General features: G+C 39.6%; 2 protein-coding genes and 1 pseudogene across 3 annotated transcripts; 2 read left to right on the top strand and 1 right to left on the bottom strand.

The window, feature by feature from the left end:
* The first annotated feature begins 36563 nt into the window (after nucleotides 1–36563).
* MYF6 (myogenic factor 6) lies at nucleotides 36564–39785 on the top strand. 2 transcript variants are annotated; one of them, XR_005010523.1, is made up of 3 exons: nucleotides 36564–37174; nucleotides 37263–37581; nucleotides 37894–38567. XR_005010523.1 is itself a non-coding variant. In XM_036761973.1 (3 exons), the coding sequence occupies exons 1-3, from the start codon at nucleotides 36578–36580 to the stop codon at nucleotides 38013–38015; spliced, it is 810 nt and encodes a 269-aa protein (XP_036617868.1). In that variant the 5' UTR covers nucleotides 36564–36577; the 3' UTR covers nucleotides 38016–39785. The 2 variants fall into 2 exon arrangements, 1 of the variants encoding a protein (XP_036617868.1); XM_036761973.1 differs by having other exon boundaries at nucleotides 37491–37581; nucleotides 37894–39785.
* A 7697-nt stretch (nucleotides 39786–47482) lies between these two features.
* On the top strand, nucleotides 47483–49984 carry MYF5 (myogenic factor 5). The gene is made up of 3 exons (XM_036758518.1): nucleotides 47483–47983; nucleotides 49144–49219; nucleotides 49791–49984. The coding sequence occupies exons 1-3, from the start codon at nucleotides 47483–47485 to the stop codon at nucleotides 49982–49984; spliced, it is 771 nt and encodes a 256-aa protein (XP_036614413.1).
* Nucleotides 49985–63251: 13267 nt separating this feature from the next.
* Nucleotides 63252–65518, bottom strand: LOC118851222 (annotated as a pseudogene).
* Nucleotides 65519–72089: the final 6571 nt, after the last annotated feature.

Raw genomic sequence — 72089 nt, 5'->3', positions numbered from 1 at the left:
CTCTCATTCCTTTTTACATATTTTCACTTAAATCTAGTCCCTGCTAAGTGGGCAGATTTTTTTGAGTTCTCTTGCAGGACAGCAGGTCAGGGTCACCCAATAAAGAAGCTGGTGAGTCCAAGAAAAATCTGGAATCCAAGATGGACATCTTCAACTCAATGACCGAAAGCAAAATCTGGCCTTACCTTGTTAAGCAGGCATGCAAAGGAACAAAGAGAAAGTAGAAATTGAAATGGAAAAACTAGGAAAGAAGGTAAGAGGAAAGAGGAACAAGGGATAGAGCTTTTAATTCGTGTTAACAAGTATTCAAAAGATAAGAGTGCACATGATACGTGTCCATATGTATATCTAGCTAGAATGGGTAAGGGCATCAAGCCAGTGCTAGGTGCACAGAGGGCATTTGCCTATGTGCAGTCAAGAGATCTGGAAGAGTTCTAGATGCTATATTTAAATAACTATTCAGATATTCAGTAGCAAAGTGATGTTGTTATCATTAGATTTGATGGTGTTAACCTTGTAAATGACGATTAGCACACAAAGTGGGAAAGGAGAGAGATTTTTTTTTCTTGGCCTTAGGAAATCTGTATGATATAGTATGGCAGACAAAACTATCATAGTATCTATTGCCTGTGGCAAGGTTTCTGGTAATGCTATTCCTTTTTTTTTTCTAATTTATTATTTATCTATTTTTAACTTTTTTAAAAAAAATTTGAATTCCAAATTCTCTTTCTTCCTCCAGCTCCTCCCCCACCTGCTGAGAAGACAAGCAATATGATACTGTTACGCATATGATATTATACAAAACACATTTTCATATTAGCTGTATTGCCAAAAACAAGCTAGAAAAATAAAGAAAGCAAGAAAATTATACTTCAGTTTGTACTCAGAGCTCATCAGTTTTCTCTCTAGAAATGGATAGCAATTTTCATCTTGAGTCTTTCTAAATTGTCTTGAATCACTGTATTGATCAGAGTAGCTAAGTCTATTCTATTCCTTTTAGAAAATTCTACTTGACAGCTTTCCTCTTATAGACATCATACTATTTGCCAAAGAATGGGATGAAAGAATTTGCTGATTGTAATTGATGTCCCATCAGCTGTACCTGGTACATTTTCTTTTCACTGGGCCCATGGTGGAAGGAAAGCCAGTCACATTTCTGATGCTTTCTACTTTCGTATTATCACCTAACAGACTAATTAATCAAGTTTCTTGAAGACAGGGACTGTTTAATTTCTTTCTTTGTGTCACCAAGGCCTGGCACAATATAGCAGTCCATAGGAGGTACTTCATCGATGTTTGTTAATTGATCGACGATGGGCTTTCAGAAAACACCCATGACTGGAGCATAGGCTCAAAGTTGGAAGAGACCTTCAAGGTTATCAGGTTCAACTCCCTCATTTGAGAGATATTAATAATAATAATAATAACTGACATTTCTATATCACCTACTGTGTGTCAGGGACAGTGCTAACCTCTTTACAAATATTATCTCACAACAACCCTGGGAAGTAGATGCTTTTATTATCCTCGTTTTTCAGATGAGGAAACTGAGGCAGATAGAGGTTAATTGACTTGCCCAAAGTCACACACCTAGAAAGTGTCTGAGACCATATTTGAACTCTGGTCTTTGTGACTAGCATTTTCTCTATTCACCACCTAGCTGTCCCAAATGAGAAAAATGAGGCCCAGAAAGTTTAAGTGACTTGCCCAAGGTCACTCATGTAGTAGGTGGCAGAGTTGAGATCACAGTTACATCCTGGGTAATTTATTTGTTGTGATTTGGGTTTTCCACACACTTCTAATTGAAATTGTATCTCTTGCATCTGTAGCTCCTTCCTCTACACCACACTGCCCCCAAATCAAGGTTTTATTTTGCTAATCAATACTTGTTTTGTACACCATTGTAATGATAGCCCACCGTTTAGTAATCTCCAGGATCAAACATAAAATCCTGTTTAACTTCTAAAGTCCTTCATAAACTGTTCCCTTCCTCCCTTTCCAGTCTTCTTACACATTATTTACTCCCACATTCTCTGTGATCCAGATCTGATTTCCTTGCTCTTCCTCTGACAAGATCATCCATCTCTCAGCACTAAGCATTTGTACCGGCTGTCCCCATTGCCTGGAATTCTCTTCCCACTAACCTTTGTCTCTTGGCTCCCTGGCTTTCTTCAAGGATCAGCTAAAATTCTGCAAGACACCCTTACTGGTCCTCCTCCACTAGCGTCTTCCCTCTGCCTGGTATCTTCTGTTTGTCTATGTGTACATAGTTGTTTATATGTTTCATCCCCCATTAGACCAAGTTCTTTGAGAACAGGAACTGGCCATTGCTGTTTCTTTGTTTTCATAGGCACATAGTAAGTGCTCAATAAATGCCAGTTGACTTGTCTTGATTTGTTAATTAGAAATTAAATAGTTGGTGTTGTCTGATTTGAAGAAACATTTCCCTACCACTGAGAAGTACTGAACTGCCCTTTCTGACAAGGAGCAAATAGAACCTTTGGGGATAGAACAAAGAGAAACAGGGAAAACCAGCAGATGGCTATACAGGAAAGTAAAAACCTTAATGATCCAATAGCCTGGATTATTAAAAAACATGACTGATGAACAAGAAGTAAACTGAAATATTTAAGAGTAGTAGCCAGAGTTTTCAGAAAGTCCAAGTGCTAAAGAACTCACATAGGAATTCCTGGCATGTGCCATTGGACCATGACTCAGTGCCTATTTACTCTCATTTTAGACACAATCCAAACAGATTTTGTTATCAAATTCCCCATCCCACAGCAGAGTAGAAATACCAATTCCTATTCCTAAAATGGGAGAGGAGGTGAAAAAAGAAGGAAGGCGAAATTGCTATGGTCAGGATTTTCTGTAGGCCAGTTTCCACTAACACTAAATTGTAGATTTGCATTTTATTTCTTTTACTGATCCATCCATCTAAGACTAGGGGAGAGGACCTGAGCCTATAATTTCATCAGTAGGCCAAACTCCCAGATTCTGAAAATCTACTGATGCTGACCAGCACAAAATAAATAAAAATACAATTGAACAGAGATAATGTTAATATGTAGCTTTCTAAATCAATATGCATACAGAAGTGTCAAACTTAGATGGAAAACATAGCCACTAATCCATACATAATGATCCTACCATATTGACTTAGAAAACCATATATTAACACTATCTATTTTCAACTGTATTTTTATTTATTTTGCTGAATATTTCCTAATTACATTTTAATCTGGTTAGGGCTCACTTTGGAGTGTTGTGGGCCACCCTCCATCCACATATTTGACACTTCTGGTCTACAGCACTGAGAAGTTGAAGCAACTTGACCAAATCCACATAGCCAGTATGCATTAGAGGTGAGATTTGAACCCAGCTCTGAGGTCAGGTACCTATCTTCTATGACATGCTGCTTCTCAACCAGTCTGTGGGTTTGATAGTCTATTCTGACTGTGAAGAATATAGTGTAACTGGGTTCAAAATTACTTCTGACACTCATTACCTATGGGACCTCTGGTCATATATTGAATAGGTGTTGGCTCAGACAAGCTGAGACATGGGAAAGATCTTAACTTAAAATGGCCAAGGTCTCCCACTGAATCCAGGGCCATCACCAGTCATCTTCACCTATATATTACTATTGGACTCCGATGACTCTGGAGGAGAAAGTGAGGCTGATGACTTTACACAGCTCAGCCTCACTTAAATCCAATTCACTTGGAAGTCAAGACACCACCCTGCTGATGCCATTGTACCTCTTCGAGAACGAAGGACCAACAACATACAATTTGACCTTGGGTAAGTCGCCAACCCTTCCTGAACCTCTGTTTCCTCATCTATAAAATGAAGAGTTTGGATTAGGTGGCTTCCAGAGCCCCAGAAAAAAAAACAACTTGAAAAGAAATTCATTCTTGGGCTTTAAAGTGTGTGGATAATTGGTCCAAGACTACACAGTTCCATCGCACCAGAGGGCATGGGTATATCCTAGCAGAATACAACAGGAAGAATTACAAGGCAGTACAAGAAACTCCCTTGGAGCCACGTTTTAGGGAAAAGGGTAGAGGCAGCTGATTCTGGAAAACTAAGCCTTTTTTTAAAAAAAATTGTTGCTAAGATAGAAATATTTCTCATAGTGGTAGGAGGATTCACAGGGAGATTTCACACCAAGGAGGAAGAGACTTTTTTAATAGAGCTCATCAAGGACCTGGTACATTTTGTACTCTGGGTGGATGCCATGTGCTTCATAGATCACGGTATGCCTCTCATAAATCTCTCTTCCTTCTTAGGTGAGTTTCTCCAGATTCCATACTTGAATTTCAGTGGAAAAAATGAGGCTGTGGAAACACAACAGACTCAAATGAACTCTGTTAGTTGATTTGCATTTCTTAATTGTTCCCTGCTAGGTAAAACTTATGCTATTTTTCTATTGGCCTTAAAAGTCCTTACTGAAGAGCTTCTATGTATAGTGGCTTGCTTTCTGATCAATAATAGATGTTTTAGACCTTTTCTGTTTACCTCAGTCAGAGTTGAATTGGTTTAGAAAGTGTCCAGGCATATCCGAAGTTGTATATAAAGGTTCTATAGAGTTTGCACAATCCCTGGCTTCTTTTCCAGACATTTTAGTTGTGAGTGTGGGCCATTTGAAATAAAACATAATTTACAAATATAATGAGATGACCTTTCCTTTCATAATCTGAAAAATTACACCAGATGAAAGATAAAAGATTGTTCTTGCTATCTACCACTAATTTTGGTTGACTGTTGAGGAGGTGAAAAAATTAATGACATTTTAAGATTGTATGTGAACAGTCTCTCTTAATGGAGAATTTTTGACAGGTTTTTAAATGTCTTTATTAAGACTAATTCTTCACAAGAAAAGCTCAAATAAAACAGATTTTCTTTTTGAATTATTGATGTGTTGAAAGTGATTGATTACTTGTATGTTAGTCACATAATAAAGACTAGTCAGGAATGAACCTATATTTTCATAACCACAAGTAAGTCACTTAATTTATCTGATCCTCAGTTTCTTCATCTGTCAAAAGCTATAGTAATACCTGTAATACTGCTCAGATTGTTGCAAGGCTCACCAGTGCTTAGCAGAGTGCATTGTACATATATGTTGACCAACTGACATGACAATGTATATAATGTTTTGCAAAACTTAAGGTGATATAAAAATGGTAGTATTTATCAAACATGATCTTACCCTTACTTGTTATCGAAAGTGTCAGCTCAGCCAAAACGTTGAAGTCTGATAACTTGCATATCTTAATTTCATAAACTACCATGGTGTTTTGAAGATGAAAGACAGCATATTGTAATCAACAGAACATGGAGCTTAGAGCCATGAGGACTTAGGTTCAAATCTCCCCTCAGTGACTTATTAATTATTAGTTTATTACCTTGGATAAATCAAGACCTCTTTGTGACTCCATTTACTCATCTGTAAAATAATAGGGTTGGGCTCCCTGACCTCCAAGACTCCTTCTATGTCTAAATCTATGATCTTATGATGTATTTCTTTATGAACTATGCTGATACTCAAAAGGACTTTAGGTAATAGAGTTTGAAAATATATAACTTAGCCAAAATTTTTTTCAGGTCAGAATACTAGTAGTAATAGTAGTAGTAGAGGTAGTAGTAGTAGTAGTAGTGATGGTGGTGGTGGTGGTGGTGGTAGAAGAGGAGGAAGAGGAGGAGTTGGTGGTAGTAGTAGTGGTGATGGTGGTAGTGATGATGGTGATATGATGATGATAGTAGTGGCAGTAGTAGTGGTGGTGGTGGTGGTAGTAGTAGTAGTAAAGTAGCATTAATATAGCTCTTTTAAATTTGCAAAGAATTTTATATGTATCATCTCATTTTATCTTCATAACATTCCCAGGTGTTAGAAGGTATTATAATTCTCATTTTGTAGTGAGTAAACTGAGGCACAGAGAGATTAAGTGACTGTCCCAGAGTAACACAGCTGAGACATATTTGAACTCAGGTCTTCCTGCCTCCAGGTATAGCATATCCTCCACTGTGCCATCTAGCTGCTCCATAATCATGATTCTCATCGTTATCATCTGCATCACTAGCAACATCATGGCATTTATAGCTCTTTAAATTTTGTAAAGCACTATATATATATATTATACATATATATATATATATACATATATATATGTATACATTATCTCAATTTAACTTCACAGTAGCCCTATAATTCTATGGGAAGTGTACTTGGCTTACTTTGGGGGGGAGCTGTGACATTTAGATGAAATGGAGCCCCTCACAGATCTGACATTCTAGTAGGGGATATGATCTATCCAATGTAATATTTTAATAATTCCAGGATGTGTGGTTATGTCCCTATTAATGCTAATGGTAGTCTCTCTATGACTTTGTAGTTGGTCTTTTAAAGTTACTATAACGAAAAAATTCATGACCCAGCAGCCAACCTGGGAGATGGACTGCTGTGAATTTAGGTAGGTTAGTCCTCAAACAACAGACACACACAAAGTTCACCCCCAGGGCCAAATCTGAAGTTTGGTAGACCCTGCCCCAAGTCCTACACTACCGGCACAGACTGAGATCTGAGGGTCCCTTTCCCATCATGATAGACCTCAGAATAGAATACAGACACAAAGAACTATAATAGGAAAAAGATGCTAAATGTATAATTGAAGTGCAAATAAAGTGCTGTATAATGGGATAGCAAAGTGGGGGATTCACTATGGACTGGAGAGAGGTGAGATCAAGGAAGCATCGAGTTAGGCTTTAAAAGATAGAAACTCAACAGGCAGGCTTTGTGAAAGTCATTCCAAGAACAAGTTATAGCCTATAAAAATTTCTATAATGGAGAAATGATGGTCAAACTTTGAGAGATGTTCATAGGAGTTTATTGCCATTGAGAGAGACAAACAGAGATAAAGACAAAGAGGGAAGAGTCGGAGAAACATAGAGAGACACATAGAGAGAGATAGAGATGGACAGAGAGACAGATAGAGAGACAGAGAGGGAGGAGATGGAGAGACAATGCCAAAGACAGACAGACAGATACACACACACACACACACACACACACACACACACACACACAGAGCTAGAGACATAGTGAGAAACACACAGAGAGACACAGATAGATGGAGATAAAGACAGAGACAAAGAGAGGAAGACAGACGTACCGAGAGACAGAGAGAGACAGAAAGACAGAGAGGGAGGAGACAAGGAGAAAGACAAAGAGACAGACAAAGACAGAGAGCCAATGACAGGAGAGGGAGGGAGGGAGAGAAAGAGACAGAGACAGAGACAGAGACACAGAGAGAGACAGAGACAGAGAGACAGAGACAAACACACACAGAGACAGAGAGAGAGAGAGAGAGAGAGAGAGAGAGAGAGAGAGAGAGAGAAAGAGAGAGAGAGACATATGCAGGCAAACACAGAGAGAGACAGACACAGAGAGATACACAGAGAGGGACAGAGAGACAGAGACAGGAAGAGCTGACAGATGGAAAATTAAATTGTAATCTCAATAGTGTATGGAATGGAACATCCAGATGAGGAAGCACCTTCTATGAAAACAGGTCAGCTTCTCTTGGAACTCATAGTCTTAGAGTATCACCTAATGTACTATGCTTGTGACTTGCCCAGGGTCACATAGCTAATATTTGTCAGAGACTGAATGTAAACTAAAGTCTTCCTGGAACCCAGACCATATATTTATCTATTGAATAATGTGCCTCAAATTATAATTAGATTTTTTTTCAATATGTTTGTATTTATCTTTGTTACAAATTTTGATAGGATATGGGCATCTGGGATTTGCTAGAGTAGAATGGAGGTCATTTATTGTGTTCTTTCCATGATATTTAGAATAGAATCCTTATATTGAAATGAATCCTTCTTGGAAGCAATGGTCCAGTCAAGGTCCAATACAATGTGATTAACTCATTTTTTTTTAATGTCCAGAAAAATCTTCTTCTAATTTAGAGATTCTTAACATTTTTTTGTGTCATGGATCTCTTTGGCCACCTAATGAAGCTCATGGATCCTGTCTCAAATTAATGGTTTTATGTGCATAAAATAAAATACACAAGATTATAAAGGAAACCAATTATATTGAAATAGTTATCAAAATATCAAGAAAAAAGGTTCATGGACTTCTTAAGAACCCCTTTTCTAATGCTTTATTCTGCTGTTCTGGTGATTCTGCGTCTGCAAAGGCAATGCCAGTGGAGTACAGGCATGGGGTACCAGGTGAGAAAAGCTCTGAATATAGTTCCAATAACAGATTGTGCCTGCTGTCGGACAGCCAAGTCAGCTATATGTGGAGAGGTTGGCCATTAGACAATTATTCTTTGGTCATAGTGATCCATGAAATGGAAGAAAATATAAAATGTTCTTCAGTCCTCTAAACTAAAGCCATCCTCCCCTCTATATGGTGATGACATGGTGACAGAAAGGGGAGCTAGGGGGCAGTAAGGTTTACTAAGTTTTTAGATCATCTATAAACATCAGTTCAAATGTTGGTTCTCTAACTTCAAAGGCTCTGTCCCATGATCTAGGAATTTACAGTATAATACTAGAGGAAATGAATCCCGTCAATGTGACATTTTATTGTAAATGAAATCAGGACCCATAACGAAGTTGAAAACAGATGATCATGTAGATGTTCTCCTTGAAGAGGCAAATAAAGTAGCTGGTGAAGATGATTTCATATTATATATGTATATATATATATATATGTATTTGTATATATAAAACATCTATTATATTTCATATTAAAGAAAGTGAGAAGCATAATTTTATGGAGAACTTGGTCATCTTGCCTTGCATTTTTCTTGACATGCATAAGCAAAAAGGCCACCTAATTTTTAAGTTTTGAATCCTATTCAAGGTTCTCTGGTTCTTGATTCATTTACAGCTCCATTATGCCATTTCCTCAATAGCCCGCAGAGGACAAGCAAGTCTTTAGTAATAATCTAGAAATGCCATTATCTGTCTGAGGACCTCCTCTTAGAACACCAAGAGGATTCAGCTCTTCTGCTTCTTGTTTGTCCAAGATGGGCCTCCTGAAAGCTGAAGATTCCATCAGTTTTCTGTCCTATTTCTACATTTTGAGTCATATTTGTGAGGGCCACAGATTTCAATTCAGAAGGGCCCTTGGGTCATTTAGCCCAATGTCCTCATTTTACAGATAGTGAAACTAAAGACCAGAGAGAGGAAGTGATTTTCCTGAGGCCATGCAGCAGAATTTGAACCCAAGTCTTCTTAATTTCTCCACCAGTACCTTTTCTTTTCGGCTACTCCTGCCTCTCAGGGCAAGCTCTGGTTGTATTCAAAAATACAACCTCTAGTATCTCAGAACATGACTTCTTATTCTGACGCTTACTACCCACATTGTCAAACAATGTAGCCTCCCCTGGCTTTGGTTGAAGTAATTGGCTTCTGAGGTGCCTTCCAGCTCTAGAGATATGATCCTGTATCTTCAATGGGTAAAAGACAAATACACAAGAAAAAATACCAATTCATTTCCGAGAGGTACTCTGGGAGATTTGGCAGTTATCACACAGGCCAGAGACTGCAGGTTGTGAAATCCGGTAGGGAGGAGACACTTGTCTGGGTGTGCAGATTCAAAATGATCCATGTCCTATATATAGCCTCCCTCAGAGTATTTTAATAGAGACTACAGTTTTGAAAGTTGAGATCATGGAGGAAGAAAGATGATGCTTCAAATGCCTGTTATGATAATAACAGAGATAGGGACTGGACCTGCTGATTCATTGGAATAGGGTACTCCCAGATGAGGAGACTCTATATCAATGTAGGTTGGCACCTTCTCTCCAAATTAGAGTATTAGTCACCCAGAGTGCTCAGTGGATAAATGACTTGCCCAGGGTCATGCAGCCAGTGTGTGTGTGAGAGGCAAATTTTGAACCCAGGTCTTTCTAGCACCATGGATAGTTCTTTGCCAGAGAGAGAGAGACAGAGAGAGAGAGAGAGAGAGAGAGAGAGAGAGAGAGAGAGAGAGAGAGAGAGAGAGAGAGAGAGAGAGAGATGTACCCCTTTGGAATCCAGTAAAGCCTACATGCTTATTCTCAGAATAATGTCTTTTAAGTGTATAAGATAAAATCCACAGGATTACAAAAGAAACCAATTCTATTAAGCAATACTTACCTGACCTACATGAACTGATGCTAAGTGAAGTCAGCAGAGCCAAGAAAACAACATACACAATGGCCACGATGATGTAAATGAAAAGGACCACCACAAAACAATAGAAATTACAAAGAACAAGCACAGCCCCACATAGCACCTCCTCCCTTTCCCTTGCAGAGCTGAGAGGTCCATGGGTGTGGAACATTGCCTATATTTTCAGATTTTTTTCAATATATGAATCAGTTTTTCTGATTTTAAAAATCTTCCTCTATTTTTATTTTTAACATATTTTATTTTCCCCCAGTTACATGTTAAAATATTTTTAACATGCTTTTTTTTTAAGTTTTGAGTTTCAAATTCTATTTCTCCCTCGTTTCCCCCCTACCTGAGACAGTAGGCAATCAGATATAAGTTATACATGTGCAATCAGGTAACACATTTCTACATTAATTGTTTTGTACAAGAAGACTCAAAAGAATGAAAGAAAAGTGAAAAATAGCCTGCTTCAGTCTACATTCAAACAATGGAAGTGGACAGAATGCTTCATCATTGGTCCTTCGGGATTTTCTTGAATCATTGTATTGCTGGGAATAGCTAAGTCATTCACAGTTCTTCTTTCAGCAATATTGCTATTACTAATGTTCTCTTGGTTCTGTTCACTTGTCTTTGCATCAGTTCATGTATGTCTTTCCTGATTTTCTGAAATCATTCTGCTTGTCATTTCTTATACCCCAGCAATATTCTATTACAATCATATACCACAGCTTGTTTGGCCATTTCTTAATTGATGTCCAATTCTTAGCCACCATAAAAAGAGATGCTATAAATATCTTTGTACAAATACTTCCTCCATTTTTTAAAAAAAATGTCATATAGGGTAACTCTCTGAAAAGGGGAGAGAGGAAGAAAACAAGGGAAAATTTCAGAATGTAAAAATAAAAGATATAAGTAAAATTCATTTAAAAAAAGAGTTATCAAAATACATTAAAAATAATTTTGTAGATCCCTAGGTTAAGAAGTCTTGCTGAACCCATTCTGTCTGTTATGACTTCATATGTATGTATTTACCTTTTCATCAATTTTATTTCCAAAGAAGCATTTCTTAAAAGACCATTCCTTTATTGCACACACATTCATTTGATGGGTATAATATTGAGCATTTTAAATGACTTTATATACTATACATTTTCATTTTTCTTTAATTGGCAGTTCTTCAATCAGTATGATTAGACCCTTGGCCCTGCATGTCGATATGTGAAATACCCTAGATACGAAGACATAAATTTTCAATTAGTGCCTTCTGTCAAGGAGTTTACCTTCTACCAGGGAAAATGACATGTACACATAGAATTAAACATCCCAAAATACAGACTAAGTGCCATGTAATGGTGGGGAGAGGGGGAGTGATAAGAACTGGGGCACAAGATTCCAAGTATATCAGCTAACTACACGTGTGGAGGAGAGAAGTCCATCTTAGTGTAAAAATCAGGAGAATTATCTGCTATTCCACCATCTTTGTGCCTTTTATACTTTTTTAAATATTCTGATTCTCTCAATTTTGGGGAAAATTATTCCTTTTTGTTGCTTTATTGAACAGAAGCAATTTAAAAGCCCCTGAGTTCCAAAGGCAAGGTTGAATTACTCCAACCTCAAGGAAATTTTGTCATTAATATCTGGAAACTAACTCTACCTCAGTTTTGCAAATTGCAAAATGTGCATGAGAGGCTTGCTGAGTTGCCATTGATAAAACTTCTAAAGTCTCTCTCCTAAGCACCCCAAACAGAATAATTGTTGTGTTTAAGAGTTTTCCATTTAAACTCGCCTGACATTTTAAAATATTGATTCCATTGAGAAGATTGATCCATTTTTCAAAGTCAGAGAAATTTGACTGCTGGTAGCCATGGCTCTTTTTACATAGTTGAGATTAAAAACTCTGCTCCAGGAGTTACACAAAATTATTAAAAATATGAAGACCTTGGAAATAGAAAAATGCAGTTCTGAAATATTAGAAGTTTCTAACCTAGCATTGAGTTAGAAAATATAGTTTCTCAGGATTTAAAAAACCCACAAAAACCAGAATGTATATACTGGCAGTGTTGTTATGTCATAATATAATATTATCAAAGAAAAAAAATCTAAAAAACTGGAGGATATAAAATAAATCCACATAAACCACATAAGTCATGAGCATTTCTGTATATTACCCACAAACTCCAGCAGCAAGAGATAGAAAGAAGAATTCACATACAATAATTGCAGACAATATAAATATATTGGGGAGTCTACTTGTCAAGACAAACCCAGGAGTTATATAAACACTTTTTCACATAAATTCAGATCTAGACAACTAATTGCTCATGGGTAGGACAAGCCAATAAAATAAAAATGACACATCTACCTAAATTAATTTATTTATTCAGTGCCATACCAATCAAACTACCAAAAATATTATAGAGCTAGAAAAATAATATAACAAAATTCATCTGGAAGAACAAAAATTAAAAATGTCAAGGGAATCAATGAAAAAAAATATGAAAGAAAGTGGCTTAGTTGTACCAGATCTCAAACTCTATTAACAAAGTGGTAATCATTAAAACAATCTGATACTGGCTAAGAAATGAGTGATGAGTCAGAGGAATAGATTAGTGTATTGGGGATCCTTGAAGAGTGTGGCCTTTGTTTCCTTTGAGTAATTCGTTGTCTTTGATTGAGTCTTACTAGGTGCTAAGCCCCAGGCCCAAACCCCTATCTATTAGGTGCTAAGCCTACGTGGATGTGAATTGGTAACTAAAGTGGGGCTCCAGGAGGGGCCAATGAAGGGAGGTGCTAACACTAGAGCCAATCATAGGAGCCTAAGTTCTGGTCTCTCAGATGATGTTTGATGATGTCTGAAACTGTATAAAAAGAGAGAACAGAGTTATTTGCTTAAGGCTCTCACTCCTAGAGGTGCTGGACTCTGAGCAGCCTCTCTAAGGGCCTTCTGGCTGAACTCAGATGTTGATGGTTTTCTTGGTAACTATGAATTGTATTTGGTCTGTTCATAATTTGTTCGTATTTGCTCTGAAGTTCAGGGTGCTGGCTTTTCCCCCTGAACTAAGTGAATGATATTTGTATGCTGGATTAAAGTAAGCTTGTTAACCCCTTAACATTGTTTTCCTTAGTAAAGTGGATCAAAAGAACCTGGGCTTGCAGCGTTCTGTGAGCTGGTTGTTGTTGGTTTCACACTCCCACAGCAGCTGCTAACTGGATTGTTACAACAATTAGGTACACAATACACAGTAGTAAATGACCATAGTAATCTAATGTTTCATAAACACAAAGACCCAAGCTTTTGGGACCAGAGCTCAGTCTGACAGAGACTGCTGGGAAAACTGGAAATCAGTTTGGCAGAAACTAGATACAAACCAATATCTCACAGCATATGCCAAGATAAGGTAAAATGGGTACATGAGTATGATATAAAGGGTGAAACCATAAACACGTTAGGGGATCATGGAAGAGTTTACCTGTCAGATCTATGGATAAATAAATAATTTATGACCAAACAAGAGATAGAGAGCATCACAGGATGTAAATAGATAATTTTAATTTCATTAAGTTAGAAGATTTTGCACAAACAAAATCAATGCAGTCAAGATTAGAAGAAAAGCAGGAAAATGGGGGAAATTTTACACTAAGTTTCTCTGACAAAAACCTCATTCCTCAATTACATAGGGAACTCAGTTAAATTTATAAAAATGAGTCTTTTCCAGTTGATAAATGGTCAATAGGTGTGAACAGGCAGTTTTCATACAAAGTAATTAAAGCTATCTATAGTCATATGAAAAAAATGCTCTAAATCACTATTGATTAGAAAAATGCAAATTGAAACAACTCTGACATGCCACCTCAGATTGGCTAATATGACAGAAAAGGAAAATTACAAGTGTTGGAGAGGATGTGGAAATATTGGGATGCTAATACATTCACCGTTGGTGGAGTTGTGAACTGATCCAACCATTCTGGAGAACAATTTGAAACTATGCCCAAAAAGCTATAAAATTACCCTTCCCCTTTGACTCAGCAATACCACTACTAGGTTTGTATCCCAGAGAGATCAAAGAAAAGGAAAAGGACCTATACGTACAAAAATATTGATAGCAACTTTTTGTGGTGGCAAAGAATTGGAAATTGAGGGGATGCCCATTAACAGGGGAATGGCTGAACAAGTGATGATATATGAATGTGATGGAATACTATTGTGCTCTAAGTAATGATTAGCAGGATGCTTTCAGAAAAAACCTTGAGATGACATAGGAACTGATACAAAGTGAAGTGAGCAGAACAAGGAGAGCACTGTCCACAGTATTGTATGATGATCGACCAAGAATGACTTAGTTATTCTAAGCAATACAGTGACCCAAGAGAATTCCAAAGGACTTATGAATGATTTTATCTACCTCCAAAGAAAGAAGTAATGGAGTCTGATTGCAAATCAAAGCATACTTTTAAATTTTTCTTTATTTTTCTTGTTTTGTTTTGGTTTTAGTCTTTATTTTCTTTTATAACATGGCTAATATGGAAATATGTTTTACATGACTTCACAAGTATAATATATATCAAATTGACTTCTCAAGGTGGGGGGAAGAGAGAAAGGGAGGGAGAGAATCAAAAACTCAAAATTTTAAACAAATGTTAAGTATTTTAAACAAATGGTGGCATTTTTTTTCTTTACATGTAATTGAGAAAAATAAAAGAAAAAAGCATAGAAGGAGACAATACAAATAGGACATTTTAGCTGGTCAGATGTAAAGGCTCCACATAATTCCACCTGATAAAACCATGTCCACTTTTAATGTTGAACCAATTGATATTAGCGTCAAGGACTTTGGGAAAGGAACAGAATGAGCAATTACATAGGTCCTATTATATTCTGGGCACTATGCTAAATGCTTTTTTAAAACAATTTTCCCATTTGGTCCTCACAACAACTGTGGAAAGAAGATGCTATTATTATCCCCATTTTTACAAATGAGGAAACTGAGTCAGATAGATATTTAGAGACTTGCCCAGCGTTACATGGCAAGTAGGTGTTTGAGGTTGGATTTGAACTCAGGCCTTCCTGATTCAAGGCCCAGAGCTCTATCCATTATACCACCAGCTACCTCTTTGCCTTTGGTGGTGAAGATATTCTTTTCTGGGTCCTCCATAGTTGTGGCTACTGAGGAGATAGAGGCTATAGTGCCTACAGAAACAGTTGTCCAGTCCCAAATTTCACAAGGGTTTCTTCCCTGGATAATGGCTGCTGGGGCTGGACATGGATTTAATTACATTAAGTTAGATTAATGGTTCAAGGGGTGCTGCTATCTCTGGAACTCTTGGGCTTACCTACCCATCATTGAGTCAGCGATTGGCTTTGAAAGTGGCGGGAATACTGAGTCTCTTCTCCACAGGTGTTATTCCCCTTCATAATCGCTATGGCAGCCTGTCTAGAAGCAGGAATGTGGCATGGAAGACAATGATATTCTCAAGGATCTTCCTGGAGTGCTGGACTGCCTTGATCAGGTCTGAGGAGAGGTGGTAGTAGAAGTTGTGCTGTGGGTTTGCTCACCTTCTAAGACATAAACACATGTCTCTGATCTTTCCAAGTCTCACAACCTTCAGACTCAGTTCCCTGGAATAAATGACAGATCTCCCAAAGTCCCTCTCAGAAATGAAGAAATTGTACGTATTGGAGATATAGGATCATAGGAAATATCACATCAAATAGCTTAGGAGAACTGAAAAGTGAACTGCTCATGGTCACACAGGCAATGTCAGAAATGGGCCTTGGCTCACAATAGACTTAGAGTTGGAGAGACCTTAGACCTCACCTAGTCCAGAGGGGTCAAATTCATTGCTGGTGGGTTGAATGCAGTCACAATACTCCTGTGTGTGCCTGAATAAGATTAAAATACAATTAGGAAATGTTGAACAAAATAAGTAATAATACAACAACATAGAAAATGTTAACGTGGATTTCTAAGTCAATATATGACCCAAAGGGATGATTTCTAGGCTAATACTTCTTTTACAGATGAGTAAACTGAGGCACAGAGAATGAGTTGTACAAAATCATAAAGACAGGACTTGAAGGTTCTATGATTCAGTGGTCAGATCAGTCTGAATGCACATATTGATACCCACATACAATTTCACAAAACATTTGACCAGAAAACAAGAAATTTGTCCCTTCCAGACTTGGTAAACTTCCCACCAAAGAAGAATACTCAATAAAAACACGAATTTGAAGTGCAAACCAATTTCTGTTCCCTGGCTTTGCAATACAGGACTCCCTCAAATCTCCTCGCCAGCACCAATAGGAACTCCACACAAAACCTAAGAAAATGTTTGTTATGCCCTCAAGTGACTCTCCAACTCAGAGTTCCAGGTTATCTCATTGAGCAAAAAGAAAAAAATAAAAAGCACAAACACAAATACAACCCACTGTACATTTATGGTCCTTTCTAGAATGATCCATTTGCATGCTTTTTAATCCTCCAAATGCCTGGGGCCTCCCAGGCATGAGTGCAAATTAGCAATGTTGACCATATTTCAAACACGGATAGAATAACTACCCTTTGTTTGCTGGGATTTGTTAGTGCTTCCAATCAGAGTTATGAAATGAGCTCACTCTTACAGCACACACCCAGCCCCAATGAAACAAGGCGCCTCTTATGAGTGTCTTAACCCTGGGGATCTTACTGATTCACTCAGGTCAGGTGTGGCTGGATGTAGGTTAGAAGAGGAAGCATGACATGGATTTATGGTGGTCAGGACCAGCAAGTTTTAATCTAGAGAACTAATTGATTTTGCTGTTTCCCCCCACTTTTCTAGGAGGTCAAAGCTGAAGCATCTCTTAGTGAGAGTGTGCCGAGAAGGAGTGTCAGAAGGCGCTAACGAATCTGTGAAATACTTTGGGCTCTGGTGTTAGGTGTCCCTCTGAAAGCCCAGAAAATACTCCACAAAGGATCTTATCAGAAGGTTTTGTCCAACATGAATTTGCTGCAACAGCTGAAAAGAGAATGGGCCCATTGAAAGAAAAATAATGAACAAGTGTCAAAAAAGGACAGTTGGTGTCAATTCCTGGAGGATTTGAAAGTTAGACGCGGGCTTGAGGAAACCCTGTTAATAGAGCCGCTGTTTGTATGAAAAGAACTTCACGAAATATCCATCATAGAAGTCATGCTTGTCACAGTCTGCATTAGAGTGCAGAAGTGGAAAAGAATGCTGCATTAGTGGGGAAGGGCAGGCACGCACCTTGTTTTGGCCAGATCCAGTGGCATGTGAGCTGCTCATTTTCTTGGAAACAAATGGAGAGCACTGTTCTGCCCTCAGCTGCAGAATTGATTTTTGGACCAAAATGTGTCATTTAGAATAAAAGAAAAGAGCATTTCAAATACCAGCTATTAAAAAAATGCATTCCCCAGCTTGTGGAATGAATGGAAATAAGTGATTCCAGTCTCTGAGATTTTTTCTCATTATTAAATGTGTACTAAAACAGAACCTTTAGAGAGGATCAGCAATCTCTCTCCCTCTCCCACTCTCTCTCTCTCTCTCTCTCTCTCTCTCTCTCTCTCTCTCTCTCTCTCTCATCGGACTTGAGAAAGATCTTTTGTAGAAGATAATCTTTGAATTGAAGAGGTGAGGTGAACATGAGGAGGGAGAATATTCCAGGCATGGGGCACAGTTCGGCATGGAGGGCTCCACTGGTATTTCACCCGAGGGGCAGTGCGATGTAGTGAAGAAAAAGCTGACTTTGAAGTCAGAGAGACCTGAGCTCAAGGTCTGCCACTGGCACATGCCAATTGTGTGACTTCAGACCATACACCAAACTTGTCAGTGCTCTATCAATCATTAAGCATTTATTAAGTGCCTACTTTATGCTAAACTGTGGGGATGCTAAAAGACACAGAAGACAGTTCCTGCCCTCTAAGAACTTACATTTCTCTAAGTGTCTTAGCTGCATGGAAGTGATTATTCTGCATTGACTGAGGAACTTTCTTCACCTAGGAGTTCCCCATACTAGGGAAATCCCAGGTCCACTTCTTGGGTCTACTGAAACAAAAATGAAGCCGATTAAGATTTTGCATTAATGTTTCTTTCCACACAGATTGTTTGCTTTGCACAGTGAGAAGTGGTCTCTCAACTTTCCTACATAATACACTTCCTAATGAGAAAGATAACTCAGATGAAATAGCTTCCTTTTTCTCTGGCATAGCTATATAACCAGGGCCCTCAAAGCACTGGACTAACATTAATGAGTTGTGATTATGAGAAGCTGAGCCTAACAGGGGCCATTTCCATTTTTCTTGGCTTATGGAAGCCCCACTGTGGTATTTACAATGGTGAAATTGTGAAAATAAAGCTTAGGAGTACAACATACCTAGGTTTCCCCAAATAACAGGATCACATCTTGACGGGACAAGCATTAAAGGTACCAAAGTGAAGGGGCAGGAAAGCCTTTACTTCACCCTAGATAAAATTCAGAAGACATGAAGGGCTCATAGAAACCCAGAAACAAATACAGAAACATAAATTACTGAAATAACCCCATGAGCTTCTCTCAGAAGGCACAACCCTTAAATAGCCCTGTAAATTTCTCCCTCTACATCCCCTCCCCCAAATCTGTTGTTTCTGTCTCCACAGCATCCCTTATTTATGACCCCTTCACTCTGCTCATACAGCCACCACTCCCCTTCAGGCTTTCATTGACTCTTGCCTGGACACTGCAATAGCCTTCTGGTTGGTCTCTTTGCCTCAAGTTTCTCCTTACTACATCCCTTCCTCTATTCAGCCATCGAAGTGATTTTCCTAAGGTATGTCCTCCCTGACAGCTACCAATGATGGGGAAATTGCCCAAACTAATAGTCTTTCCTCAATCCCTATGCTTCTTGACATTGGCAACCTTTGACACTTCTTCTTGAATATTCTCTTCTCTTTGGGTTTTCATAACACTATTCCCTTCTGATTCTACTACCTGTCTGCCTCATTCTTTTTATACTTTTCCATGTCCTAATTCATGCCATGCCCATTCAAACTGTGTATCCCCCAATGCTCTGTCTTAGAGCATCTTCTTCTCTCTCTCTATAGTATCTCAATCAGTAATCTTACTCTTATCAATTCTCATGAGTTCCCTTCCTGCCTTTCCAGTGTTACACTTTACTGCCCTTTGCATTCTGACATCGAGCTAGACTGTAGTAGTTATTTGCTGTTCCTGGTACACGATATTCCATCTCCCAACTTCATGCCTTTGAACTGGCTGTGCTCCATGCTTGGAATGCTCTCCCTCCTCATGTTTACCTCACTTCTTGGCTTCCTTTATGATTAGATTCAATTCAATTATATCTATGAAAGACCATTCTCAAACTAGATAGATAGATAGATAGATAGATAGATGGATGGATGGATGGATAAACAATAGATTGATAGGTGATAGTAGAGAGATAGTAGATAAATAGATAATAATAAAGTTAGAGGGATATCTAGAGTAGACACAGAGATAGAAAGACAGATCATTTATTAAGTTCAATTGCTCCAGACTCTGTTTTAAATGCTAGGAATACAAATACAAGGAAACAAGATAGTCTCTGCCCTCTAGGAGCTTACATTTAATGGGGGAAGTCAATGAATAAAGGGGAACTGGAAATTGGAGGGATAAGGAAGAAGAGGGGACTTGGATAGGGTTATGTCAAGGAAACTGAAATGGCAAGGAGATCTGGTTTCCTAGCAAGATAAGTAAAACGCTCACCAAGGGGGAGTCCAAGTTTCCAGTAAGATAGTGATGATCCAAGAGAGTGGCTATAACAAGGAGACTGAAGGAAATGTCAAGGCCTTCCCCCGAGAGATCACTTTCTGACTACTCTGCATATTTCTTGTATATACCCAGTTGCTTACATGTTGTATCCCACATTAGAATGCAAGGGATTTTTTTTTGCCTTTCTTTATATCCTGATCACTTATGCATATAATACCTGGCATATGTTAGTTCTTGTTAAATAAATGACAAATCAAAATTCTTACTCTTCTACTTAGGTTGTTGGAAGTTAATGAGCACTGTTCATTAATTCTACTCTAGGGCTGAGTAGGCACCCACATTTTGTTTTCACATGTGCTTCTATAGGAAATCTATTGGCACCAGCTACTAACCTCCACTCACACATACAATTCACATGTGCCTTCTGTATCAAGACAACAAATACCAGTTCCTTGTGGAAGAAGAGGATGCCTATGGATAAGCTCCCTGGCAACACAACCACAACACTCAATGCAGATGCAACTCTGCCAGGTTCACTTCCCTTCTGAACAAGGAAAAGGCTAACAGTCAGAGGAGCCCAGATAGTTTGTCAGCTCCATTTTATTTGTAAATAGACCATGAAGACCAGAACCTCCTCTAACACTCATCCAATCATCTTGAAGAATGTTCTAGTCATTGAAAACCAATCAGGAATTGTCTGTGTCTTCTAAAACAGTTAACAATGGGCGTGCCCACATTATCCAGGGGCAGGTACCAAGCCCTCCCCCAGATGTCTGTAAACAAAAGCTCAGTAAACTTATCCAGTTGATTGAAGAACATCAGGATGATAAGGGAATGCTTTGAGCATGTGAAGAAAAGGAAAAGTCAACTCACATCTGGGAGAGTTGGGTAATGTAGTGCAGTAGTATCAAATTCAAATAGAAATGGGGGGCACTAATCTATACAGACTACATATTGACTTCATTTTAAACTTGCCAATTAATTAATATTATCAGGGAAGCTAGGTTGTGCAGTGGATAGAACACTGGCCCTGTGGCCAGGAGGAGCTGAGTTCAAATGTGACCCCAGATACTTGACACTAGCTGTGTGACCTAAAAAAGACAAAAAAAGTAATATTATCAATGCTTTGTTGTATTTTTGTTAGATATTTCCCAATTATATTTGAATTTAGTTCAGGCTATACTTGGGGGTGTCGTGAGTCACTGCTATAGAGCACTGGATTTGATATGAAGAAGACCAGAGATCAAATCCTGCTTTGAACACTTACCAGCTATGTGACCCTGGGACAATAACTTAACTACTCTTATCTCATATCTTAAATAGGGATAATAACAACCTAATTCAAAGAGTTGTGGGGATTGAATGAGATAACATACATAAGTTGCTCTGTGAACCTTAAAGAACTATGTAAATGCTAGCTATCTTTAGTATTAAAATATATTACCATCAAAATTCTTTATGAAGAAGATATAAAGATGTCTGAAAGTATCATTGGGTCTTTGATCTACAATTGAAACAGACCTCAGTTTTCAGCAACTGCTAAATCATTAATTGTTCATTACTCTTGAGAGATGAATAATTGAACTTGGGGTTTGGGATGGTGTGGGGTGGACCCTGTCTTAGTGAAACTGAGTCATAGTGAATAGTGGGCTGGACTTTGGAGCCAGAAAGACACAGATTAGAGTCCCACGTTTGACACATACAGTGGATAAGTCCCTTAAGGTCTCAGTGTTCCAGGCAATTCTCTCTAAGACTATAATTTGAAGAGAAAGTATCACCTTTTCCTCTTTCAGAAATTCCTTCCACAAAGGGAGTTCCTCATACTGGGAAAATTATAAATCTGTAGCAGGATTGGGGGAGGAGGTAGAGACTAACATATTGTTAAGGAAGAAAATATAATATTTAAAAACAGAAAAAAACACAAAGAATAAAAAAGGCCAAAGGAAATGTAGGGATATTAGTGAACAGTAAATCAGATCAGTATTTTGTAACATGATATGGAATCTAAGCAGGGCTAACATGGTATAGCCCTGGGTGTAAGTGATAGGCCTTGTCTAAATCAGGCACTCAGATGGATATTTGTAAAGCATATTGTTTTAGGTTCTGGACCATTAGCGGCCAAAAGGATCAAGAATGACTGTGAGGGCCAAAGGATAGGAGGCACATAGTGGTAAAAGGCAAATAGAAATTAGAGGAAATTATTGTAGTGCTGAGAAAGAGCATTAGGTTGAATTAGTGAAAGAAGCACAGTGGGATCCTGATGGACAAAAATTATCATCGCTGATTTTTTTTAAAAGGAAGAATAACTTGAAAGGTAGTGAAAAGAAGTGAAATTCAGTCGCTGACCACCACCGCTGCCCCTCCAAAAAGAACTGGACCTGAATCAGAGGACCTGGGTAGCAGGAATAGCTGGACTACCCATGAGGTCTCTCTGAACCTCAGTCTCTGCAATCTGGAAATAGGTGATAATAACATTATTGTTTGACTTGTATATATTTTGTATTTGCTTGTCTGGATATAGGTTTAATCTAGCCCCCAACTCCAAAGGTATATGAGCTCTTTGCAGGCAGGATCATTCTCTCCCTCTCTCTGTCTCTGTCTCTCTGTCTGTCTCTGTCTCTCTGTCTGTTTCTGTCTCTCTGTCTTTCCTTCCCCTCTAAGTCTTTCTTTCTCTTCTTTCTTCTCTTCTCCTCCTTTTCCAACAATCTGGCTAGCAGCTGTTGTGGGGGTGAAAGACCAACAGAAGCCCAACAACAAGAATACTACCAGTACACTGCAAAAGCACAGGTTCTTTTGATTTGCTTTAGTAAGGAATGCAACGTTAAGAGGTTGACAAGCTTACTTTAATTCAGCATACAAATATCATTCACTTAGTTCAGGGGAAAAAACCAGCACCCTGAACTTTGGAGCAAATACAAACAAATTACAAACATGGACAGACAGACCTTGTCTGATTCAAATTACCAGAGTTTAACAAAGTCCCAGCATCCAGGTTTACAAGCTGGAGGGCTCTTAGCTACAGCTGCTCGAGTCTCTGCGAGACACCAAAAGTGAGAGCTCTGTGCAAATGGCTCTGTCTTCTCTTCTTAAAGCATTTCAGATGTCATCAAATGACCAGAACTTAGGGTCCTATGATTGGCTCTGGAGTTAGCACCTCCCCTAAGTTAGCCCCACCTTGGGCCCCACCTTAGTTACCAATCCACACCCACATAGGTTTTACACCTAATAGGGGTTTGGGCCTGGGGCTTAGCACCTAGTAAGACTCAATGAAATACACTGAATTACTCAAAGGAAACAAAAGCCAAACTCTTCAAGGGCACTTGGTTGAACTGAGTGCTAAGAGCCCATTTTGCTTACCAACACACCTCCTCCCCACTCTGTCTCTCACTATTTTTCTATTTCTGTCTCTCTGTCCCTCTCCCTTTCTCTATCCTTCTCTCTCTACTCTTCTCCATTCCTCTTCCCTTCCTCTCCCTGTCTACTTCTATCTCTCTCTCATCTTTGTACACCTATATATCACCTAGCATGGTTCCTTACATACTTCATAAATGCCTAGTGAATAAAACAAATGTTTCCACTGGCCAGCGTAAAGAAGTCCAAATGCCAAACACTTACTGGCTGGCTTGGGAAAAGGCAAATTTGAACAATACCATAGGAAAAGAAACCCCTTCCATTATTCTCTGATTTTTTTAAAAGAATTAGTGTTTAAGTTTTACATGTCTGTGTTGGAATCTAGTGATGTTTATACTCTGTATTTGACAATCAGTCAATAAATATTTATTAAGTACCTAGTATGTGCCAGAAGGGATGGCTGAGTGGTGCAGTGGATAGAGAGCTGGGCCTGGAGTCTGGAAGACCTGAGTTCAAATCCAGCCCCTGACATTTAATAGCTGTGTGACCCTGGGCAAGTCACTTAACTGTTTGCCTCAGTTCCTCATTTGTAAAATGAGCTGGAGAAGGAAATGGCAAACCACTCCAGTATTTTTGCTAAGAAAACCCCAACTGAGGTCATGAAGAGTTAGATGGGATCAGGAAGAGTTGAAACCACTTGAAAATGACTGGCAGGTGGTAGATAGATAAGGTGATGTAGGAAGAGACATACATTTCCATATATGACCAATATGTCCATTTATTTTGCTTGACTATATTCATTTGTTTCAAGGGAAGGCATCTTTTTTATTTTTTCTCCTGTGGAGGGTGACTTGCAAGGGGGAGTTACTGAGTAGTGGCAGAATGAAAAAAGACAGATCAAAAGGAAGAAAGAAAGAGAATGAAAGAAAGAAGGAAAGAAGGAAAAAAAGAAAGAAAAAAAAGAAAGAGAAAGAAGAAGGAAAAAGAAAAAAGAGGGAGGAAAGAAAGAAAGAAGGAAAGGAGAGAGGGAGGAATGAAAGAAAGGATATGAAATGAAAGAAAAAACATGAATGAAATATTTTTTAAAAACACAAGAGTGAGTTTCAGCAGAGCGAATTTCAGAAGAGGATATAGATAAGCAAAGCAGTTTTGTTACTAACATTTTCAAAATAATATACACTTTAAAAATATATGATAAAAGTACACAGTCTAATACACAATTCTTTTATGGCTTTCCTCTGGATATTAAAATATTCTTATTTGTTGATGTTAGCTAAGTTTTAATTTAAAAAAATTAAACATAAGTGGGCCAAGGAAAAAAGGTTGAATATGTGTGAGAAGACATGAGTCAGGAGTAAAAAATGAAAAAAAGGAAAAGACTTATAAACTACAGAGATGTTTAACGCCTGTTTTTCATTTTTTTTTCAAGAAGAGGTGGAAGGTTGTGGACATGGAAAGTATTGAGTATCACTAACACTAGGAAATTAAATTTTGGTTTATGATGATTGTGAGGTCCAGACCCATGATTTTATCAGTGTAGGGAACTCCAATTGTACAACCCTCTTCCTCCAGTGCAGCTTAGCACCTCTTCTGTACTTCATCTTCCTGGAGAGGGTCTTGGAACATAGAGTTGGAAGTGACTTGCCAGTGGTCACAGGGCCAGTATGCTTCCAAGGCTGAATTTGAACCTAGGGCCTCCTGATGCCAACGTCTGCCTTCTGTCCACTCTGCCAATATGTTTCTCAAGAAATTACAAATTTAGACTTTTTTGAGGTAACCAGGGTTAAGTGGCTTGTCCAGGGTCATACAGCTAGTATATGAGGCCACATTTGAACTCAGGTCCTCCTGATTCCAGGACCAGGGCCATATCTCCTGTGCCACCTAGCTGTCCCAAATTAAGACATTTCTTAGCTTGAATGGAATAATAAAAATCATGTCCTTCCCTGGCTCCCAACACATAACTGACAACCAAGATAAAAGCTAAGAATGATTGTATTTCTATCCCACTTCCAACATATGTAGTGTAGGTAAATTATCCATAACATAATCATCTCCAGTTGCTGTCTAGTTTCCAGCAGAGAAAGATTTGTGTTATCTTCATGTCACCTACCCCTACTGGGACCTAATGTGAAGAAGAAAGTGTCTGTTCCTTTCAGCCACAGTGGAATTCATGTTTTCTATGTCTGAGTGGCTGCCCCATAGAATAAGTGTGTTTATGCAGGGGTGACTATTTGTCATCTCTGAGCTTGACATGGGCATTAAAGGAGCAACCATTTAGGACTATACGTCATAACCAATCATTTGGAAGATGGGTGGTAATGAAATACTTGGTTAACCATTCTGAACTGGAGACATTTGTTGAACTAGGTAGGTGGTAACTGATTCTAGACAACTTTCAACCCTTTGGCATTAATCTGAGCATCAAAACCTTTGGCAAAAGATGTTGAAAAACACCATTAACAAAAAACATCATATGATGTTTAGGGTCTAGGGTGGGTTTTTGTTTGCTTTTTGTTTGCTGTGTGCATATGTGTATCTTTATACGTAGTATGAATGAAAAATAAAGCAAGGGGTAGGAATGGAAGAAGGTAAAATTGGACTAAAGCTATGGTCATATTTAACAAAGTTATAAACAAAAATAAAATAAAAGTGAATTTCTTTCTACAAAGTCTGTTATCACAGATTTTCCCATATCTATAAATCAATGGCAATGTGATTTTGAAAAGTCATGATCATTTCTTTAATGCTTCTTAAATATTACTGACAACTATGCACAAATATGTATATATATATATATATATACATATATATGTAAATACACACAATCCTACTGACGTGTTGTGGTTTTTTTATAATTATGGAAACTAGTCTGCATGCTTTCCTGCTTAAACATATCATTTACTGTGAAAGGCACGAGATTCGTAAGCAGTCAAACATATTCAAGATTTAGAACGTAAATAAGTTTTCTCTTTCTGAATCATAGCTGGTTTGCTCTATATAATATTATTTATGAATGCTCATAAGTTTCTACTATGTTTTTCCAGGTGAAAAAATACAGTTTTCTGGGAATATCCTGCTAACCTGAAGTGTCTCTTCCTTATTCTTAAATCCAGAAATGATCTTATTTGGAATGTATGAAAAATGGTATTTTCCACTATTTTAGAGATTTTTACTAGGATTTTTTTTCATTTAATTGACTAACACACACACACACACACACACACACACACACACACACACACACACCCTACCTGAATCAGTTTTGTTAATTTTGGGAATGAGTGTTAGGAGAATGAGCCTCTCTGAGCTCCTTTTCCAGAGTTTATACTAAGAAAAAAATGAGAACTGTTCATTCTCTTGCTGTTCCTCGCTCATGACATCCCAACATCCATTTCTTCGTTTTGCACAGGCTCTTCTCCACACCTGGAAGACGCTCTCTTCTTGTATCCACACCCTAGAGTCCCTTATTTCCTTCAAAGTTCAATTGTTGCCTCTTAGATATTGTCTCCAGTTTATAGTTGCATCCAAAAATGTCTTTATACTTGTTTTGTATGTATTTTATATGCATTTATATACATACATGTTGCATCTTTTGATAAACTGTAAGCTCCCTGAGTGCAGGCACTGTTTTGCTTTTCCCTTTGTTTTGATTGTTGACATCATAAATATTGTTTCAATGGTTCTCCTTATTTCACTCTATATCAATTCATCTATATTCCCATGCTTCTCTAAATTCCTCATAATTGTTGTTTCTTGTCAACTCAATAATATTCCATGACATCCATATACCAGTTTGTTAATCATTGGACAGCCATTTTTCTCCATTTTTTTTTTGCTAACACAAAAGGTGCTGCTGAGGATAATTTAGAATAAAAAGAGCCTTTCTATTGGGGTATTTGCATAGCAGTGGGATCAGTGGATCAAAGCAGAGGTATGCTGGCAAACAATGGACAACTGGCTCTCTGGAAAAAATGCAATACAATACACTAAACATTGATTAAGTGTCTACTGTTGTGAATGGTATGTCTACTCTGTTCCACTGATTTACCCTTCTATTTCTTAGACAGTATTAGACATGGTTCTGATAATCTCTAAACAAGTTTTGGTATGTGATTGTGATGGAATACTACTGTGCTAGAAGAAATGATGAGCTCAATGATCTTAGAAACACATGGAAAGACAAGCACAAAATAATGAAGAGCAAAATGAACAGAACCAAGAGAATGTGGTATATAGTAACAGTAATGTTGTTTAAAGAACAACTGTGAGCAACTCAGTCATTTTGAGAATTTTTTTATTTTGACTATTATAAGTACCCAAATTAACTACAAAGGACCTATGAAGGAAGATGCTATCTGCATCCACATAAAGAATTGATAAATAAATGTATAGTATGGTTTTACATATATACATATGTGCGTCTAATGGTAGCTATCTCTAGGGTAAGGAGGGGGGAGGAAGGGAAAAAAGTTACATGATAATTTATTATATATCTTTTTAAAAAGCAAGTTGTACATAATAGATGTACAGTTTCACGTGCCATCCTCTTTTTTCTATTATAAATTGTTGTGTTAGTGTTTGTTATATTTCTTAAATTCAGAATAAAAAAAAAACATTTTTTAAGAATATCTACTGTGCACCAGGCATTGTGCTGAGTCCTGGCGATACAAATAGGACAAAGAAAGACAGATCCTGTCCTTAGGGAGCTTACAATCTAATAGGAGTAGGCCATATACAAAAGGAAGCTGAAAAGGGGTCGGGGGCAGGGCAGGGCTGCCAGAGGGTACCCAGCTTAGGGACATGATGATAGTAGAGTCAAAACCAAAGAGAACAGCTAATGTGAAAAGAAGATTTGGCTGGGAAGTGAGCTCTTTATAAAAGGAGACTTGGGGAGGAGGTTTTTGCTCTGCCTTCCAATCAGAGGGGCAGATGCAAATAAGAATATTGATGAAGTAAAAGTACCAAAGCTGAAATTGATGAGCCTCCAGGTGATGAGCTTTGGGAAGGGGGTGGAGTCAAACTAAGCAGAGTTGGTGTGGACTGGATGCAGGATACACCTTTAAGTTTCACCTAAATTATTAACACTTTCTCCATCACTTCCTTAAGTCAAGACAATCAACAAAATCAAGCCCTGCTTTTTAGCATTTGCCAATTTCTCAGGTGTAAATGCTCACATTGAAAATTTAACAATCAGCTCTGGAGAGCAGGTATGAGCTGTTTTAAGCACACCACTGGATCAAAAGGTAAGAACAGCGTGGTGACTATACTAACGTAATTTTGAATTGTTTTCTAAGACAAAGTCTTCTGTTTTATAAATAAATAAACTAAGCCCCAACGAATTTAAGTGACTTTCCTAATTTCAAAGAACTAACAAGTAGTAGAACTAAGATTCGAACTCAGGAATGTTATAAAAGAAATAATCCAAAGAAATCAACAGTTTGGCGGAGCCAAGATGGTGGCTGGAAAGCAGGGACTTGCCTAAAGCTATCCCCCAGGACCCTCCAAACACTTATAAATATGGCTCTGAACAAATTGTAGAACTGCAGAACCCACAAAATAGCAGAGGGAAACAGGGCTCCAGCCCAGAACAGCCTGGATGGTCGCTGGGTGAGGTCTATTGCACAGAGCTAGGAGCCAAGTAGAGCAGAGCCCAGTGTGAGCCGCGCCTGTACCAACCAGATCAGGAGCTAGGCAGAACAGGCCTAGTGCCCTGAGTCAGCGAGCTGTGTCAATTACCAGACTTCTCAACCCACAAACAGCAAAGACAACAGAGAAGGTTAGTGGGAAAAGCTGTGGGGACAGAATGAAGGAGTTTGCGGTTTGGCCACTGCCCCGGGGGCAGCAGAGGTGGTGCAGCTACAGAACTACAGCTGCAGTTGCTTCTGGTCCCAGGTCCACCTGGTGGGAGGAATTAAGTGGCTGATCAGAGCAGGAGTACAGAGCCTGCTTGAGATCTCAGTCATGGTCCCAGTTGGTGGTTCTTGGGGGAGGAGGTGTGTTTGCTGTGTAGAAGGAGCTCTGAAAACAATAGTGAAGCCCCTCAAGCTTGGGAAAAAGTACTCTCTACTCTACAAGCAGTCATACCCCAATGAAAAATCCAACGGTAAAGTAGTTGGCTGGGAGCATGGCCAGGCAGAGAAAACAGACTCAGATTCAGACTCAGACTTTGGAATCTTTCTTTGGTAACAAAGAAGATCAAAACATATAGCCAGAAGAAGTCACCAAAGTCAAAGAGCCTACATCAAAAGCCTCCAAGAAAAACTTGAACTGGTCTCAGGCCATGGAAGGCCTCAAAAAGGATTTGGAAAAGCAAGTTAGAGAAGTAGAGGAAAAATTGGGAAGAGAAATGAGAAGAATGCAAGAAAACCATGAAAAACAAGTCAATGACTTGCTAAAGCAGACCCAAAACAATACTGAAGAAAACAACACCTTAAAAAATAGACTAACTCAAATGGCAAAAGAGCTCCAAAAAGCCAATGAGGAGAAGAATGCCTTGAAAGGCAGAATTAGCCAAATGGAAAAGGAGTTTCAAAAGACCACTGAAGAAAATACTACCTTACAAATTAGACTGGAGCAAGTGGAAGCTAGTGACTTTATGAGAAATCAAGATATTATAAGACAGAACCAAAGGAATGAAAAAGTGGAAGACAATATGAAATATCTCATTGGAAAAACCACTGACCTGGAAAATAGATCCAGGAGAGATAATTTAAAAATTATTGGACTACCTGAAAGCCATGATCAAAAAAGAGCCTAGATATCATCTTTCAAGAAATTATAAAGGAAAACTGCCCTGATATTCTAGAGCCAGAGAGTAAAATAGAAATTGAAAGAATCCACCAATCACATCCTTAAATAGATCCCAAAAAGAAAATTCCTAGGAATATTGTCGCCAAATTCCAGAGCTCCCAGATCAAGGAGAAAATACTGCAAGCAGCCAGAAAGAAACAATTTGAGTATTGTGGAAGCACAATCAGGATAACATAAGATCTAGCAGCTTCTACATTAAGGGATTGAAGGGCTTGGAATATGATATTCTGGAGGTCAATGGAGCTAGGATTAAAACCAAGAATCACCTACCCAGAAAAACTGAGTATCATGCTCCAAGGCAAAATATGGATTTTCCATAAAATAGAGGACTTTCAAACTTTCTCAATGAAAAGACCAGAGCTGAATAGAAAATCTGACTTTCCAACACAAGAATCAAGAGAAGCACAAATAGGTAAACAAGAAAGAGAAACCATAAGGGACTTACTAAACTTGAACTGTTTTGTTTACATTCCTACTTGGAAAGATGATATGTATAATTCATGAGACCTCAGTATTAGGGTAGCTGAAGGGAATATATATATATATACACACACACATATGTATGTATGTATGTATGTATGTATGTATGTATGTATACACACACACACATATATGTATATATGTGTGTGTGTGTGTGTGTATATATATATATATATATATATATATATATATATATATATATATATCATGTAAAAGTGGCAGGAAAAAACTGTTCTGTTGGGAGGGAAGAGGGGGCAGGTGAGGGAGAATGAGTGAATCTTGCTCTCATCAGATTTGACCTGAGGAAGGAATAACATACATACTCAATTGGGTATCTTATCCCACAGTAAAGGAGGAGGAAAGAGATAAAAAATGGGGGGCAATAGAAAGGAGGGCAGATAGGGGGAGGAGGTAATCAAAAGCAAACACTTTTGAAAAGGGACAGGGTCAAGGGAGAAAATTGAATAAAGGGGGATAGGATAGGAAGGAGCAAAATATAGGTAGTCTTTCAGAACATGAGTATTGTGGAAGGGTTATGCATAATGATAACACATGTGGCCTGTGCTGAATTGTTTGCCTTCTTAGGGAGAGTGGGTGGGGAGGGAAGAAGGGAGAGGATTTAGAAATCAAAGTTTTAAAAGCAGATGTTCAAAAAAAGTTTTTGCATGCAACTAGGAAATAAGATACACAGGCAATGGGGCATAAAATGTATCTTACCCTACATGAAAGTAAGGGAAAAGGGGATGGGGGTCAGTGGTGTGACTGAAGGGAGGGCTGACTGGGGAATGGGGCAACCAGAATACATGCCATGTTGGAGTGGGGGGAGGGTCGAAATGGGGAGAAAATTCGTAATTCAAACTCTCGTGAAAATCAATGCTGAAAACTAAATATATTAAATTGAATAAATAAATATAAAGAAAAAAGAATAAAAAAATCGTCTCTATCTCATGCTTATTCATAACTTCTCTTATCTATAAGTCTGATAGGCAATATGTTCAATATTCTTCTAATATTCTTATAATATCTCTTTATATATCTAGGTCATGTATCCATTCTGACCTTATCTTGGTAAATAGTGTAAGATACTCATGTATATCCAGTTTCTGTTAGATTCTTATCCCAAAAGCTTAAATCTTTACATTTGTCAAGCACAAGGTCACTGTATCATTTACTACTGTGAATTATATACCTACTCTGTTTTACTAATGCACCATGCTATATCTTTGCTAATACCAGATAGTTTTGATAATTACTACATTTTAATATAGTTTAAGATCTGGTACTGTTAAACCTCCTTCCTTTATATTTTTTCATTAATTCCTTTATATTCTTGACCATTTGTTCTTCCAAATGAATTTTTTTTTCTAACTCAGTAAAATATTTTTTGGCAATGTAATTGGGATGGCTTTGAATAAATAGATTAATTTAGGTAGAATTGTCCTTTTTATCACACTGGCTCTGTCTATCCATGGAAATCTCTTTCTGTTAATTGTTGAATGATCCACAAGTGTCTCATTTCATTCCAACACTAAAGCTTGACTACCAATGGACTGGCCTGAGTCTAGTCTTCCCCTTATTCAAACAAAAACTCCTGCTTAATATTCAGGGAAAGGTACACCCTGGCAGGGATTTGGGGCCTGTTAAAAGCTAGCACTGGTTTGAGTCTTCTTGCATCTGGAATTTCCTCTCTATCCCTTAAGCTTCGGGATTCTTCAGCCTGAAAACATAAACCCTATTAATATTTACCATAGATCAAAATATTCTCTCCTCACCTCCTAATCACTAGGTCAGCTTCAATAACTTCTTTCTTAATTTCTTTTAAATAGTAATCCTTTAATATTTGAAGAACTTTTTCAAAGAGAATTCACAGAGAACTGGAAAAGACTTCAGTATCTTTTAATATGACCATTTAATATGCTAGTTACCAAGTCCAAGACATTCATTTGACATACAGTCACTTTTCTACTGGGTAGCTGAAGTTGATGTCAAAGGGTAGGTACCCTTCCTCCCAAACAACTACTAGAAATTCATAGTCCCCAATCTCTTTTTAGCAGTATTTCACCGACTTTGACTCACAGTTTGATGCTTACTTGCATACCAAATAGATCTTGGATCTCATGGCTGGAGATATTTCCCATACTTCAGTGCAAAGAGCACTGAATTTGGACCAAGATCATCTGGATTCAAATCCTGCCTACTTTGCTTCCTGTGTAACTTTGGGAAAGTCATTTTATCTGTTTGGGGCTGTTTCCTCATCTAGATGACCTCTTAGGTTCCTTTTATTTATGATACATTCATGCCTTCTAATTCCATGTAAGTCCTGTCCATGTCTTGGCTTGGTGAATAGAGCTTTGGCTTTGGAGTCAGGAAGATCTGAGTTCAAATCTTGCTATGGAAACCTAGGTAGGTTACTTCACCTTTCTCAGCCTCAGTAAAATGAGGCAGTTGGATTAGCAGGCCTCTAAGGTTCCTTCTACCTCTTATTCTATGATCCTTGATCTTCACAGAAATGCTCCAAAGCAACCCACACAATTTTCTGGGTTCTTCCTCTAGATTTCTTGACATTATGAGGGTCCCATAAGAACATATGAATTTTTCACATGCTATCTCTCACTAGTGAGTCATGACTGACCCTTTTTGAAAAATTAAAGTGGTTGGTCACCAAAAGGGCAATGGAGAAGTGCTTGGGATCATGGGTAGGCTATAGTATATTACCTACGAAAAATTTCATAGAAGAGACAGCATAAAATATACCAACAAGATATACGATTGGCAGAAGAGTTACTCAGCCCCCTCTTTGGCGTATGTTGCTTGTGACTCAAGTAGCCTCTCCCTTGGACTTTCTGTAAGGTGGGGGAGGGGAGATATCTCTCTTCCCTTCCCTCCCTGGCAACAATATTGACTGAATGAATATGACTTCAATAACATGTGCCTATGAGAAGTTAGGAAGTACAGGTCAGAGGAAAAAATGAAATCTATTCACTAGTCCAAATTAGACTCTTTACTTCCTGGGAGCCTATAATGGGAATAATTGTTTCTGAGATATGCACACACATATGCATACACACATATTTATATATGCATACACATATGTATATATGTCTAACACATGTGTATATGTACACATATGTACATTCTTGAAATGTATAAAATATATGGATTTTAAAAGAAAATTTAAGTGTATAGACTGGTAGAAATTAACATTTTAAAAATCAAACTTACTAAAATTATGAGCCCAAGAGAAATTCACACACACACACAGATCCTTGAAGTTAATCGCTATTTAGGCATTCACTCTTCCCTCCTTACATCATGCTCACTGGATGCTTTGACAGGTGTGCCATTCCATAGTCTTCATTCTTGGATAGGAAATAAAGTCATAGAGAGGTCAAATGACTTATGCCAGAAATAGTCTCTATATGGTATGGTTAAGATTGGAAGAAGTCTCTGTGGCTATATCTTGTCTCTGTATCTTCGAGCATCAGGTCTCTAGCCTGACTGTCACCCCTTAAATGTGGAAAGGAAAATATAAAAACAAGCTCCTTCCAAACATCTAGGGAATGATGAAGTGAGAAGCCAGATTATAATAGACTGAGGAATGGGTGATATGAAAGTAGAGTCCCTTAGAGTTGAAAACTTTTTCAAGGAGTCTGGGTGAGAAAGGTAAGAGAGATGTAGGACCATAGACTAAGAGCACAATCTGTTGTCATTCAGTTGTATCTGACTCTTCCTGACCCTATTTGGTGTTTTCTTAGCAGAGATACTGTTTTCCATTTCCTTCTGTAGCTCATTTTACAGATGAGGAAACTGAGACAAACAGGGTTAAGTGACTTGCCCAGGGTCACTCTGCTAGTAAGTGTCTGAGGCCCGATTTGAATTCATGAAGATGAGTATTCCTGACTCCAGGCCTGGCATTGTATCTACTGTGCCATCTAGCTGCCCAAGAGGATAATAAGGACTAGTAAAGGTGTTTTTTTAAGGATGGGGGAAACTAGGATGTGTTGAATGCTTGGAATATCTTCTCTGGGGAGTGAGTTAAAGGATCAATCAAGGAGAAATAAAAGGATTGCCTTGCTGCAGTGAAAGACCAGTTTGGGCTGGATAACATGAATTCGAAATATAATCAGTCATCATAGCTGTGGGATTTCTGCTAGCTTCCTTCAGTAGTCAGGTAACAAGTGGCAGGGCTGTCTTTCCTACTCTCCCCCCTTCCTGTTTCCTATCCCTCTACTTCCCTACTCCCACTTATGATTAAGTTAATATCACTGGCTTATGATTAGATTGTTACCTTTCTCTTCAGATTGGTATGAAAAAAACATCTTGAGAGCCCAGAACACACAGAACATACATGTATAAAAGGCTTGGGCAGAAAATGAATTGAGGTAGGAATCCTCTAGCTGTTGAATAATAGGCTTGAGAGAGGGAATCGAAACCTACATAGTATGATCATCAAATCTGAAAAGGACTGAAAGCTGAGAGGGATAAGAAACGCAGTGTTTGCAGAGTAGGTCTGGAGAGCCAGACTTTAGAGTCAGAAAATCTAAAACTGAGTCCTAACTCAGAGTAAGACAAACCCTCTGGATGTCTTAGTTTCTTCATCTGTAAAATGGAGACAATGATGACAGCACCTACCTCACAGGGTTATGGGGAGGATCAAATGAGTCAGCATATGTAAAGCTCTTTGCAGATCCCAAAGTACTCTCTAAACACTGGCTCTTAGCTATGATCACCAAGGAGCTCAACCTGCTAGACCCTTGTGCCAAATTGAATGCACTGAACTAGAATAGGAATAAATGTTCATTTCTGTGCCTGGGTTCCAAAAATCAGCTTCACAAATTGTGGATGTTGGACATGTGGTTAGACAAATCACAAGGGTTTTAGTGGACTACAAGCTCAGTATACGTCATATGGTCTTACACATACATATATGCGTGTGCATGTACACATATGTATGTACATATACATGTACATACATACACACATATACATACACACATATATACACACAAACTTGCTTATTGTCTGGTTTAATTGAAGAGGGGGGAGAGAGAAAAAAAATAAAAAGTGCACAGCAGAGAACAAAAGAAAACCTAGAAGGAAGCACAGAAAATCTGGGTAGCATTGAAAACAATGTGTAGTATTTATTACATAGGTTTTCCTGAAATGGAAATTTATTCTTTTATATTGAATGTTCTGTTGTATACATGGAAAAATTCTTTTTTCATTTTGTATTTAAGTTTAAAATGAATAATTTTTTAAAAACAGATTGATGTCTACCCCGCTCACCAGCTTATAACCTTAGTTTACCTCTCTAATGGTTTTGTTTCATGGGAATGGCATCTGCTTAAAGAAAAAGATAGAAACCCCTTGGGTCAGTTTATATCTACGGGACTAGAATGAACACATTTACGTTAAGCAGGTGGAAGTCTGCTCACCAATTTATAAACTTGAGACAGCTCTCTAATATTTTAGAATAGATCCACAGGACTAGTATCTTCTTAAGGAGGAAGGAGAAATAGGAGTCCGAAGCCTTCTGAATATATTAAGCCGGTCTATTTGGAGGGATGGCTACTGCCTTTGAAATCTTTCCGAATAGGTTTATATTTAGAATCCAGGGGCGGCAATGGGGGGAGGGCATTGGTGGCCGGCCTAAACCCTGGCTGCTCTCCCCTTGCCCTCTAAGCGAGTTGGCCCAATGGCACATCCGAGAGCTTGCTCTGGGCTGTTTGAGTCGGGTTACTTAGTGGCTCTGAGCGTTTTGACCTTTTCCCCACCCTGCACACAATCGGATGTCTCTTGGTTCTGGGAGTGGGTAGTAACCTGAGTTGTCTTTCTAAGGAGATGATGTTCTAGGGACAGCTTTGGGGGTGGGGGGGGGAGGACGGGGGAGGGATGGAGAGTAGCTGCGATCACATTGGGAGGGTTAGGCTTCGCGACAGCTAAAAGTTGGATTGAGTTTCAGCCTCGGCTATATATAAAGCAGGGGGCAACTTATGTCACCGCACTAATTAGATGCCATCTGGGTGGTTCCTCCCGGGGTTGGGAACCCATCACCCAGCTCCCGAAGAGCCAGAGGCCAAAGAGGAGAGCATAATGATGGACCTTTTCGAAACGGGCTCCTATTTCTTCTACCTGGACGGGGAGAATGGAGCCCTGCAGCAGCTGGAGATGGCCGAGGGCTCCCCTCTGTACCCAGGCAGCGACGGCACCCTGTCCCCCTGCCAGGACCAAATACCCCCCGAAGCCGGGAGCGACAGCAGCGGCGAAGAGCACGTTCTGGCTCCCCCGGGCCTGCAGCCCCCTCACTGCCCGGGCCAGTGTCTCATCTGGGCCTGTAAGACGTGCAAGAGGAAATCGGCCCCGACGGACCGGCGCAAGGCCGCCACACTGCGAGAGAGGCGACGCCTGAAGAAGATCAACGAGGCCTTCGAGGCCCTTAAGCGCAGGACAGTAGCTAACCCCAACCAGAGGCTGCCCAAGGTGGAGATACTGCGGAGCGCCATCACTTATATCGAGCGGCTGCAGGACCTTCTGCACCGTCTGGATCAGCAGGAGAAGATGCAGGAGCTGGGGGCAGACCCCTTCAGCTACAGCCCTAAGCAAGCAAATGTAAGGGCACCCGGAGGCCTCGGCTCCGGCCTTCCTAGCGCAAAAAAAGGCAGCTGCTTAGGCTCTTTCTCCTCTTTCCTCCCCGCAGCCCCTACCCCGTCCTTCTCCCTCCCGTCGCCCTTCCTACTTAAGAAGTCCTGTAAAGCGCAGCTGGAGTTCTTGGCCAGTTAAGTGGACTAGAGAAACCCTAATCCCATCACTGCATCACCCCAGCCCCCACCCCTAGCCAGAGAAACAAACCTCCCCCCGCTCCCCCTCTCATGCTGATCCCTGCTTCTTAACCTAGCCTCAGTGATCTTTCTTGTGTTTGCTCCAGCTCCCTAGTTCCGATTTCCTGAGCACCTGCAGCTCTGAATGGGAAAATGTTTCTGATCATTCCAGGGCCCTAGCCTTAAGTCCCAGAGAAGGTAAAGTACACGAAAATAATATTGCCTCCCCCCCCCCAAAAAAAAATTCCAGAGAGTTTGGACACTTTAATTAAAACGTGTGTGTAAGGGGGTGGAGTGATGGGAAGCTCTTTTGGGGGTAGGAAAGGGACAATAGGAGACTGAAGATGTGAAAACAGTATGACAGGGAGAAATGTGTCTTCTCCCTCAGTATCCCCAGCTTGGAATTCTTATAAGTAGCTAATACAGTTTGCAAAACCCATGGACTTTCGTTTTCGGTGGATTTGGATTGTCTCTTCTCTTTTAACACTGCCTCTGCCTCCTTCCCTACAGTCGGAGGGCCCGTAATCGAGTCATCTGCCTCCAGTAGCCTCCGGTGTCTTTCTTCCATCGTGGATAGTATTTCCTCGGAAGACCCTAAACTTATCAGCGTGGAGGAGGTGGTGGAGAAATAAAGAGCCACTTTGCTGGTTCTGGAGGGATCTTCGCTTCTGCTGGAAGATTATTCCCTGCTCCACCCCCACCCCAACCCCATTCCTAACCTTTAGATTAGGTTACATTGCATTAATATTTAGGAAACCATGCCCAGGATCTTCTGAAAGGTGGAAACAAAGTGATACCTACTCAGAAAAAAAAAATCCCCCAAACAGTCCTGTACATTCAGACGGAAAACCCTCTGTCTTTGGTCTCCTGAATCTCCCTGCCATAGATCATCTTTTCACCTTTTCTTTTTTGATTTTAATTTATTAGATTGACTTTTATCATGATTATGCTTGTTGTACCCCGCTCCAGAGAAGTTCATTCCTGTCTGAAACCAAGTGGGAAAATTGTGGTTTAACGTTAGTTTTATTTAATGTGTATTCCGTGTTGTTGTTTTTTGTAAATACTTTTAGTACTTTCTCTTTTTTATGTAAATGCAAGAAATGTATTTAAGATGGAGAGTGCAGTACTGTATATAAGTGGTTCAAGGATGCTAGCATTGTACAAATAAAAGGCCTTTCTATATTCTCCAAGCTTGTCGGTGACAGACAATTATAAAGGGTCTTTCAATTCTATTTAACAGATACTCAGGTTCAAAAGTTTTCCTCTAAGTTGTACTTATGGGCAAATATAGAATAGAGAGAGGAGAGTTTATTTTTCTGATTCAGAAAATGGCCTTTCCACTCAATAATTTTACTTCAGAAAAAAGGTGTTAGGTGGTAAGTGTGTGGAGGGAGTTCAGGGTGAAGAGTTGGTCTAGCTGGATAGCCAGGTAGTTTTCTGAGAATTTGTCTGGGTCATCTGGATACCTGCCTCTCTCCTTTCCATTTATTCCTTTTGTTTGCATGCCTAGGGGTCCATTCTTCTTCTATCCTCCAAATCAAAAGGGTAAATGTTTTGTATCTCACCCCACCCTCTTTCACCTCTTACCATACTTTTTCTACCTGAGGGAAACTGGGCTTGCTAGGGAATGGATAAAAACAGATGCACACACATCTGCACACTGTCCCTGACTGGGGCAGGAAGGGCAGGAAGAATGTTGCATTTTCTTTGTGTCTTTAGCTCAGTGCTTGCTACATAATAATCAATAAATAAATGGTAGCTTGATGGAATGTTTGAGAAATTAAGAGGAGTCTGGGAGCATTACCTGATCCCAGAAGCTCTTGGACTAACAACCAAAGCTGCACCTCCCTCAATCAGGACTACTCCGAAGATTAGGAGAGCTAAGTGAAGACCCAGCATTTCTTGAACTAGACCAGACATTAGAAGGCTTGAGTGACTCCAAGGCCTAGTTAGCTTGGGTTTGTTTTTCCAGTAAGTAGGATAAAAGGAGAGGAATTTTGGTGTTGGAGCTGGGGGAAGGGAGGCCTCTTTGATGGGAGTATCCTCTGCCCCAGAGGAGGAAAGGGTTAAACGATTGAAAGCTAAGAGGAATACAACAACAACACATGAAGCCTCTTACCAGGCCCAATGGGAGGCTAGAAACCCCAGGAGTTGTTCCCAAGGAGGTTTTCTTTACAACGTGTGCCAGCTTTGTTTATACTGTAATCTCAGGAAGGGGTGACCACCTAGAAACTGCACCATGAAGGGGATTGGGGGTTAGGGGGTTGTGTCATGGTGTCTTTTTGCAGTCTTGTTAAGAAGAAGTCTCTTTAGACCTCTTCTTTTCTTATAAGAACTCCCCCTCTCCTATGCCTCATCATTACCGAAAACCACTAGATCATAAATAAATCTTCCTTTGTCTCTATCTCTGCTCCCAGCTTCCCCCAACCCCAAGAGGTTTGTCATGTGTATTGTATGTGGGGGTGAGGAGGTTGGGTTATTAAAACACATGTCCCCAGAGAGCAGCCTGAGTAAGGAGCATAGATTTTGTGCTAGAAAGGACCTCAAAGGTCATTGCAAACTCCTCAGTTTGAAGATGAGAAAACCTATGCCCAGGGACTTTAAGCAACTTCACCACACAGGTAGTAAGCATCTGACGTGGTTTGAACCCAAGGTTATGACTCCCAAGCCTGTACCATGCCCTCTTAGTAGACAATAAACACCTCAGCTCCATGCTTTCCCAAATTTGGGGGTTAAAGTCCTAACATCTCACTCTTCTCTAAATTCTATATCCATCGGCTTAGTGCCATCCATCATCACCCTTGACTCATTTTAACAGAGAATGTGTTGAGTCATACTCATTTAAAGAAAGAACATTTTACATCACTTCTCCAAAAGTTTCTACATCTCTCAATCCAAGGCCCTTTCCATCATACCAGGCTCACAAATAAAGTTAGAAGACATTCTTTCAGAGCTACACTTGCATCACCTCCCCCTCCACCACCACCCCATAAAGAAAAACTCAAATGACAGCTCTGGGTACTAGCTTTTTTTTTAAATTCTGCTGAGGTTTGTTTCCATAAGATGTTTTATCTGAGTGTCAAGTTTGTGACTTGCAAAATAGAGCAGAAAATAACCTAAAGCTGAGAAAGATTCCACCTCTATTGCCTCCAATCAGAAAGGAGTGTAATATGCAGCAGATGTGTGTATACTTTGTCTGTGCATACTATGTGTTTTTTCTATAAGTGGGATGTATGTATGTATGTATGTGCACATGCATGTTTAGGATGAACTGTCTTTTAGCAAAAGAACCCATTTCCTGAATTTAATGAATTTATAAATTAATAATAATTAGTAAATAATATTTATAACTTCAGTATGTGTGTATTAGATTCATGCTTTGGTCAGGCTACTAAGCCTATGTCTCAGTAGGGTTGCTAGTTAAATTCATGGGCTCAACTTGGCATTGGATTTTATTCCATCTTCACATACCAAATTTATCCAGTCTCCAGCAGCAGGGTAACCTGAGAAATTGTTTGGAGGAAAGCTTGCCTATAGAAGTTCTTCATTAAATAAAGCAAATATTCCCCAAATGCTCCCTATGACCTCCAATCCTGTAGCTGACATGTAAGGCTTTCCAATGCAAACCCTCAGTGTGTTTGCAATTAAAATGTTTTTGTTTGATATTAATAATGATAATCTTTACCAAGTCTGAAGCCAAAGCAAACAGGTCTCTGGGAACTCCAATCAGGAGGTAATAACTCAGGATAGATAAGCGGTTTGTGATTTAATTGTAACCTAACCTCTTTTCCAAAGGCAGACTAGTTCCAAAGTTATCAAGTTTAGAATAGGATCAGGACTTTTTTTTTATCCAAGGATATTACCAGGAAATAGAGAGTCCCTTTAAAATTACTGTTTCCTAAACTGCTAGCTCTACTCAACTCACCTTAACCGTAAGACTTCAAACCTGAACACTCTGAGCATCTGCTGAGATTCCAGGTTGTTCCTGGCCCTATACATAAGGTCATCAATTTAAAGCTGGAAGGGACACTAGAGGTCACCTCAGGCAACTCTCTCAATTTATAAATGAGGTAACTGAGGTTTGAAGTGAGCTGATTTGCTTAAAGGTAATCAAATAGAAAGTAGCAGCAGCACGATTCAAACCCAGGTTCTCCAATCTCAGATTCTCCAAGGTACCTCAATGATTGGGAGGGCAAGAGTGAGTTTGGAGGAGGGTAGGAGTGAGAAATACACATCTCCCTCTAGAATGCTGGACTTTGAAAAATATCTTCTGTCTTTATTAATGCAATCTTAGTGTTAGAATTTACCTATCTCTATGAAGAGTCCTCTGCCAACAGCATTTCACCCCTTTTCCTAAAAGTCTAAAGTAGAAGAGGGGCAGAGAAGATCAAGACATTTTTGTTTTAAGTTACTGTAGTAGCATTTCTTTAATTTAATTTGTTGGTAGGTAATATGGTATATTCCCAAAGACCCAGGCTATTAAAAAGCATGTCTTGCTATTCTGTACCACCACTTCATTCCCTGGTCTTACACAAGCCTTTTAACTCACAGGAAATACACGTACACACACACAAACACACACATATACACACATATATGTATGTATATGTATATACATATATATATATGTATATACACACACACACACACACACACACACACACAGAGACAGACAGAGAAAGAAAGAGGGGTGGGATGAGAAAAAGAGAGAGACAAACACAGAGAGACAGGGAGACAGAGAGAGACAGAGACAGAGAGAGAGCTATCTAGTCAGCCACTTTTCACCCTAAAAAGGTAGTTCAGGCTCTTAGAGAAATCTGCCTGCTGGCTTTCAGACTCAGCAACCAAGACTGAGTAGCTGAGCCATGTGCTACAACAAGCTGTGGCTGTAGGGACCATCCTTCTCCCTGGTCTCAAGTCCGCATCCCTTTGATCTCTCCTGGGAGTCCCAGTATCCAAGCAGAGGCCAATGTCTTCTTCAGCTGTCTTCCCCACAAATTCTTCCAGCAGCTCTGTCAGGTACTAATGTGTTTACTTAGGTGTGCCTCATTCCCAGAGCTGAAAGTAGCCAAAAGTTTAGCACATTACAAATATCCCTTTTAATAAGAATGAAAGTGATTAAGAATTCCCCTTCCCTAAAAATGATTAATAATCCTACTTTACCTTTGTCTTTGAGAAGGCTTTGAACCAGAAGACAGAGTAGAAGCCCTTGAAATTGCCTGATATTTGACTTCTTAAGAAAAATTTTGGCGACTTCTCAGAGGTCTGGAATTCTGGTGAACATCACCTCCCCAAACTCATTTATGTACATTGCCCATACGTCTACAGTGAGAGGTCCATAAATCCATGTTGTTTTAACTGTAATAATCTCTATTAGTAAAAGTTGTGAGGGTGATTTAAAAGTGTCCTTAAAAATCAAGGAGCCTCTTAGAATGACTCATTTTTATTTGCAGAGCCTTACCTCCCTGACACAAATTACTAGAATGGTACAGAAAGCAAATTACTTTTTTTTTTTAAAGCAGTGCAAGCAACCTTCATTTATGAAAAACAACACCAACAAAAAATAAAAAATTGTCAGAACAATTCAAAGTATGCTTGTGTCATATGCTGTGGTGGTTCTGTATTTCTTAGATTAGATTACATTTGATAAAGCATTTATTAAGTGCTTAATGTGTGAAAGGCACTACTCTTTCCCTTGTCAAAAATAAGGAATTGTGATCTAGTTGAGTTTTTTTCTGCAGATATAGGGCACATATTTTGCAGAAATCCAGAATTGGGCTATCTATCTATCTATCTACAAACACATATACCTATATAACACGTATATGCATAAATATGTATATATTTGTTTTCATATGTGTATACATACACACCTACATATTCATTGATATTGATATTTTTTTCTACATAGTTTTTGTTTCCAAATATATCCTTCCTTCTTCCCTCCCCTAGAGAGCCATCACTGTTAATAAAGAATTAAAAAGCCAGGAAGATAAAAACAATCACTTTAGCAAAAACTAACCGGCATTTTAGCATTCCTTGACCCTACTCCCTGACTTCTGCAAAGGCAGACGAAGGAGGAGAGGTGCATTGGGACATTTTTTCTAATTGTACTTCTACACCCTGGAAGTGGTCTGTGATCCTTAGAAGAGAATTCAGCCAGTCAGAAAAATTCTGGAAGGTAGAGTTTGTTTTCTTTGACGCAAATGATAAACTCTCTCAGAAGGGGCAGGGATCAAGGCTGGAAATCAATTCAATCCTACCCCATTTCAATTCAGCAAGTATTTGATTGAACTTCATTCTATGCGAGGCCCAGATTATAAAACAGAATGTAATACGTCCCCCAAGTTCTCTGAAAAGCTCTTTTACCCACCCCATATTCTCTACTTCTCCTACTTTTGGGTCTTCCCTAAAGAAAGAGCAGGCAAACCCCTCTAGAGTCCCAGAGCCTTTGAAACGCTGGCGTCTTTCGTTCTTTGAAGATTTCCTTCTATTCCCTGATCTCTTTCTCTCCTCGCTTCTGAGTACAGTTTAAAAGTTGTGTCTAGCTCGTTCTGGTGTCCTGGCTTCCTATTTTCAGCACTTCAATCCCCAGAGCCCAGAGGTTTCGGTCTCGCCCCTCGCAAGACCCATTAAGCAACCCGGGGCTCTGAGGTTTTGGGTACTTCTTACTCGCCTTCTGCACATTGCAAATGTGTTTTGAGATCACTTTACCAAAGAGAACTGTAACCTCGGAGGGCTTCTCCTAATGACAGAGCCTCGTGAGTGACAGCATCCTTCCCGGCACAACACGGGCAGATGGAGAAGGGGGGAGAAGTAAAAGGTTGTGCCGTCTGCAGTAGCCCGTCTGGGGTAGGGTACAAGGAGCTAGGGGAGGAAGACCAAAGATACGTCGCCCATGGCCAAGGACCCTCACCCGGGCAGGACTGCAGGAATGTGATGAAAAGTTTCGGCCTAAAAGGGAGCGAAAGAATACCCAAGGCTTAAGAAAGAAGTTGGATTTTGGCCTGCCAGTACAAGTACCTGATGGAAAGGAATCCGGGGAAAGGCGGATCAGAAGCGTCCCAGCCACTAACCACTTCTCTTCTAGCCCCACCCCCCACCCCAGCTACAACATTAAAGATCAAGTTTGTTTGTGACCGGAACACAAACCTGTAAACAGCTTTATTTTAGCACTTGTCCAGTGTACGGCAGGCAATGTCTCTGGATCCAACATCCCGTAAAGGTAGTCAGATTACTGCTGACCAAAAACCGCTGCTCCTTGGCAAATACCCCAACCCATTTAAAGTCAAGAAGCATTTGTTAAGCACCTACTATTTGCATTAAAGGCTGTGTGACAGGAACTAGAGAGCTGACCTTGGAGCCTGCAAGGTTTGGATTCAAGTCCCATCTTAACACCTACCGACTTTCAAGCCTGGACAAGTTATTTAACCCCTCATTGATCTAGGCAACTCCCAAGACTATAGGTATAAAACCTGTGTGATATACAGCTTGTATGTGATAGGTCTTAATCCGGGGTTCCCTGTTGTTGTTTTTAAGTAACTATTTCAAATCCCAAACAAAATCTTCAGTACCAGCTAAAATCCCAACTTCTACAGAAAGTCATTACTCTCTTTTAATACCAATTGTTCACCTTTGTGATTTTCTTTAATTTATCATATCTGTATTTTCTTTGTACATAATTGTTCATGTGTTATATCCCCAATTAGACTGTGAGTTCTTTGAGAGCAGGGGCTGATTTTTTTTTTTGCTTTTCTTTTTATCTCTAGCATAGAGCACATAGTGAACAATCAATAAACACTTGTTAATTTTACTTGAAAATGTTTCCTTTGTAAACCTATATATTCTATTGTATTCACTTAAAAATGTTCTAAGAAAGGATCCATAGACTTCCCAGTCTGCCAAAGGGGCAGAAACACACACACACACAAATAAAAATCCCTGAAGAGAGTTCTATCAGTGAAATCATAGGTTCAGTCTCTTATCCTATTATATGACTAAAACATCATGCTGGAGTGTGGGGGGGAGTGTCTAAAAGACAAAGGGGAAACTCCTTCTGAGATGGGGAACAGTAGGGAGTTGAATACTGTACTTCAAAGATGACAGAGGCCATTTTAATGTTTCCAGCTATTGGCCAAGGATTGCTACCATTCAAAGTCTTGATTTTTTTTTCTCCCTGTAACTTTATTCCTTTATCAGGTTTATGCTCTTAATACAGGATTCATTTCAAAGGCTCTAGTTCTGTTTATAGCCCTAAATAAACTGCAGATGTACTCCCAACTGGCCTGGCAATTAAGGAACCCTTTGGGGTGAGCACTGTAGGCTTGTGCAAAATTTTTAAGAGAAAATCTTTCCCTAGGAAGGGTGGAACATTTAGGACTTAAGGCAGCAAAGACCTCTGTATTGCCATTCTCACTCATCTGTAGCATTCCCCTCATCCCCAAAATAGTGAACCCTGCCTCAGTGAACCCTGATGAAAACAGTACCTTTCTGGCCATTACTGACACAAGATCTCCAAGCTAAGACCACTTAAGGAAGAGGGGTTGTAGAAAGTAAACAAATGAAATCAAAACAAAACAAACCCCCATCCCAAGGCCCCCAGACAAAAAGCATTAGGGAAGCTATAACACTTACTGGACAGGCTGGTAGAATGGTTTAAAGCAAGGCCTCTTCCTCTAGGAGCCGGTATGTAGTCCTAGCAGACTAGAATCTAGCAACTAGATAACGACATATGGGCATGTGCTGTGAGTAACCCATTTTCTTAAAATTAAAAACACACAAACACAAGTTATCTGAATGTGGTCAAAGGGCTGGTTCTTGGGGCTCTGGCAAGCGTCTGTTAATGGTTTCATTACCACTTTAATTACCATCCCCTTCCTCCACCCCCCACCACCACCTCCCCACCCAGGGTTACAATGATCTAGGTTCAAGCTTTCTGGAAGGCTTTTGTCACCGGTTTGTGTGAAGTTACTTAGGGATTGGGGGGTTAGAAATTTTACACTAGCAGGAGGGATTGTGGCTCTGGCAGCTGGGACGCATCTGTAACGGTGTAAGTTTGCTTGAAAGCAGAAAATGAGCAAACCCCAAGTCTTGCTTCTCTGTTATGTCTGTGGAAAGACGAGGGTCAGAGCTAGAGACCAAGAAAAGTTAGACGGATTAACTTAGAATGTAATTTTCTCTTTCTTTCTTTCTCTTTATGTCTTCTATTCTATCTGGGGTTTGTTGAGGTCCTTTCATTTCAAAGGCTAAAGACATTTTTGATTCAAGTCCTAACTCATTTACTTGGTTATTTTCCTCTTCACTGTCTCTTTTAAGATGAGCAGTGATAGGCATTTAAGAAAGGCCTGATCTGTTAAAAAATCTCTTTTAAAGCAGCTACTTTAAAAATGACCTTATCCAAGTCCTACTCAGAAGAATTTTCAACCTAGCCCATCAAAAGATGAGTCCAATGCATTTTCAAGTTTATGAAACTCATGTATTCTACCCACTTGTCTGAAGAGTCACTGGTGTAAAGTTATTGGAAAGGAGAAATAATTGATTAAACAATAGGATCTTCTCCCCATCCTTAGAACTTCTGATTTTTCGGTGTCACTTCAAGAGACTGTTTGTCCCAAGTCTAGTTTGTTTCAAAGGGGAAAACATTGAAGAAAGGAGGAAATTTCATAAAGTTTAATTTTGGTTATTGCTAGGATCACATTTAGAAATAATCTCCTGGTTTGGTTAAATTGGGAGTGAAAGTGAGAGGGGAAGGAGGAGGGGGTGGGTGGGTGGGGAAGCCAGCCCCCATTAAAAAGAAATGCAGTAAAATCATTAACTAGTCAAAAGGAGCCGTAAACAGCAAATTGTCTCCTGGGGAAAGGAGGTTTGCCCAGACAGCCCCCAGTAGGGGTAGTGGTGGGATATGCTAATAATGAGTAGCCACTGTGGACCAGCCTCCCGCTCCATGAATATATAAAGAGGCCATGCCTCTGAGTTAAGGACACTAGCCTCTCCCCTAATTGCTGAGGAAATTGACCAAGTGGAACGCCAGGGTAACTTTCACTGGAGTCTCCCTCTTTGCGGTCCAGGTGCAACATCCCTCCCTCTCTCCTCTGACAGAATGGAAATGATGGAGAGCTGCCAGTTCTCCCCATCCGAATTCTTCTACGACAGCTCCTGCATCCCTTCTCCAGATGGGGACTTCGGGGACGAGTTTGAGCCCAGAATGACCTCTTTCGGAGCCCACAAAACAGATCTCCAAGGCTCAGACGAAGAGGAGCATGTGCGAGCCCCGACGGGTCATCACCAAGCTGGCCACTGCCTCATGTGGGCTTGTAAAGCCTGCAAGAGGAAGTCCACCACCATGGACAGGCGGAAGGCGGCCACCATGCGGGAAAGGCGGAGGCTGAAGAAGGTGAACCAGGCTTTTGAGACGCTTAAGAGGTGTACTACGGCCAATCCTAACCAGAGACTCCCCAAAGTGGAGATCCTCAGGAATGCCATCAGATACATTGAGAGCCTCCAAGAACTGCTGAGGGAACAGGTTGAAAATTACTACACTCTGCCGGGACAGAGCTGCTCTGAACCCACCAGCCCCACCTCCAACTGCTCCGATGGGATGGTAAGAAGTTAAGACATAGATGATTGTCTTCCTTTATTATTACTGTTCAAAATAAATGAAAAAATGCTAGAAGTGTTAGGTGGCTTGATTTTTTTTTAAGCTCAAGGCTATCTGGGGTGACTTTTAATATTGTAAAATGCTGAATGGACACAGATTTATAAAGATTACATGGTCCTGTTTTAGGAAAGCATCCAGCCTGGTGTAGACTACTAGGCTGACACTAAGGAAACCTGGTTCCTAGATGTCGCTCATCTCTATGTGACCTTAAGCTCTATGGCCCCAATATTTGCTCATCCGCAAAATGAAGAGAGTTGACGATGATCTCTAAGGGTCCTTCCAACTCTGACCCTGGAATATGCAACTGTCATGTAATTGACACAACACTGTATTTCTAAGGCAGTGGAGGGCACTTCATTCAGCAAGGTGTTGCCTGCTAAGGTTGCTGCCAGGGAGAAAGATCACAAAGTGGTCTTTAGGAGGAAGCAATGAAAAGTCTTCTCCATTATGGTCCATTTCCAAAAATGTAATTTAAGTTTGCCACACACAGAGAACTAAGGGGCAATCTCTGAAGCCTACATCGCTGGTGTTTTTAATAACTTAATGAAGAAATGGAAAAAAAGAACACTTGCTCAAGCCATAACCCCTCCCCTGAGGAAGCCTGGCTCTGAGAAGTTGTTGATGCATTCTTTTCTGAGAGCGTTTGCTTCATCTGTGCCAGGTTTTAATGTGTTATTGCCCTGGGAAAGTGTTCTCTTACTGAATTAGGGTAGCTTCCTCCTACTTCCATCTATTCTTCATGGATAAACCAATGAATATTGCAATCTCATCTTATCTCATGTCGTCTCATTTCACCTCTTCTCATCTCATTTCTAATCTCTTTCTGGCTCAATGTCTCTGACTGTCTCTGTATCTCTCTGCCTCTCTCTCCTCCCCTTTCTTTTTTCTTTCTTCTTTCTCTTTTCCTTTTCTTTCTCTTCTCTTTTGTTGTTCTCCTCCTCCACCTCCATGTCCTAGCAATTTCACTAGGGCTCTCCATTTCAAAAATAAAATTGAAGTAAGGAGTTTGGAAGAGAATGCAGAAGTTATTTGACCACTTGTTCAGAGTCCCAGGTTGTCAGACACTAAAACCTACTTTCTCTCTTGTATTTTGTTTTCTTTAGGCTGAATGCAACAGCCCCGTGTGGTCCAGAAGAAACAGCAGTTTTGACAGTGTCTACTGCCCTGATACGACAAATGGTAAGTGCTAATGGTCATAGATGAGCTTCAGACCTAGTCAACTGAACAGCTCACTCTAGACGAAGGTTTCTTAATCTTCACTGGATCCTTTGGCAGTCTGCTGAAGCCTATGGATCTCTTCTCAGTAGAATGTTTTCCATTACATAAAATAAAATACACAAGATGGCAAAGAAAACCAAATACATCATAATGCTGTTTAAACAACCCTGCTCTAAGCAAACCAAAGCTTTTTCAGGTGTGACTTATTTTAGTTTTTTTATTAGGAAAGTGATGAGTTGGTGATACTTTGAACTAAAAACAAGCAAACAAACAAGCAAACAAACAAAATCTCAACTCAACAGCAACAAAAACCCTTTTCCCAGTCTGTAGCCTCTACCCTCATCCTCAGCCATCAAAGGCATGTACTTTAGCCTGAGTCACCAAGATATTTGCTTCCAATTTCTGCTTCTCTTTTTCTATGGCCACCTGACTTTTGAGTGTGGGAGGAAGAGATCAAGAAACAGGGGGAGGGCAGAGTAGCAAATCTTTCTACCCATGTCTAATTCATAATGTGTTTTTCTCCCATCCTCAGTTTCCTCCACCAACAAAAATTCCACATTATCCAGTTTGGACTGCTTATCCAGCATAGTGGATCGGATCTCATCCTCTGACCAACCTGTGTTGACTCTGCAGGACCCTGTTTCTCTCTCTCCAATTGCCAGCACTGACTCTCAGCCAGAAACACCAGGGGCCCCTAATTCCAGGCTCATCTATCATGTGCTATGAACTCTGAGACTTGAGATTAATTCCACCCACTGATTTTACCTCCAAGTACAGAATTAACAGGAAAGCCTGTTAGACCATGAAGCAGGAGGCCGTGCAAAGTTACAAGCTAAGACATTCTGTATATAAATATTTCATGTTAGTTGTATATTTGTGAATACTATTTTGCCACTTTATAAGAAAATGTATTTAACTAAAAGTCACCATCATATGAATGCTTTGTTTTTACTTTTGATATATATTTTAATATTATTATTCATGGCAGAAGGTTGTTGGGAGAGGTAACTTGCAGAAGTTTTTAAGTTATATTTTCATAGATGTTGCTTATCAAAAAAACATTCTTTTATGGTTATTAGAACAGCATTTTATACTTTAAAAGATGGGTGGGATCAGTTACAGGAGACTTTAACCATAGTTCAATTTTGCTTGCTCCTAAAGTCAGTTTTATTAAATAAAAAGAAAAAATACTGCCTAACAGTATATATTTTACTCTTTTTATATGCAAAATGCATCTTTCTAATGTAAGGATAAATCAGTATTTTGTGGATATTTTCAAGATATGAGAAACTTTGGAAGTGCCACTATAAATAAAAATGTCTACTCACAGAAATATGTTGGTCTGATTCTTTGAAAGAACATGACAATTTTCAGAGAAATTAGCAAGAAATTGTACAAAGTCCTTAACACTATGCTTACACAATACCAATACATTGGAATATTAGACTAACCAAGCTATTTGGCATCTTGAGGACTCTTTCTAAGTTCTATTTACTTCCCAGTGTTAAATGCCAATGTGAAACCAATTAGGTCTTTCATTGCTAAAGGATACCCTTTCTCTAACTTGACATTTCATATGTAAGGGTAATTACGCCATGGAAATGGAGATCTGCAGGTGATTTCACAGTAATGGTATCTAAATGGACATGCAGAATTTATAGAATTCTGATGTTTGCAAAAGGTTGTTAAAACATAAATTAGATGTTTTTGCAAGAGATACGTGTCAGTGAAGGACCTGGAGATGGTGTCATATGATGATAGATTATTTGAAGGGATTGGCAATGTTTGACCTGAGGAAGAGGAGATTTATCAGGACATATTAGCTATCATTGAGGGATTGAGGCATGGGAAAAGTCCTCAGTGGGCTTTGTTTGGCAACAGAGCTAGGCAGAACTGAGGAAGGGTTAGGAGTAATGTGTGGAAGTTACAAAGAAATAGACTTAGGCTTGAGGTAAGGAAAAACTTCCTAGCAATCAGGACTGTCCCAGAGAGGAATGGGCTGCCTCCAGAAGTGAGGAGTTAATGTTTATTAGAGATTTTCAAACAAAAGCTTCATGACCACTTCTCAAGTATGTTATAGTGGAGATTTTTGTTCATGTACAAGTTGGAATAAAATCATAGATTCAGAGTTGGAGTAAACTTAGAGGCCATGGAGCCAAACATCCTCATTTTATAGAGGAAAAACCTGACGCACAGAGACGTTGAGTGACTTACCCAGGTCACACAGCCAATAAGTATGTAACAAAATGGTCTCTGAGGTGCCTTCCAAGTCTGAGATTCTGTGACTTTTTTTTTCTTTTCTGTCTACAACTGGGTATTCTTTTTAGACTGTTAATTTGTCCACGAGAGCTACAAATGAATTGTTAAAGCATTATGTTTTTGTGTTTCCATAATACTAAAATTAAAAGAGGCCTGTAATAAAATCTGCCTAGGATGCCTGGCCCATAGGAGTCAACAGTTTGATATGGTAGCAAAATAAAAAGCTAAATAAATCTTTGCCTTGCATTAAGAGAGGTATAGTTTCTAGGTGTAGAAGGTGACTTTGCTCTTCCTTTGTCATACCACCTTGGAAATATTTTGTTCAATTAGGGGCAATGAAGTTCAGAAGGGACAATGTTAAGTTAGAAATCCACCAGAAGAGGGAAACTAGAATTGTAAAGGACATTAAATTTATGCCATATGATAATTCCTTGAAGGAACCAAGATTATTTAGTCTGGAGAAAAGAAGGCTTGGGCTAGGCACCTAGGAGCTATGTTCAAGTATTTGTCAGGGCTGTCTTGAGGAAGAGGGGCAGCTAGGTGGTGCACTGGATAGAGCACTAGGCTTGGAATCAGGAAGACTCAAATCTGACCTCAGATACTAGTTGTGTGGCCCTGGGCGAGTCACTTAATCCTGTTTGCCTCAGTTTCCTCATCTGTAAAATGAACTGGAATAGGAAATGGCAAACCACTACAGTATTTTTGCCAAGAAAACCCCAAATGGAGTCATGAAGAGTCAGATGTGACTGAAATACTAAACAACAAAAACAACATGTAGAGAAATATTAGATTTATTCAGTTTGCCCCTCACCCCTAGCCCATATACAAATCCAAAAGCCAAACTTGGAGTGATAGATAGAAGTAATCAAGAAATGCTTTTAAGTCTCAGGCAAGTAAAACCTTTCTAAGATTTAGATTGGAATCGACTTCTTTGGGAGATGGTGGGTTGTCCTTCATGGGAGCTCTTTAAGCAAAGGTGGGGTGATCACTTATTGAGTGTGTTGTAGTGAGGATTTTTTCCCATGTAAGCATTATTTAGCCTCTGTGGTCCCTCCTAGTTCTGAAATTGTGTGATATTATCTTTGCCTGAAGATTAGAAACTATGTGGTGTGAGGGAGAGAATTTTCCTTTCCCTTCCCAGTGAAATGTAGGAGGAGAAGAAAAAAAGAAAGAAGGAGAAATGAGGAAAGGAGAGGTAAAGGAAGGATAGCTTTAAAAAAGGAAGTTTAGTGGAAAGAGAGGAAGTTAGAGAAAGGAAGGGTAAAGGAAGGGGAGGGAAAAAAAGTAAGGGAAGGTAGAGGAAGAAAGGATAGATATGGTAAAGGGATGAAATAAAAAGTGAGGAAAGGGAAGGAGGAAAGGAAAGGAAAGGTAGAAAAGGGAAAGGAGGGAAGGGAGAAAAGAGACAGAAGAAGCAGGGACAGAAAAGAAGAAAGGAAAAAATAAGGAGGAAAAGGAGGGGAGGTAAATGGAGAAGAAAAGAAAAGGAAGAAAGAATAAATGGAGAGAGAAATGAAGAGGTTCTTTATTCACAGAAAAATCTGGGTTATTCTATTGTTATCAGCTTCTGATTTCACATGCTGCTTTGAGGTACAATTGGTTTTCAGCAGGGAGAAAATATTTTCATTATCTGGGGTACTGGGTATGGAGGTGTCAAGTTGAATCCAGTAGGGAATGGTGAGAAAGGAGAGAGAAAGAAAGAATTTTCCCTACCATCCTGGTCTGTGTTAGGAAGGTGTGTGTGTGTGTGTGTGTGTGTGTGTGTGTGTGTGTGTCTGTGTCTGTGTCTGTGTCTGTGTCTGTGTCTGTGTTCTGTGCGTGTGTATGTGTATGTGTGTGACTCACTCATAGCCCAAAGACAAAAATTAACATCCGCTTCTTTTTGTGTTTTCTTTCCTTTAATGCTTCTGTCAATACTTCAGTATTGACAGAAGTTAAGCATAAGATCTAGAGGTGGATAAAATATAGTTCAATTTCTTTATTTTATAGATGAAGAGAATTGGAACTGACTTGCCCAAGGTCATACATGTAACAAGTAGTGGGAGCTAAGATTGGAACCTTCTGACTTCAAATACAACACTCTTTTCCCTACAACATTGCAGCTTCTTTAATAACTGGTTTCCTTTAAAAGAAAAGAAAAATAGTTAAATTAACGAACATGTTACCACTTTTTGGTTAATCTAGTCAAAGAAATAATGAGATTCATCAACATATTCCTTCAATGAATAAAAGTCATCTTCGTCTACCAAATTCCTTTGCCTTCTCTTAGATTGCTACCTCCACCTGGAATTTCCATAAGTAACGATAATAATATTCTGTTCATACAATACTTTAAGGTTTGAAAAGTAATGAATAGGTGACATTATAAGCAAGTGTCATAGTAATACAAAATATTTGTTTAAATGGATTTCTGGCCTTCCATATTTCATATGTTGACAAATCAAATTAATGAAAATAAAACACAAAATTTGTGACTAAGCATACCCCATTTGCAGCATTGTAGGTTAGAAATAGTATTCAATTTGAAGTCAGAGGTTCTTGGTCCAAGACCTGGCTCTGGCATTTACCACCTGGGTGACTATGGGGCAAATTATTTAACCTCTTTTGGCCTCAGTTTATCAATTTGTAAAATGAGGAAGTTGGACTACATGGTGTCTAAGGTTTCACCTTTCTTTGAATCTATGTAACTATGACATTGGAGATAGGTCTTTTGCTTGTGTATAAAGTGCTCAACACCAATAAACCACATTTTTCTTTTTGGCAGAGAGTCTTCTATCATCGAGCCTCTAAAGAACAGGGTACCAGCATTGGCTCCTATCCCAGGAGTAGAAGAAAGGAATGTAAAATGTAAGTATAGACAGTATCAGGATGGGCCCCAAATAGTCCAGGACAAACAACTGGACTGTCTCTGTATCTGCCCAGATAGTAACCCTTGATAAATGTCTGTTGACTGATGGGCCACTCAAGGAAAGGCCTGGTACTAATTGGTACCACCCAGTAGTCACACAGCTCTTAGGAGCAACTACTACATTCTCTCCTTTACCTGTATAAATTCGATGAGGAGCAGAGTTGAAAAGCAAACAGAGCTTGGTTTTCCAAACCTGGGAAGTATATATGTTAGTGCTTAGTGCTCTTAGGGGAGAATTGAGTCTAGAGAGGACTGAATCTTTTTATAGTGCTGCTTGAACAAAGGTTCTATGTAGTTTTGTATATTATTCCTATTGGTATTTTTCTCTTTTCGAAAGAGACAATTAAGTTAAAATTAGTAGACACTTTATAGATGCCAGGGAGTGTCCTGTTCAAGATGGCATTCCAACAAACAGTGACTCAGAAATGGATACTTCCCAGAGCTTACTCTCCAGGGTTAGAAAAGTAAGGAGACTAAAGTGGTAACTTAACTCCCTGACTTGTGGAGGTGGTATTTCTGGGAATGATACCGTAGCACAGCTATTTGTGACTTCAGATAAGCCCTGTTGGATGGCAAAGAATCCCCAGGCAAATTTCACAATCAAATGCCATCACATCATTACACATACACACAAAAATCATAGGACCCCTAAGTCCACTTTTTATTAGAGGGTCTGATAAATGATTTGACCCCTGGAAATTGTCTACCCTTGCTGAAACAGCAGGGTTGAAAATTCAGGGCTTAGGGAATCTAATTGTGCTTCTGTTGTTAATTTAGTTCTCTGTCCTTTAAACTTGGTTGCCTCATCTGTCAAATGGGGGAAATGATGACAAGGTAGCTCATGACACTGTTGTAACCAATAAAAATAAGTAACTTCTCAAAGGGAAAGAATTATGAAAATGCTCCTTGATCAAGGGGAAAACAGCCCCTCCCTAAAGTCGTGGCAGTTCCATTCAGACAAAGCGCTATTTGCATGCCGGCATGAATGAATAAATGAAAAGAAATATAAAATCAGAAATAAAATATCACATGATCTTCTTCCCTGATCTCCCAGAAACTGCTGGAAGGGATAAGTCAGTAAAAGTAACTTGAAGAAGGAGATTGTCCTAGTAACTGGGAAGGCTCGAGGACAGTTTCACTGAGGAGATGGCATGTGGGGTGGACCTTGAAGGAACATCAGTGCTCAGAGGCCCAGAGGCAAGGAGGAAATACATTCCAGACTTGGAGATGGCCTGTGTGGACACAAAGAAGTAGGAAAGAAATTACTGAGTTGAGGAAACAGCCGATATAGAATACATGAAGAAGAGCAATTTCTAAATTAGCTGGAAGGGTAGGTTGGAGCAAGATTGTAAAGAATCTTTGGACTGAGCTGTTTATATTTTATCCCAGAGGCTGTTGAGAGCCACTGAAGGTCTTAGAGCAGGGGAGTGACTTGTGCCTTAGAAGGGTTATTTTGTGAAAAGGATTGATTATGGAGAAAAGAGACTGAAAACAAAAACACCAATTGGGAGTCTATTTGTAGAATTAGAGGTAGAAAAGGCCTTAAACTTGATTTCATCTGAGCCATTATCATTTCATAGATGAGGAAACTGAGGCCCAAATAAGTTAAATTCATTCATTCATTTGATAAACACTTATTAAGTGCTTACTATGTGCTAGGTACTGTAGATACAGCAAGAGGCAAAAGCAGCCCCTACCCTTAAGGAGCTTATAATCCAATGGGGGATACAAAAAAACCAAATATATATGAAATAGGTTATAAAGAGTATTTGGAAGAAAGATTTAAAATACCAAAGGGTCTTTCTCACTAGATGGCCAGATGTAGCTGCATGAAGCTAATGAATTCTCAGACCCATTCATTCATTGCCCTATGGAAAGAGCCATTTAGAGGCTGAGGGCCAGCAGATGGCAGCATAGAGCAGCAGCAGATCCCCAGAAATGTCCAGACTAAAGCTGTTGAACCAAAAACTCCTAGTCCTGAGTGGCCAAGAAAGGTGGATGAGCAACTCAACAGCATTGGAAGAGTGAGTTATTCCAACAACACATGTTTTCTTGTCACGTGCAATCTTCCTGTGTTTCCCTCCACTGGTGTTCCCTGGTTCTGCCCTTCTGTGGTTGCATCCCCTCCCCTACAAGCTGTCAGCCTTCTGAGCAAGAGTGCATGACTACATTTATGGCTAAAGGAAAACTTTTATCACTTATTTTGCTAGTCCATTTTATTAAATACACTTTAAAAAATAATGTGTCCCCCAGTTGTCTAGTAAAGGGAAACAATACTGGGGTGCAAAAGATAAGGTTTTAAGTGGGTGTTGACCCACATAATACCTGGAACTTGGGGAAGGTTTCTAGGATCCGTGTATTATGTGTGGGGAGAAGGGCTGAGAGTTCTACAGCTGCTTAAAAATAATTCATTCTGTATGTAATCCTCATCACCCTGTTAGATAATAATATGCCATAATATCAAACACGGTCTCAGTTTCCTCCTCTGTAAAATGAGGGGTATAGATCATATGACTTCTAACCCAGCTCTAATCTATGTTCCTATGATGCTACCAGAACAAAGGCAAGCTATAACAGCTGTTAGTGATAAGGCAACCACCAAATATAAGTTTCAATTTATATAAGACCCAGCTAAGTAGCAAAAAAGGTAAAAGTTTTCCCAGAGGCAAACTGGGAAAGAAAAATCCCAAAAGTTCCTGTTGCTGAGACAGAGATGCAGTAAGTGTCCTTTAAAAAATAAATCTGTTCCTTCTCTTGGTAAGTAGTAGTACCTAAAGAGAATAGCTAGACTGGAGAGGCTGTCTTTCTTCCTCCAGTGGAAGATTATTTTCTCCCCCTTTGGGACAAAGCCTAAGAAGATAGGCAGTGAATGGGCTGAGAACTACTTGGTTCTCTTCTACAAAAAATCAGTACATCTTGCTTTGGCTCAGGGGTCAAGCATGAATAAATGCAGAAATAAGGTGTAGTGTGATATATTTCTCCTAAACAGTTAAAGGGAAACAGCATAAAAGAGTGATCATCCTCCTCATAGGAGAAGAACCCTAACTTCAGCTCCCATGGAAGTTAGGCTGATTTTTTTTTTCTTAAGAGATAGTGAGAACATCCTTGAGACTTGATTGGCTCAGGGGACTAAAAGTTTAGGCTGTTTACAGTATTCCATGACACACAAGTACAAGGATTTGCAAGTATTCTCTCTGATGCTTGGCTGGTAGAAAATGATGGGGGAACTCAGAAGGTAGTGCTTCCATCAGCTGAATTAACTCTAGGTGCCCAAAATGCACATGATTGTTGGAAATCCTCCTCCTGCTCTGGCTCCTTTTGCTAATTATTGAATTATATAAAAGTATCTAATTTCGGCCTGAGTCAGGCCCAGCCCAGAACACCTCTGGTGGAAGAAGAAGCCATATATTTTAGTGATTTATTATTCATTTTTGTTTTGTTTTATTTTGTTTCATTTTAAAGAAAAGCAGAGAGACAAATGGAGAGAGAGTTGGCCTTGGAACCAGGAAAATCTAGGTTCAAGTCCCAACATACTGGTTGACTTTGGGTCAGTTACCATCTCCCAGGGCTCTGAGCAACTCTCTAAGAGTATGCATTGCAGACTAGGGGACAATCTGTGTTAATATAGGGAGCTCCCTATATCCGTGAAATCAGTCTCCGCCTACTAAAATAAAAGAAGGGTATGTGTTTTCAATTTTAATAAATCAGTACCAGTTTGTCTATCATATTTGACCAGATTTTTTCAATTCTTTAACATTCACTTGATTTTCATAGTTTTGCTGGCTTGGAAACAAAAAAAAATCACTCAACAAGCATCATCATCTACCAGGTGCCAGTCATTGTGTTAGGTATGGGGGATACAAAGATAAAAAACAAATAAACAAAACCAAAGGACTATCCTTGTCCTCAAGGAGCTTTTATGCAATCTGGTAAAACAGGATAAATATATATGAGATATGTATATATATATCTATTAATATTATATACATATGTGTGTATATATAAACACATACATGTGCATATATATGAGAGATAGATATATGTGAGTGTATTATATATATACATATGTAAATACACACAATATGACAGAGAGAGGAAGGGGCAGAGGTCATATATAGATAGAAGGAATACCAGAAATACAAGATATTTTAGGGAGAAAGGGCGATCAAGAAAATAAAAAAGTAAAGGACCCATGTGTACAAAAATATTTACAGCAACTCTTTTTGTGGTGGCAAAGAACCAGAAATTGAGGGGATGCCCATCTATTGGAGAATGGCTGAACAAATTATCAGATATGATTGTGATGGAATTCTATTGTGCTATAAGAAATGACGAATGAGATAGTTTCAGAAAAAGACTTATATGAACTGATACAAAGTGAGGTGAACAGAACTAGGAGAACATTGTAAACAGTAACATCAATATTGTAAAGAAAATCAACTTCCACAGACTCAGTAGTTCTGATCAATACAATGCTCCATCACAACTCCAAAGGACTCATGATGTAAAATGCTGACCAGCTGTAGATAGAGAACTTAAAGGCTGAGTGAAAATTAAAGCACATTTTCCCTTTATTTTTCTTTCTTCCTCAACCCCCACCTGAAATATGGCTAATGTGGAAATTTTTAACAAAAAAGGAGAGAAGACAATAATGGGGATCAGGAAGAGCTTTGAGTAGAAAGTGATGCTTGAGCTGATTTGTACAGGAAGTTTGAGGCTCAGGTTCCAGTTTCAGCTCTGACACCTGTGTGACCGTGGTCAAATCAACTATCCACTCTGGGCTTCAATATCCTCATGTATCAAATGAGAAAGTTGGATTTGACCATTTCTAGTGTCCTTTTAGTTTTTAACTCTAATTAATATATGATCCTATAGTTTATGTACGTATGTGTGTGCATTTAGTTATATTTCTTTAGTTCTTTTGCCTTTGCTTTCTTCATTCTACATCACCTCATGTAAGTCTTCCTAGGCTTTTCTATGTTCTTCATGTTCATCGCTCCTTATAGCATAATAATATCCCATATCATTTATACACCACAATGCATTCAGTGATTCCCTAGTCTTTAGGTACATAGTTTGTTGTGGGATCATAGATTTAGAGTAGGAAGGAATCTCAATGGGCATCTGGTGCAATCCCCTCATTGTACAGATGTGGAAATAGCCTCAGAGATTGAGTGAGTCGCCCACATTCATTCAAATAATGGGTGCCTGAAGCAGGAATTGAACTCAGGTCTTCTTAACTCCAATTCCAGAACTGTCAACTGAGCCATCCATTGAGTAGGAAAGTGATATGGTTTCAGGAAAATCACTTTGGCTACTGTGTGGAAGATGGACCAGAGCAGGAAGACTTGAGGTTGGGAAGTCAATTAGGATGCTGTTGTAACACTATAGTGAGAGGTAATGAGATCTGAAGTCAAAGATGTTAGAAATTATAATACTTAAACTTTATATCTTAGACCCATTTCTGACATATACTGACCCCAAATCACATAACCTCTCAGTAACATAAGTTACAGAATAGTTGCGGATCTGCATTGTTGGAGAGAACTTCCTTACTGGGAGTTCCCTTACTTAAGAAATCATAGTTTGAGTCCCCCCCCCCTCCTCCCCAAAGAAGTATATGGCACTTTAAGAAATACAAAGCACTTTCTTTACAACTACGTGAATTAAGTAGTACAAGTCTTATTAAAACTATTTATCAATGACAAAATTAAAACCCTAGGAAGTCATACGACTGGCCAGGCAACACAGCCAGTAAGTATCTGAAATAGGATTTGAATCCAGGTTTTTCCTGATTTCTGGTCCAGTGATGTTGCCACTAGGCCACAATAATGATAAAATCATAGGATGCCCAAGGTCAAAGGCAAAAGTTTTGTCTCTAAGATGCAATGGAAAACACAGAACCAGTAAGCAAATGCATCTAACAGGGTAGTTAGATGCATCTGATGCATCTAATAGGGTAGCATGGAGGCTGCCCTGGTCCGCAAGACTTCTGAGGGCACCCAAAGCAGGTTAAAATACAATTGGGAAGTATTTGACAAAAACACAATAAGACATAGATAGTGTTAATATGTGGTTTTCTATGTCTATATGTGGCCTTCAAGGATTCTGTCTCTAATTGAGTGTGATACCAGTGGGGCAGAAGCAAAGGATGTGCCCTAGTAGGTAACCTCAGCTCTGTAAATCAGCTAAACCACCTGTCAGGGAGAGCAAAGGCTAAATCAGGATGTGGGCCAGAAGCAGCTGGTGGTCATCAGGCAGATCAGCCCACAGAGGTTCATAGACAGGAATTTCCAAGCGTCAACGCCAAAGGGTAATTGGCTTCACACAATTTGCTGGAGCTAGCCCCGGCTCTTTTAAAATGTAAACTGGGGAGTTGGCCAGGCCTCCCCATCCTGCTTCATGTGCTGCACCTGTGTCATCAGGGTGGCCCTTCTCCCAGAGTCCCTCATTGCCCATAGCTGTGAAGGAAGCTACCCACAAAGGGACTCTGGGGCCAAGGGAAACCTCAGTGTCTTGCATACTCTGGGTTTTGATGCTGTCAATACTGTAACACCTTTTTGAGGCAGCTAGGTGGTGCAGTGAGTAGAGCGCCAGTCCTGGAGTCAAGAGGACCTGAGTTCAAATCCAGCCTCAGACACTTGACACACTTCCTAGCTGTGTGACCTTGGCAAGTCACTTAACCCCAACTGCCCTGCCTTCCCCCCTCCAAAAAACAAAACAAACACACCCTTTTCAGTACTCCTAGGATTCTTGATAACTGCCTACTTTCTATACCAATCACATCATTACTCTTCTGTCTATTACTAGACATTCTTCATGGATTGCCTTTGGCAAAAAATTCATTACTTAGCTAAGTTGATCTTCAGATGATAAGGCAATTTATAGGCTTGTACTTAAAGCGTGCCCTCCACCCCTACTGTACTCCCCCATCTGTAATCAAAGGAGCTTGAATGGTTGGAAAACAGGGAGATTAATAAAGGTTTTCTTCTACTTCCAACTCCTTTCCATCCCCAACCATCATAACTTTCAGCTCCAATGAGCCATACCCACGTACCTTTACTCCCCAATCAAGTGAGCATGAGTAGGAGAAAACTGGGAGAAGAGACTGGTAAAGATATGCAGATCATCACTGAAGTGATATTCCATTGAGAACCTTGAGGTGGATATAGTCCACCAACTTTGATTCTTAGTATATTGTCTGTCCTAGTCAATTCCACATTGATGATCACCACATTTATCTTTTCCATGGATTTATTTTTTTTGTTGTTGAGTTGAGCTGAGTTAGATAGAAGGGAGAGGCAATTTTGAAGTGTACTTGACTTCATAAGACTTTCTAAATTAAATAATTAGATAATAATGGCTAGCATTTTATATAGCACTTCGAGGTTTGCAAAACACATTGCAAAAAATCTCATTTGATCTTCACAACAACCCCAGGGGGTAGGTGCTATTTTTAATCCCATTTTACAGATGAGGAAACTGAGGCAGGTGGCAATTAAGTAATTTGCTCAGAGTTGCACAGCTACTAAGTGTCTGAGGCAGGATTTGAGTTCAGGTCTTCCTGACACAAGAGCCAGAGCTCTAGCTACTGTGGCACTTAGCTTACGACTTCAGTGCAAAGGTGGACACAGGACAGGAAGGTGAAATTTTGTTGGAAAATCTGGTTCAAGAGATGTGAGAAATTTGTAGACTATACAGAAGCCTCATGCATATATATTAGGAATGCATTGTTCTAGAAAACAGTCAGTAGATACTGGACATGATGAGTTCCAATAACATCCTGCCAAATAAAATTATTTTAACAGATATGAAATATTGCTTACTGAGCTGAAAGTACCTTGCAAATCTGCCTTCTATGAATATCCAAAACATTTAAGTTGTTATAGGAAAGAACAAATATCAAACTAGAAGCAAGAATAAAAATAAGAAGCCATGGTACTCATTAAAAGCATTTCTAGTTTGACCTATTTAAACAAACTATTGACAACAAAAAATAGGAAATGGATAAAAGCATAGATGTTGGCAATACTATCTGTTTCCATTTCCTAAGGAAGTTTAACTTGCCAAAGATAGAGAACAAAAGGTCCTAGAAACTACCTCAGCCAGCAAACATTGATTTCCTCAGGAAAGCAGTGTGTTGTTAGTAGAAAGGGTACTGCACTTGGAATCTGAGAGCCTGGGTTTGAATCCTGGTTCTATTGTTTGCTACGTGTATGAAGGATGAAAGTATTGGTCTAAATCTGTGGTGTCACAATCAAATAGAAATGGAGTCCAATAAACCATACATAAGGATCACCAAGGACTTCATACTGACTTAAAAAATCACACAGTAACACTATTGATGCTTTATTATATTTTTATTTATTTTGTTAAATATTTCCCAAATATATTTTAATTTGATTTGGGTAGTACTTGAGAGTTTTATGAGTGGCTGGTCTAGATGGCTTTTGAGATAATTTTCAGCTCTAAGACTATCGTTCTTGACAAACAGGCAGCCAAGGATAGCAGAAGTTTAGAATATAAAACTGTCAGGGCAGGTAGGTAGTGACAGAATAGCGGCCCTGGGGTCAGAAGAACCTGAGTTCAAATCCAGCCTCAGATACTTGCTACTTGTATGACCCTGGGTAAGTGACTGTTTTTAGGGGTCCAAGAGCTTTCTTTCTCATCATTCTGTGGTGGTATACAAAAATGCCAGGAGAGAAAGGAAATAAAAGGGTTAGGGAACAAAATTTATGCACTTTCTCCATGATAACTTGTAGATAACTGTTCTCTTTGAAGGAAGAGCTCTGGGTCCACAGCAAGGTCTCACACCCTCGGGCCTCTTTACTGACACTGGACAAACCCTTTCAGATCTCCCAGAAAGCTGATGTACTCCTGAGCTTCATTAGTTCGTCTGCAAACGTACTGTCCACCCCACAGTCAGCCAGGAAGTCCATCAAGTGGTCGCACAGGGCCCAGCCCAGGGAATCCGTGTTGAGCCTGTAGTTTGCATCCTTCCAGTCCGATTCGGGGTTGGGGTGAATGCCAACTTCCCTGATAGAGAAGATGCCGTTCTCATCCTCTTCCTCCCTTTCAACCTCGTCCTCTGGATAGTTGCGGTCCAGCACTGGTACCGGCCTTCACAACCTCCACCATGAAGTTCGGAGTTGACTTAAGTTCAGGCTCTTGCTGTTCTTGGGCTTTCTGTCGCTCTGGTGGCTCATCGTCAAATGTCGGTGGGGTGCTGTTTTTAATAGTGATCCTCTCGCCAGCTAATCTCCGGACTAACTTGGCTTCTGTCCCTTGCACACCCAGTTCCCAATTCCCGGGCATCTTGGGGAGGGATTTGTATTTCTGGATTTTTCTGTCCCCTTTAATTTTATCTGTCAGGAATTCGGCAAATGCCTCGTCCCCCACGGTGTGGAGACCCTCCCCCACCCCGACCCCCCGCCCCGCAGCTCCGGGGTGGCTGCAGGAGGCAGGGGGCGCGCCGGCCGGCGGGCTGGCTAGTCCTTCTCCCAGGAGGCCGAGGGTCGCGGCGGCGGCCACGTCAGGGAGCGAGGCCTGGGGCGCAGGGGTAGCGGGGCCACGACCAAGACAGGCCTGGGTAAGTGATTTAGCGCCAGTTGTCTCCCCTAAAAAAAAATATATATATATAAATTGTCTGTAAGTCCTTATGGGGCAGACAGGATAACAGATTATGAGCTTGGGAAAATAAGTTCATAGAAAGCTTGGCAAGAGACTCAAACAAAATAATCCATAGGTATAAGGGTAAACTTGAAGTGGGGATGACAAACAGATGAAAATGGGAAAATAGCCATACAGATTTTTTAAAAAAAGTTTTCCTCATCAGTGACAGTCATGCCTCCACATTTAAATTGTAACATCATGGTTCTTAATGTGACACATGGATAAGTAGAAATGGAAGAAAGAAAGAAAGAAAGAAAGAAAGAAAGAAAGAAAGAAAGAAAGAAAGAAAGAAAGAAAGAAAGAAAGAAAGAAAGAAAGAAAGAAAGAAAGAAAGAAAGAAAGAAAAGAAAGAAAACAGCTGGACTAAACCAAAAATAGACAGAGGAAGTCTGTGCTCAGATAACACAAAATGGAAAGTTCTGAAATAATTATATTCTGGAAGTATTTGACAGAAGGGAAAATACCAAAGTCTCAAGGGGAAAAAAAACACCCACAACAAACTTGGACCTTATTACAAAAAAAGAGGAGTAATTAAGGAAATGCTAATAACTGTGAATGAGGATGCCTACTTCAGTTGTTTCTGATTTCACTGGTGTGATTAAAGTAGTGGAGAGAGTGCTGGGCCTGGAGTCTGGAAGACCTGTGTTCAAATCCTGTCTCAGACATTTACCAGCTGTGTTATCCTGGGTGTGTTACCACTTAATTGCTGTCTGCCTCAGTTTCCTTATCTGTAAAGTGGTAATCATAATAGCACCTGCCTCCCAGGGTTGTTGTGAAGATCAAATGAGATAATATTTGTAAAGCGCTTAGCACGGCACCTGGCAGGGAGTAGGTACTTTGCACGTGCTTATTCCCTTCTCCTGTGATTATTCCTTCTGCAACTGAAGATAGCAACCCCTTTCTAATTTAGATCTCCAAGAGTTTCTTTAATTTAAAACTTCAGTGTTCTGTTCCCAATTCGGTGATGAGCATCTTTGGACCTAGCTAACTCAGCTGATCCTCAGACACCAGACTTATAATAGTAGATAAGTAGTACAAGACTTTTATTTGAAGGTGGTGAAGTTTACCAAGATGGTAGGACCTATATGAGCTTCTGTTCCACTGACAAGGTCTTTGAGACCGTAGGGTCATGAATATACCACACTGAAATATCAGGGTAGGATTTCAGTGGAATCATAGTATTCATGAAAAGCCAGACAAGATGGAAGAAGGAGTGAAATGGAAGAAACTCTGGAAGGTGTATTTATTGATCCAGAGTGAAGGAAGTAGCCAAGGGAAGAATATACACAGTGGTCTCAAAGATATAAAAGAAAGTACTAAAAGACACTGGAATTCAGATCTATGCTATGGCACCAGAGGACTTTATACTGAAACATACCATCCTTCTCTTCACAGAATCCTTCAAAGTTAGGATGACGCATATAGTGCCAGTCATGACCAATGTGCCTATTTGTTTAACTCCATACCTTTGTGATAGGAGAAGTTTCTATTGGTGGGGAAATTATTATAGGGTGATAGCAATGCAGAAGCACAGCATTTAAGAATGATCATGCAAAGAAGCAATGGATCTTGGAGGGATTCAGGGGCCTTGCAGCAATCGGTTCATGGTTTGAAAAGAGTAGATGCTTAAAATTGAGTTGAATGAAACATAGAAAAACACCTGTTCAATCAATCAATTAATCAAATAACATGCATTAATTGTTGTTCCATCTTTTCACAATCATGTCTGCCTCCATATGGAGTTTTCTTGGCAAAGATACTGGAGTGTATTCTCCAGCTCATTTTACAGCTGAGGAACTGAGGCAAACAGGGTTAAGTGACTTGGCCAGGGTCACACATCTAGTAAGTATCTGAGCCAGATTTGAACTTATGAAGCTGAGTCTTCATGATGAAGGACCAGCCTATCCACTGCACTACCCAGCTGCCCATGGATTTATTAAATACTTCCTATTTTCCAGCATTCTGCCAGGTATTGAGGATTCAAAGACAAAAATTAAACAGTTCTTACCCTCAAGGAGCTTATATTCTATTAGAGTAAACCATACATAAATTTATCAGTTAATGCAAAAATGTATAATTAAATAAAGTAATTGATGGGGGTAAGATACTAGCAGCTAGGCAGATCAATGAAAATGTATAAGTTGAGGCTTGAAGAAAGCTAATAAGTGTTTGAAGGTGGGACTTAAATTCAGGCCTACCCACCTCCAATTTCAGTAGTCTATGAACTATGCCATCTAGCTGCCTCAATTAAACATATCCAGAGAAGTAAATGATTTGTTCAAGGTCACCCAGCTAGTAAAGTGTCTGAAGAATGAGTCAAACCTATATCTTCTTGATCCCAAGTCCAGAGGTCTAGCTTCGACACCAAGCTACCTCTCAATCTACCTTAATATTATAAATGCAAAAATGTATGATGTAAATAGAAAGTAATTGATAGGGGTGAGATATTAACATTTGAGGGATCAAGAAAACCTTCATTTAAAAGATAACTCTTGAGTTGAGCCTTGACGGAAGGTAATAAGTTGTGAAGAAATCGAATTGTCAGCTTTAAGCTATGGATTTTTGGATGGGCCTGAGACCTCACCAATGTGAGTACTTCTGCTAGGGATTCGGGTCACAACCTATGAATGCTCTCTCATTCTGAATCACTCTAGTCCAGGCCATGTCAATATTCCAGAGAATGTCCATCCAGCGTTCTGGGATAGCTATTATTTATGGCTCACTCTCATCCCATGACTTGCCCACCTTTTTGGTCATATTTCCCACTCATGCCGTCCTTTATGCTGATTCTCTTGTATCATTCTTGCTTGGAAAAATGTGGTGGCTCATCACATGCCTCACCATTTCTTTTTGGGTATCCCCCAACTTCAGTTCTTTGGAGAATGTAGTCATCTTTGACTTAAAGTCAAATAGTATCAATGAGAGAACATTGTTTTAAGTGTTTTGTTTCAGGGAGGTATTATTGTGATTTAAAACACTGTACAACTTGTACAAATGCCTACAGCCTGTTTAGACTGTGTCATTTATTTGTGGGTCCAGCTTATTTTCCATGTGTACTCTGTCCCAAGATGTATGAATTGACAGGCTAGCCCTATCTACCTGCAAAAGGCATTCTTTATCCACTTGGTTTTTCCTGTGTGGGTAGTCGAATCAAACTATTATTAGTGATTATGGATCTCACTTTGGAAGCTCAGCAGTGTTCTTTGGCTTAATATATTTATTCTAGGGTTGACTATGAGAAAGAGAATCTGGAGGGCCTTTCTATCTGGAAGGAATCCCCTTTTGATCTGGACTCTATGCTAAAAGTCCTTGATAACTATTTCTTCATTATTCAGACAGGGTCAAATAAAAGAGAGGGACTTGAAAGGTGGGCTGTATCCACATGATGAAAGAAAAGAAGAGAGTTCAGATAAATTATCTAGACAAGTCAAACCCCCAAATCCTTCAAAAGCCCTTTCTTCTAGTTATTTTGAACAAATGTGAGATCAGGGTCTGAGTAAGTACTCTATTCTCTACTTTGCTCTACATTTGTAGACACAACCTTTATTAGAGGAATTTAAAACTTCTTCCCATATCTAATTCTAGATCAGCAAACCTCCCTGTTTTCAAATTTGTAATCTCTTTCATAATGGCAGGGTACTAGAAATGAGAAACTCTTTATGCATCTCTACCAGATTCAGCAAGAAAGAATGAAGATTTTTCCATAAAAAGTCTGCATACAATTTCAGGTTTAGCCATAAAATTAGGAAGAATTGTAGACCAAGCTGTATACTCAAAATCCGATCAGCAGGAAATAATCTTTTTACAGCATCACATGAATGCGGTGGCAGGTTTGCAACATTAAAAGCATGAGAGTTTCTGACACTGACATGTTGTCAAACCAAAGAATCTCAAAGTGACTTCAGAAGGATACGTCCGCAGGAATAACTTCACCCACCTCTGACCTGGAATGTGACAGCTGGTTGGGTCAGCATAGCAACACCACCACACAAGAGTTTCAAACAGGATGCAAAGAAAATGATCTATCCCAATGAAAATAGGATGGCAGAGAGGATTTGCCCAAATTAGATTTCTGTCTAAGACAGAAAAAGGGTGAAAAAGCCTGGACAGGGAAGAAAGTTTCTTTTTTAATAGCAATAATAGCTAGCATTTAGAGTCAGTCAACAAGCATTTATTAAGTGCTTGCCATGTGCCAGGGACTCTGCTAAGTGCTGGAGACACTAAGGAATGGAATACACAGTCCCTTCCCTCCAAGAGTATAGATTCTAATATTGGAGACAAGCATGTCAGTCACTAGTTTCATACAAGATATATACAGAGGCAATCTCATATATATACATACATATATATAAAAGATTAAAGATCATATATATGTGTGGAAAATATCCTACAGGAGAAACTTTGCATCCATTCTCTCATTTGATAATGACCAAAAATGGTCAGTAGCCTTCATAGGCCCCTCTGATTCTCCAAAAAGTTGCAATATATTTGCATTATTAACATTTTCTCCATCACTTTCTTAAGTCTAGACAATCAACAGAACAACAAATGGAGTCCTAATTTGTAGCTTTCATTGATTTCCAAGATGTAAATGCTCACTCTGAAAATTTAACAATTGAATTTCCTGGCTAGGTTCTTGCTGGCTCACACACCCCTGGGATCAGTCCACTGTAGATCAGCATTCTGGAGCTCAAGAAATCCATCAGCCTCAGCCTCCCTGGCAGCTGTTGCAGGAGAATATCGATAGACAAACTCAGCTTTAAGAATTTCTGTATTTTCCTATCCCTATTTTAAAGTTGATAGAAGATTAAAGAACTGTTATGAAAACATTCTAGAGAGGCTATTTATAATCACTTATATAATTTCTGTTAGGAAGGGCAGGTATGTGGTGCAGTGACTAGAGTGCTGGGCCTGCAGTCAGGAAGACTCATCTTTGCGAGTTCAAATACTGCCTCAGATGTGTACTAGCTGTGTGACCCTGGGCAAGTCATTTGACCCTGTTTGCTTCATTTTCCTCATCTGTCAAATGAGCTGGAAATGGCAAACCACTCCAGTATCTTTGACAAGAAAACCCCAAATGGGTTCGTGAAGAGTCAGACATGGCTGAAATGACTAAACAAAAAAATTCCAGTTACCCTGCAAATTTTAAGTGGACTACGTTTCTTCATCAAATGAGATAACATATGTAGAAGCACTTTTTGGACTTTAAATTGCTAAATCATCATCATCATCATCATCATCCTTTTTCTTCTTTTCCTCCTCCTCCTCTCTCCTCTTTCTCCTCTTCCTCCTCTTCCTGCTCCCCCTCCTCCTCCTCCCCCTCCTCCTCCACCCCCTCCTCCTCCTCCTTCTCCTCCTCCTCCCCCTTCTCCTTCACCTTCTCCTTCTCCTTCTCATCTCCTTCTCCTTCTCCTTCTCCTTCCTCTTCCTCTTCCTCTTCCTCTTCCTCTTCCTCTTCCTCTTCCTCTTCCTCCTCTTCCTCTTCTTCTTCTTCTTCTTCTTCTTCTTCTTCTTCTTCTTCTTCTTCTTCTTCTTCTTCTTCTTCTTCTTCTTCTTCTTCTTCTCCTCCTCCTCCTCCTTCTCCTTCTCCTCTTCCTCCTCCCCCTTCTCCTCCTTATCATCATCACTATTTTTATTATCATCATCATCATCCTGCCTGGATCTATATCAGTATCTAATTTCCCCCTTGCCTTAGCTCTCCTCTCTCCCCAGTGTCTCAGGAATATTGAACGCTACCTTGAGAATCAAAAATTGAAGTCATTATTCTGACAAAAAAATTGTTCTGATAATCAAATTAGAATTCTAAGCACCTCCTAATAATGACTACAATCTGTAAAGCCCCTTAAAACCACTCTAAATATATTCTCACTTGGTCCTAACAACAGCCCCATTGGGTAACTACTGGATGTATACTAGGATCACAAATCTAGAGCTGTAGGCCCCATAGAGCATCTGATCCAAGACCCTCATTTTACAGATGAGGAATGTGAGGTTGAGAGAAATTAAATAACTTGTCCAAAGTCACACATGGAGAAAGTGCCAGAGGAGAAATTCAAACCCACGTACTCTGACTCAAGATCACCAGGTATTCGTAGCTTTATTTTACGGAGAAAAAACAAACAAACCAACCCGAGATTCATATAGTTTAAGTGACTTGCTCTAGGTCAAACAGCTAGTAAGTTTCAGGGGCAAGATTTGAAAGCAATCTAATTGATTCCATAGAGTTAACATGACATCATGGGCAGGAAGATCAGAGCCAGGAATATCTGGCTAAGAATCCTGCCTCTGACCCATTCTGACTGTGTGACCTTAAGCAAGACACAACGAGTGAACTTCTTGGTGCCCCAAAACAACTTTTTTTTGGCCAGGCAATCAGGGTTAATTAAGTAACTTGCCCAGGGTCACACAGCTAGTGACGTCTGAGGTCAGATTTGAACTTAGATTCCCTTGATTCCAGGGCCAGTGTTCTATCCACTGCACCACTTAGCTGCCCCCAAAACAACTTTCTAAGACCATAACTTGCAGAGAACGTAATCATAGTGTGTTAGTAGAGGGAGTTTTCTCATCTGGGATGTCTCAATATCAATACCATCATAGGTCCTGTCCCTATTCCCTTCTCTACTCCCCACCCCCACGTTCCTTCTTGATTCCAAGTCCAGTGTGCTGCCACTGGTGGAGAATTTCCCTATCCGGGAGCTCCTCATAATAATGGCATCAAAGGTCCTTTCCTTAGTTACCTCTACTTCTTGATTCCAAGTCCAGTGTGCTATATCCACTATACTTTGCTGCCCCTCATCGAATAAGATATTTAATAATAATAGTTAACATTTATAGAGTGCCTACTGTGTGCCAGGCTCTGTGTACTTTACAAATATTATCTCATTTGATCCTCACAACAACCCTGGAAGGTAAGTGCTATTATCATCCCCAATTAACAGGTGAGGAAACCGAGTCAGACAGAGCTTAAGTGACTTCACATAGCTAGTAAGTGTCTAAGGTCAAATTTGAACTCAGGTCTTCCTGACTCCAGGCCCAGAGGTCATCATCAGCTACCTCATTTAACCTAAAAGTGCTTCTTGAAAGGATTTTTAATACAGTATTCTTGGTGGGAAAAGCTTGAGTATGATTGATTTAGAGTTGGAAAGGACCTTGGAGGTCACCTAAACTAACCCCCTCATTTTTCAGATTAGGAAACTGAGAAGTTTAGTGACCTACAAAGTTCACATAGGTGGTAAATGGTAGAACCATAATCTGCACCCAGATCATCTGACTCTTTGCACTGTGACCAAACTGAATTATACAGGTTGTCCCCAAAGTCTTAGAGCTGTTTTAAGTTCTAATAGCTTCAAGTCTGCATACATTTTTAAGTTCTAATAACTTAAAATGGCAGTAAGGCTTTTGGGACACTTTGTATTTCAAAATCTTTATGTTTGTGACTTATGTAAGTGACCTAGGCACATCTCAATCTCTGCTGGTTTTTACTGACCCCTTGATTAAAGACTTGAGCTCCCAGGGGTTCTATTTGCTGCAATGCTCCTGCAGGGAAAGACTACCCTTTCCCTCATAAGTGGAAAGAGTATAACTGAGGCACATTGACTTTGCTGTAATTGTTGCCAGGACTGAAATATACTCACACTCTAAAGTTTTGCTCTTTAAATTGTGGCTATTAGGTTTCATGGGTTATATTTATCACAGAACTCAGGAGCCCTCGAAAAGGGTCGAGAATCTCTGGTATGTTCACTCTTGCCGGAGTCCACAGAACTATGTCACTTGGAAGTACTTTGTATGATTTTTTGCCACATAAATCTTTTCTATTTTTATTACTGATCTTTCCTGAAGGAGATGATTCCCCCAAACAGGACAATACCCAGTAGCTACCTCTTAGAAAATGATCAATAATAGCCAGCAGTACTTCAGTGAATTTTGCAGATGCAAAGGTCTTATGGATACAGGGAGCTCACTATGACCTCATTAGGCTCATAGATTCAGAGC

Source organism: Trichosurus vulpecula, chromosome 5 (assembly GCF_011100635.1).
Source record: "Trichosurus vulpecula isolate mTriVul1 chromosome 5, mTriVul1.pri, whole genome shotgun sequence".
Taxonomy (NCBI): Eukaryota; Metazoa; Chordata; class Mammalia; order Diprotodontia; family Phalangeridae; genus Trichosurus; species Trichosurus vulpecula.
Note: the sequence above shows the minus strand (reverse complement) of the source record. Positions and strands in the feature narration are given on the sequence as shown.

What these genes read in the sequence shown, in the direction of transcription:
- MYF6 (XM_036761973.1), top strand. Translation starts at nt 36,578, where the DNA reads ATGCCATCTGGGTGGTTCCTCCCGGGGTTGGGAACCCATCACCCAGCT. An exon ending in ACAGCCCTAAGCAAGCAAAT is followed by an intron (nt 37,175 to 37,490) that starts GTAAGGGCACCC and finishes TGTTTGCTCCAG; the next exon opens with CTCCCTAGTTCCGATTTCCT. An exon ending in AGCCTTAAGTCCCAGAGAAG is followed by an intron (nt 37,582 to 37,893) that starts GTAAAGTACACG and finishes CCTTCCCTACAG; the next exon opens with TCGGAGGGCCCGTAATCGAG.
- MYF5 (XM_036758518.1), top strand. Translation starts at nt 47,483, where the DNA reads ATGGAAATGATGGAGAGCTGCCAGTTCTCCCCATCCGAATTCTTCTAC. An exon ending in CCAACTGCTCCGATGGGATG is followed by an intron (nt 47,984 to 49,143) that starts GTAAGAAGTTAA and finishes TGTTTTCTTTAG; the next exon opens with GCTGAATGCAACAGCCCCGT. An exon ending in CTGCCCTGATACGACAAATG is followed by an intron (nt 49,220 to 49,790) that starts GTAAGTGCTAAT and finishes TCCCATCCTCAG; the next exon opens with TTTCCTCCACCAACAAAAAT.